General features: G+C 46.3%; 1 protein-coding gene across 1 annotated transcript; it reads left to right on the forward strand.

Annotated features, from left to right (window-relative positions):
• The first annotated feature begins 14547 nt into the window (after positions 1-14547).
• Positions 14548-43450, forward strand: LOC144822940 (uncharacterized). Its single transcript, XM_078680998.1, has 3 exons — positions 14548-14713; positions 34455-35554; positions 39291-43450. The coding sequence occupies exons 2-3, from the start codon at positions 34526-34528 to the stop codon at positions 39306-39308; spliced, it is 1047 nt and encodes a 348-aa protein (XP_078537124.1). The 5' UTR covers positions 14548-14713; positions 34455-34525; the 3' UTR covers positions 39309-43450.
• Positions 43451-72089: the final 28639 nt, after the last annotated feature.

Raw genomic sequence — 72089 nt, forward strand, 5'->3', positions numbered from 1 at the left:
CCCTAACATCAGCGCGACCGCAGTGGGGGGGAGATCGAGGGGCACGGAGAAACTACATCTCCCAAGTGCCCTTGCGCCGCGTAGCTGCCTCCGGGGGTTGACGCGCCAGGAGGCACCTTAAATTGAACACTGCCCTCCACGTCGCGGGAGCGCGCGGGAGCAGCGCCGGGCTCAGCCCGGGCAAAGGGCGGGCCCTCTACGGCCCTCCAAGGCCGGATAAGGCCGGGCTGGGCCACACCACCAACATCTGGTCCGAAGTGACACGACCCGGCACTCACAAAGGTACTATTATTTACGAGACACTGTATTTCCCCTTAAGATACATTTGTTGACCCAGCGGGTGACTGTTATTATTCAGGGGGGATAACTGTTGGCAGTCAAAGAAGTACCGACTGTATGAGCATGAGGAAAGGGCCCAAGACTAGCAGGATGCCCACTCCAAGATCTAATTCAAGACAGAAGGTTGACACACCACAGCCATTACCCTCACTAACAGCAATTGACAAGATGCTGCAGCAAACTATAGGGGCAGTGGCGACCGCAATTGTTAACACCGAAAGGCGGCTCTCAATTGCACCATCAATAGCAATCCACGACTCAGAGGATGGCCCTGTGGTGGTAATACCAGATGAACCCGACACTAGCTTCTCCTTAACTTCCTCATACGTACAGTTACCCTGTGCACAGGTAGCTACAAACACACCTAGAGGCCCAGAGGTATTCTATCCAGACGGGACCCCCCCCTCAATCTAGAAAAGACGAACTCAGGTAACACCACTGTGAGGAGGAGGAAAGATACCCGTGTAAATAACTCCAAAAAAAAAGGGAGGGGACCACCATAAAACTAACCATAACTTGGTGACACCGATAGCTAACACCTCACCTGGCATACTCTGTTGGATAGCTAATATGGTAGCAGATCTCAAGGCAGGACTGGAAGAGTCTATCATTACCCACATCAAACCTTTGATGTCAAAAATTGATAGACTAACTTCCCTAATAAACAGCTGAGGGACAGGACCAGTCAAGCCGGTGGCACAAACGACCACCCCAGCCCCACGCGCCCAGGTAATGGGAAGACCAAATACGTCAAGCAACCCACATAATGGCAAGGCAGTATTAGACACTAACCCCCTAAACAAAAGAACAGTGCAGTTCCACAAGCTACCACTCCCTCTAAGCCCAGAGCTTCCCCACAACCCTGCTCCAGTAGTACTACTTTGCAGGCACACACTAGTCAAGGTCAAGGAAAGAGCAGTGCGACCTCACACAAAGACACTACAGGCATTAACCGGAAGGAGAACACCAACCCAGCAAAGAATAGTCTCCCCAAAAAAACAGAAGATAAAAAAGGCTCAGCTCGCTTCCACACAATCAATCTACCACCAGAGGCACTACCCTATGTAGCAGTCCTAACAGGGGTTCCCCCCTCTTAAGGAAGGTAAAAAAGAAAATGATGCAGAGTTAAGAAACAAATGTGTGCAATGGCTAAGAACAAATAGGCCCTTACCGCCACACATCTCTGGGGAAATACTCTCTGTGAGAAGAGGGGAATGGATAGGGAAGGGAATAAAAACCATAGCTGGAGACATCATAGCAATAAATTTTAGGGACACCTAAGCAGTGAACCATATTTGTAATGCTCCAATGCATGGCTCAACCACCAATATCTACCCATTACATCTATCATATTTCTACCCCTCGTCACCACAGAGATCAGCATATATAAATAGGGCCCAGGTGAGCAGAGTCCCTCACTTTGACCAGCAAAACAGACTGGAACAGTGGCAAGCACCCTGGCAGGCTTTCTTTTTATATGATCCAGCCATTGTAATGCACGTACATTGGAATAGGTTTTGTGCACTGGACGAGGTGGATTGACTCGTCCGGGACGATACAAGGTCACAAAAACCCATTAGAGGTCCACCAGAGAAAGTACTCCCCCGACCAGGGACCACCACACTTACTGCAGTAGCAGAAATCAGTAGTAACAGGGGAGCCACCAATAAATCTACAGTAGCTGAACTCGTAGATACAAAGTGGAAAGACAACCTGGTAGAGTCAAAGGTAGGAAACATACATGACACAACTGATAGCCCTATAATACCAGGGAAGGATAGGGAAACCAGCATGCTAGGGGATGGCGCAAATAGGCTTGGTAATCAGGATGGATTGAGAGTTATATCCTGGAATATAGCTGAGGTGGCGGCCAAATATAAATGTCAGGAATGGAGAGACTATATAAATAGTTTTCAAATTATATGTCTCCAGGAGACATGGGCAGTTGAGCCCGACCGATAGACACTGGATGGGTTCAAATGCTTCGCAGTCCCCGCTGTAAGGGCGGCATCGGGGAGAGCGACCGGTGGTCTATTTATATATGTAGACCTCCGCATACAAGGGTCATGGTCCAACCTCGATTGGGACTCAGTAAACTTGCAGGCGATAGGCTTTCGCCATAAGGGGTTAAAAATTACGGTGATAAACCGGTACAACGCTGTGGGCACAAATACCAGAGACAATACCATAAAAGAACTGGATGGCCGTCTACAGGCACATCTAGCATCCAATAAGCCTGCCGGGACCCCATATATCATCCTTGCAGGAGATTTCAATTGTCATTTGTGCGAGAAGTTAAGACCAAGTAACAAGGACTGGTCACGGTGCACGGTAGCAAACGGCCCACACTTCGTTCACTCTGCAGAGGGGCTGGAAATGGATAACCTCATTAACAAGCATAACCTGACACACGTAATGGACCTAATAATGGTAGGCAGCGCGGGGGAACCCAACCCAACTTTCAAAAGGTAGAGGCTGCCACTCCTACATTGACTTCATCATGGTCTCCCCCACACTCAGAAAATGGATTGGTCATTTTAATATCGAACTCAGCCCTTTTAGCGACCACAATCCTTTGGTTGTGGATCTAAAATGTCTAAATTACAAACAATCTGAGGGCAGAGCTGATATTATAGAAAAGGCTACAGACCAGGGGAGGAGATTAAGGTGGGGCAAGATAAATGGAGATGAATTCTACCGCAACCTCGCAATAAAAGGCCAAAAACCAATAAATGTTTGCCTCGATGAAAGTAAGGCAGGAGAAAGTGTGGTCAGGGCATTTGAAGAAATAGCCTGCCTTGTGGATGACCTATTAAAATGAGCAAAAGGAGCAAAAACAACCCAGACTCAACGATGGTTTGACCATGACTGCACCAAGGCACTTAAAGATCTAAAAAAATGTCTCAGCCAGCGACCAAGGGATAACTCTAAAATAGCTCGTAGCAGAACTGACTACAAAAAAGCCCTGAAATCTCGTAAATTAACTCTGCAAACACAGGCGTGGGAGGATCTATGGGAGGCGGCAGAGAGGGGCGATATGGCTGCCTTCTGGAAAGTCATTAACGATCCATGTTTTAAAGACTCCAGTGGGCCACCGATCGTGAACACGATATTACCTGAACAATGGTACACCCACTATCAAAGCCTCTACAGCCACACTGGGCCACTACAGCAGGAGGAAGGTGTAAGACCATCAGTATCCGTAAGACTAGACCTCTCCTTGACAGAAGTAAAACTTGCAATTTTAGGGCTATCTAAAAACAAAGCGCCAGGCCCCGATTGCATACCACCGGATCTCTACTTGAGCAACACTGACCTGTGGGCCCCCATCCTTACGAGGGTCCTGAACGAGGCAGTAGTGGCAGGACTGCCCCGCTCATGGTCCTCGGCAACTATCGTGCCAATTTACAAAAAGGGGAATCGGGATGACACACAATGTTATCGTCCCATATCATTAATTGACGTGACGGCCAAGGTCTTGGGGCGTGTCATCTTAAACCGCCTACAAACTTGGGAAGAGGACAACCAAATATTAACTGACACGCAATATGGGTTTAGAGAAGGCAGATCAACTACAGATCAATGTCTAAACCTATATCTTTTGACGGCCAAGTACACCATTGCCAGCAAAGGGGTCATCCATATGGGGTTTATGGACCTTTCGGCGGCCTTTGATCGCGTCAACAGAAATAAACTATGGACCCTGATGACAAGCCTGGGGGTGGATCAAGGGTTAGTCGACACATTAAAGGCCCTACCCTGGCAGACCACAGCATCAGTACGATATACACAAGAAGGAATGAAGACAGAGCCATTCTCTTGTACAAGCGGAGTGCGCCAAGGCTGTATACTAGCCCCATTCCTATTCTCATTATACATCAACAATTTGGACAAAGAGTTAGTGAAGCTGAGTGTGGACTCCCCCCAAATAGGCCACCGTCCGGTACCTGTTCTCCTATATGCGGACGACGCAGTGTTGTTGTCCCGCACTTCACTGGGACCCCAAAAGTTGATTAATGGTTTTGTTAATTTCATGAACTCGCTCGACCTTGCAGCCAACCTGGAAAAATCCTACGTTATGTCAATAGGTACAAACACTAAAAGGGACTTTGTACACAAGATAGGCTTCCATAGGCTGGGAAGGGTGAAGTCATTTTCCTATTTAGGAGTCCTTTTCGATGAGAAATTGGAATTTAAAGGCCTGATTGAAAAACACGCAGCTAAATTGGTCGCTTCATTGGGCGCCATAATGGCCTATGGGAGGAGACTTGGCAGATGGTCGCCGGAGCAGATACTTAACTTGTATCGAGCAATTTCCTGCTCCAAAGCATCTTACGGGGCAGAAGTATGGGGCTTTAAGGCCAACCATGTGTGTCAGATCCAAGCAGAGGAAAATAAGTTCTTCAAAAGGTTACTACAGGTTCCTCAGAGCACCCCTTCGTACATTACACATAACAAACTGGGGGAACCACACATTGAAGACAGAATAACGATTAGACCGCTTCTGGCCTGAATCAAAATCTGGATGAACCCAGAGGCTAGTCTCAGCAGACAAATCATCAAAGACTGCATGAGCCGGGACAGATCCCGTGGATAAAATACGTAAGAGACTCCTTGGAAATAATTGGCTGTAAGAACTCTTTCTCAGATCCTGAGTCCATGACTAATCAGAATAGGTCTCAGGTCCAAAAACTTTTTAATGATTGGATGTCCTCGAAAAGGGCTCTCACGGAAAATGGTAAACCGTCCGTCTTGGCGCATTGCTTGCTGAAAAAATCATGTAGAATGGAACCATACTTGGCGGTGATGTATAATGCGCAGGAAAGATTTTACATGACTCGCTTCAGACTAAATCTCCTACATCACCTACTCGCCGTCCCCTCGGGCTTCACACGATCAGTGGAGTTGAAGGGTACCTGCGGCTGCGACACTAGGTCTCCGCAGGATACCCTTCACTTCGTTCTGTTATGCTCCTTTTATTCAGTCCCCAGGCGCAAGTTTTTAGTAGGGATTCTGAAAAAAAATAAGCTGGGACAGGCGAAAGCAGCCCTACTATTTTTGCAAGAAGCTTCAGATCCCCACACTTTAATATGTATAATAAGCTTCATTAAGATGGCAATGAGGTTAAGGAACACATGAGAAGCAGTGGATTCTAATAACCTGTAACCTAGCCCTAGACTCTAGCAAATCTTATCAATGAACATGTCGCCCTATTTTTAAGACTTTCCTATTAAATCTTTTTTTTAACTTGTTTTAAACAATGTTTTTAAATAAAGTATGTTTGTCTTTTATGCTCTCTTATGGTATCTTTTGAAGTGCCGAATAAAGGTATTTGAACTGAACTGAACTGAACTCATACACACTCTAAATGAGGTCATAATACATAGTTTCATACCCAGCAAAGGCCACTTTTCCTTTCACAATTGCCTAGCTCTGATGCTGTTGACCATTCCTGGTCTCCAGATTGACACTTGCTTCCTGAGTAGAGTGTGCCTGAGCACAAAATCATGTGCAATTGTCTCAGCCAAGTAAGCAGCAGAGAAAAGCAAAGCAACAATAAAGTGTTTTCTACTAGTACATGCGGTCTTCTGGCAGTTATTGGGATCAGTGGTGGAAAATCCTCTGATTAACCAATCCTGGCTTATTCAACTGTGTGATTGTGGTCCAATTGCTCAGTTTCCACATTTGCTGATTCTTACAAATATGTTAATGTACAACATTAGGGACTAGATAAAGATAGGACATTTATATTAGCAAATGCTACTTTTTCAATGTAACATCTTCAAGAAATGTAACGTTATTTTCTACATTTAGGAAAAGTAATGTGTTTTTGCCTGCAACTCTGCGAGGCGAAACATGAAAAACTTTGTTTTTCCTGAATTAGTTTCGCAAGATGCATTTTGATTACACGTCTCTTTTTCTGCCGATAATTGTTAATATATTTTGATACGGATGTTATGATGTCACAGGACATTACATTACAGTACCCTTCGGTTTTTTCACCGCTATTGCTTCTTTCCATAAACTTTCTTGGCATTCCACAGATATTTGGTCAGTCCCGCTGCATTCTCGGGTGCTTTAAATAGCACCGGGGTCGTTTTAATTTAATTTTGTTGCAGCAACAAACCTCCAGAATTCGCATGGGCCGTTAGGTCACTCACGACGCTCGTGCTAGCTAGAGCTGAGCTGCTTTCTGTGTTAGTGACAGACTCCATAGTTATCTCATTAAAAAGCAGAGCAGCTCATTGGGGGCAGCAACTCCCCCCATCCCCACCCTATGGCTCCGGTTTGGGAGCAGCAGTGCCTGCCTGGGGCTGAGCTGTCGCGTACGTGGAAAGCTCCACGCTTCCAGTCCACGTGGCGAAGAGTAAACAGATCATCCCCGCCCCAGGCAGGCTCTCAAAAAAACTTTATGAGAAGGCTGCTGTCAAACTGCAGGTAGTGCAAAGGCCTGCAGGGCCCTTTCTTTGCACCTGTGGTCTCACTGCGTGCCAGCGCACCACTGATAGTTACACTCCTGGACAAATCACAAACATTCGGTAAAATGGCGCAGTTTTAAAACGCTGTCTTCTGATTTATTCTATGATCGCTAGGTTACAGGTTCGATCCCCGGCAAGGACTAAATCAGGCGTCGGTGTTTCTAAGATATTAAATTGCGTTCAAATACATTGGATAAAAGAACCACCTATATCAAGTTATTATTCTTAACATCTGTGCATAGCAAAGGCGGACAGATATTACCAGCTGTTAATTGCCCCTGTTTTAATGATCAAGCCCTAGCTTCGGCTTGGGGAGGGCATGAGACATCACAACCTGGAGGATGGCAAATTAAAAGCATCGCGAAAGGGAAATATGCTTACTTAAGACGCTTTACAAACCGAGTCATTAAGACTAACAGGTAGATGCATCAAGCATTTTGCGAGCGCAAACGGTGCTAATCGCAAAATTTGGCCATTTGTGCCCGCAAAAATGGCATTTGAGATGCATCAAGGGTTCATGCACCCGCAATTTAAGAATTCGCAAATAATTGCGAGTTCTCAAATTGCGATTGCATTTAAGGAATCGCAATTTGCGATTCCTTAAATGCAATGCATGAACCATTCAAAGATTGCGAATTCGCAATCTGGGCCCGCTATTTACCGCAAAGTCTAACTACGTGGTAAATAGCAAAAACTTAGAAATATGCACTTTAGTGCATTTTTCTAAGTTGTATGTTACACACACACATGTCCTTGGGACATGTGTGTGCGCAACACCAGTGAACATTACCATTTCAGGGGTGCAACAGGGTGTCCTTTGGACACCCTGGCACCCTTGAAATTGCTTCCTTACTTGCGATTCGATAATTGCTAATCGCAAATAAGGAATGAATGGGAAAGCCATTCCTTATTTGCGATTTGCAATTAGCGAATCGCAAATAAGGAATCAGTAGAAATCGCAAAAAATATTGCGATTCCTACATGCCTCCCGTTTTGCGAGTCTTTAATAGCGAATCCTTAAAATTCGCTATTAAGGACTCGCAAAACATGACTTTGATTAATCTGGGGGTAAGTGCTTCAAACTGGCCTTGAAAGTAGCCACCAAACAGTCTTCAGTTTATCATCTGCAGGAATTGAAGGATAGGGGTTAGGGCTAATTAGAGTCAAACCTGTGACCTTCAAGTAGCACACATTTTTAACACCTTCAGCGCGGCGTGAATTTTCGCGCTGTGCTGAAGGTTCTAAAAAACCGGCGTGGCCGTGACGGAACGGTTGCGTCATAAGCACAGCCCAACCGGCGCTCATGACGGAACCGTTCCGTCACAAGCATCGAAGGGGTTAAGGAGTTGTTTACTGGCTGAGCTATCTGGCCACCTAGCTACCTGGGTGCCAAATGCAAGTAGTAGTTTCTATATTGTATTGTAGATTAAATATAGCACTTACCCAAGCGGATAGCAAGCTACACAGTGTAGGGTGTGTGAATGGAACAGTGTTTTTGTTTCGAGTGTATGTTGGAAATGTTTTCATGTTGTGCGTGCTAGCCACTGAGGTGCACTTATCGTATGAAGTGCCTGTTGGTGTGATGGGATTGGTGACATAAGCAGTAACCATGCACCATTATATATAATGTATTTATTAAAAGGCAGGGATACTGCTTACTGCAGAATAAATACACCCCTTAAGGAAGGAAGTGGAAGACGCGTCAAATCTGGCAATCAGAGCACAAATTGTACTAACTTTAAAAGGACAATATTCTACTTTTCCAGCTCAAATGAGGGAAGCAAACATTTTGAAGAGGGGTATACACTCCAAGCCCCTTTTCAAGTTCCTGAAATTTTTAAAGGTGGATAAGCACCAGACTTAGGGGCCGATAATGATTGCGGACGGACTTGAGTCCTTCCGCGACCCCTGAGGAGGAGGGAACGTCCGCATGGGCTGCGGCGTTCCCTCCGAGCATATTAGGATGTGACCGCCAGGGTGGCGGTCACATCCTCTATCTTTAACATTGGGGCGGGTGCAGCTTCAAGTTGCACCCGCCACAAGGTTTAAAATGCATGCATCGCATTTGCATGCTCAAAGCGGCAGGCACCGCGCAGTGCCTGCTGCTTTGAGCACGCAAATGCAGGGGGGTACCATAGGTACCCCCCATGTGCACCCCCCACCCCCCCTTCACCCAGGGGGCCTGCAACGGGCCCCCGAAGTGAAAGTCCGTATGCTTTTCCACGGCGGAAAAGCCGCCGCGGAAAAGCATGTCTGTCACACCATCCTAATATGGCTGGCGGTGTCTGATAGACACCGCCAGCCATGTTAGAGCTTTTCCGCCGCGGTCGGAAAGCGACCGCGGCGGAAAAGCTGCGGACGGAATTCCAGACCCACCAGCCATCCTAATATGGCGGTGGGTCTTTCGAGGCTCTGCAGCGGTTTTCCCACATCCTCCGGGCCGGTGGTGGCTTCCGCTGGCCCGGAGGATGCTGGAAAACCGCAATCATAATCGGCCCCTTAGTTGGGTTATGGCTGAGAGTCCAGCAAGACTGGCTCCATTCACACGCGAGGGTGAGAGACAAAGTGGTTAGTAGGTTGCCGTGCTGAAAGCACAAGAGTATTAGCCTACAATGCATTACTTTGCAGTCCTGACCTCTTCATGCAAGCCCAATACTTTACTTAGATCCCTGAAACCCTTGTTCTTTCTAATGTACATAAGGAGGCTTCCTCCTTCCTTTTCTAGAATTTCCTCCCAGAAGAATTTCCACTTTCATTGTTTTTTTTCTTTTAGAGTTTTATATAGCACAAACTACACCCGAAGATATCAGGTATCAGAGCGCTTTACATGAGCACAGTTTTATTACAGATGGACACATTCATTTTTATTAGCCACAGGGAGAGTAAATGATTTGGCAAGAATCACAGGATGTTGAGCGTCGTTGCCAAAACTCGAACCCGGTTCCCCAGCCTGAAGGTCGAGTGCTCTAGCCGTAAGACTACATCCTTTCCCCAAGTTAGCAGTGAATGGCATTTTACCATAAAAAGAGAGTGTTATGAAAGAACACTTGCTTTGAATCCATTGTTTCGGCTACAACAGACTCGTGGAAATTATTTGGTAGTTATCAACTTGTTCAATCTTAGATTAGCCGTTCTATGACTTGTGTGTCTTGGGAAAAACCCTTTTTATATATGTTTACACAATTTAACTACCTCTTCCAATCTCTTATGGCTGATGCATTCCCGCTCTCCTCTTGCCCTGCCTCCCATTAACTCTGCTCTCATATGTAGCAAGAATCCTTTGAACTAAAACAATAATGGGCAGATTTATGAAGGCCTTGCGCCGCCGGTGCGTCACTTTTTCCCATGTTAAAAATGACGCACCGGCGGCGCAAGGCCTTCATAAATCTGCCCCTAAGTGCCTAAAGGTTTCATTTTCTGTCTTAGACAACTCCTAATTCAACCTCTCTGATTTTTAGCTCCAGCCAGCAGTGTGTTGATTGAGTCTGCCGGATACCTGGAAAGCAGAGCATGTGTCTGGCTTGTTCATCCAGGACACCTGGCCTTGGATTCCACGTGCAGATTGAAGGGAACAAATTGACTTCCCCTCGCTACTTTAAGGCTAGTGGTAAAACTCTCGGGCTAGCTGCATTGATTCCAGGGCACCTGGCGATAACCAGCTGCCCCTTTGCATTGCGAAGATATGGCCCACAGTCTGCCTTAATCGGCATTAGAAGAGGAAAGTACGCTTAGCCCAGCTAATCAGTAAAAATCAAACTACCCCTCCGTGTTAAGCTGGTCGCAGTGCTTTAGGCTAGGCTTGCTGATTCCTGGACATTCGGTACCATCCTGCTGATCGAAAGTTTTAAAAAGATGGTAACAAAATCTACCCCCAGTTTTTCTTAGGAACCCACCGCCAGTGCTACTGAACGCAGGAGGTGCTGAATAGCAAGGCTGTCTACCCTTGAGTCCACCTCATACATCTTTCTTCTGCCACCCTGCACTTCCTATCTCTTTATTGCACTCTTGCACGTTATTTTTCCTCCCTGCTTTCTCCCTTTACCACTATTTTCCAATCGTTCTCTTCCCCCTTCTTTCTCCCTTTTTTGCCTTTCACTCTCTAGCTGTGAGTCAAAGTCTGATGATGAAAAATACGTCCTGGTTCCCAAAGAGTGTTTGCAGCCTGCACCCACTGGCACAAATTTAGCACTGTTCCTGCCCCCTCCTATCGCTTCACGGAAAATCCATCACACCCTGGCAACAGTTTGACCTTCGCATGACTATGTAACATTTTGCTCGCATCACAGCATCTGAAGATTCACTAATCTCTGTTTATCCAAACACTACAAGTTGCAATTTGTAAGGCCGCTATTTGCGTATCTAGGGCTATCTCCAAGGACAGCTCCCTATTTTTCCTGAGTAGCAGCCCTCCTGCTGTCTATAAAAAAGTCAAAGACCGGTGTAGCAAGTGAGCCTAGGACAAATTTACATGAGATAGCAGGGTCAAGTTAAACTGGTTACAAACTCTTAGCATGTCCAGTAAGTTTAAACTTACACCATTACAGGAAAGAACAAAACATGGAAAAACAAGCATTGGCAAAAAAATCCTATAGGCTCGCTGTTGGGTGCCAGCTTTACGCTTAGTAAATGTTACTTATGGAAAAACTTTTAGTGTTGGGTGCTGCTGGACCCTTCCCATTATTTAATATTTTTAAAAATAGTAAGAACTTTGACTTAAATAAAAAACACAAAGTTGTTTTTTGGTCTTAAAAAACATGCGTTGCTAAAGTAGTCCCTGACACTGGAGGGAACTGCTTTGTGTGAGAATGTGCTTCTTGTGAAAGGGCAGAATGTCAAAACTCACAGTTAAGTTATCCAATGGCTACAGTAAGCAGGCCCACTGCTCCATGGTCTATGGGCAGACGGAAAATGTAAAAGACACAACAACGCTTTCATTGTCTGGCAGGGTAAACCAGTGAAAAGTGTTGCTATCGACTCTGTGCATACCAGAAAGTGGCTTCTTTCTGGGCACTGAACCACAAACCCTGAAATTTAGAGCATTTACACTGAAGCCATCTTTCTCTGGTACTGCATTCTGTCTACTGAGCACACTCCTGTCACTACTAAGAACTCAACACAAAATCGGGAGCTCTACTCAAATATATGGGCTTGTCCTCCCTATGAAAAGGCTTTTTGTCGTATAACCCTCACCCTCAAGGGTTACCGCTTGGTGGCATGCTTCATCATTTGATTCTTCCTGTTCCACTGCGGAATGGGGCGTGCTACCACCTGTGTGTTACAGGGGAGCACGGTATAGTCTAACCACAGAATAATGGAGAATAGGAGCTGAAGGGGTTCTTTTAGGTTTAACAATACCTGCCTTGTAGGAAACCATGCCTACCAAAAGCGTTTTGCTTATTTCAAAGGGGGAACTTGCCCATACATTTCAGTGGAATCCAGAGTTTGTGTTGTATTATTTATAGTAAGAAGGATGAGCCCTCCTCTGTAGCACCTCTTGTCTTCCCCCTCTTTTTTGATAGAACTAAATCAGGCCTTCTCTCTTTTGGGATACAGGTGAAGTCACAATTACAATTACACCTGAAATGAAGTGCATCACTACCCATTTCCCTCTTTCTTTTCCTCCAATTCCAAAATGTGATTGTACTTTATCACCTATTGATCCAGTCCATTGTTTGCACTGTAATCTGCTATCACAATATGCGAAGAACACCTCTGATATAGAAAAATGAAAGCAAATATTGTACTGTTTCCCAACTGATTGTTATCCAGTCTATGAACCTCAGAAGATGAAAGGCGAAGTCAGCCTTTCTAGTTGCACGCATATCTCTGCAGCAGGGATTCAACACTTTCCTACATCAGCACTTGAGTAAAAGTAATATCTCCTACCACTAAAGTTAGGCCCTCATAATGAGTGACCCAGTATCCAACTCGGGAATTCCACTCCTAGGAGTTAGAGATACCAGTGGAAGTGGTAACTGTAAGGTGGTGGAGTTATGGTGGGATGGGCGGGAGTCACAAGTGGCTCAGGAGAAATTACCAAGGTATTGGATAAATCTTGATCTGATTACCCTGGTAAAAGTAACATACCGTCCTCCCAGGGCTCGAGTCGGGGGTACACGGAGGTACACGGCATCTCCCCACTTTTTTCACAGGATGGACGCCGTCCCCCCTGCCAAGAAGCTGGGCCCCACAGAAATATGCTGAACGTGTCCCGGGGTAATTTTCAGACACCGGGGCACGTTCAGCGCGTGACGTCATGAGGTCATTTGCATATTGTCAGTCCCCCCACTTCTTTTTATAGGCCTTGTGCCCTGCTGACTACCATAGTTAGGCCTTGTTCTGAATGACCCAATATCCAACACAGTAATTTCACCTCTAGGAGCTGCCAATACTGGAAAAACTGTAACTCTAGGGTGGTGGAGTTACTGAGATGTTACAAGTGGTCTATGAAGATTTACCAGGGTAATAGTTGATTCTGGGTCTGATTATCTTGGTCATTATGCCACAGGGGTTCACCTAGAGATTTAATCAGCTCTCTGCACCTGCACTTTCAGGGTGAAACAAAACAGATGCATGTGCAGATGTATTACTTTTTCATGCAGCGCAATGCAGCAAGCCACCTTGCTGCACTGCGGGAAAGTGTGAGGGCAGGAATGTGACATATTTACCATTATATGGCGCATTCCTGTCTTTTCCTAGCGCGTATGTACTTTTGTCTGCTTAGCACCAACGCACGCACCCTTGCGTCATGTTTCAAGGGTGCCTGCGTTGTAGGCAGGTTTGTTTTAGTGCAGGAAGGGACACCTTCCTGGACAAAAACAATCCTGAGAAGCATTTTCCTCATTCTATGTGTACTGCAGTATGCAGCTCATGTAGAAAGTGGAAAAAACGAGGAGAAATAAAGATATCTCCTCGTCACGCCTCACCCGGAAAGACGTAGCATTTTGACGCATTCCCAGGTCAACCAGTAGTGGTAAATCTGGGAATGGGCCAAAATTAATGGCCGGATGCGTGGAAACATACACGCGCCACCCATGGAACGCCTCTCTGCCGCAGAGTAACACAAGGCAGCAATTTGCACTGCTTTGCGCTACTCTAGATTTATCAAGCCATACAGGGCCGTGCAAGGTGGCCTTACGAGGTTTGATAAATCTCACTTAGGTTTTGTGTCGCCCTTGAGGCCTCTTGCATGGGGCAATAGTGACGGAAAACCTTGAAAAATATGGGCTACGTGTTTGCTCATACTTCAGTGGGACCAGTAACTTCTACTGCTGGTCCCATTGGAATTAAAAGGAACCATATAAAGAAGCCCCTTGTGGGTGGGAGCGCCACAAACTAAATGCATTATTGTGAATTTATAAAAACGTGTGCGTGCTTTTAAGCGCGCAAGTGTAAAATAGGCACAAGGCAGCACTAACTGTCTGTAACACATTCCTCCATCTCGTTTACTCGAGTTGTATCGGTGGGAAAGAAACGGGGCCCTCCTCCGCGCCCCACCCGGTCCTCACCTACAAATAGCAAAGGCCACTTGTATCCACTCTGGCCCTCCGCCTTCCCGCAGCCAGCCCACCCCACTTCGCCCAGAGGGGCGGGGGAACCCCCGAGGACAATAGACCTTTCACGAGGGGCTCCTTGGTATGCCGTAGCTATCGGGGCCTGCGGAGGGGAAACCGGTGCCCTCTGCCAAGCGGCCCTGGCGCAGCAAGAGCCACCCTACCTTGGTGGAAGATATACGGTGTCATCTGGGCGAGGCCCCGCCCCCTTCGGACCCTCCCCTCGGTTTGTTTCAAAAGCCTCCCTCCAGCGCGTGCAGGCTTCTGCTGCAGAAGGAGCTCTCAGCCAACCGGACAGCTGCCTTGCCTCAGTGCGTCCCCCGCGCGCCCGTCGTTGGAAAGGTACCGATGCTACGTTATGACGCCGAGTTATTGCTAATTAGCACGTGTACTACGCACAGCCTGCCAGTAGTATAGCATCTAAGTCTAAGAGGTTATCTTAAATTATGGCATCTTAAATTACCTGTAGGTTATCTGAACTTGATATAATATGTTATATGTTAATTTACGCATTTACCACAACTTGATGGACGAAACAGAAAACCGTTAATTATAGTTTTCTCTCTGGTGGACAAAGTCGAATTCCCTCTTGAGCATTGTAGTTTATTTCTAAAAGTGTGTCCCTCAGCCCCCTGAGACGGTTTGTGGTAGCTGGTAAATGCTACCGTTCCAAATGGATTTTTATCGGTTAATCCAATAAAAAGTACCTGTTGTATTCAACTGGTGCTTTTACTGTACTTCCTTGATTTCTTAAAAGGGGCTAACTCTTGCACCATCCAAGAGCTGTTTCGGTGATCCAACTTAACAGTGAATTCTCTGGGTAATATTTCCACGCCATTTCTGCTTAAAGGCTGCTTCGTGCATTCATTGTTTTAATAACCATAAAAAGAACTCTACATTGAAAGGCTTAAATGGGAAAGGTAACATTACAATACATCTGAGTATTAAATTGGTTAGTTTTAAAGTAAGCAGGGGTGCTCACATTTGTATCATCCATTTGTGAGATGTAAAACCACGCAGATTACACATGTAAACCTGAGGTTTTGAAATGGCTCCAAAGTTATCCTTCTACAAGCCATGTTAACCTAAAACTTCAGTTCAATTTCTTCAACTGAAATGAACAAGCACTGTAACTTCTAGAATGCACTATATATATATATATATATATATATATATATATATATATATATATATATATATATATATATATATATTTGTGTATCAGGATAATGTTGCTTAGTAAGGAGTTCCATTTGCTTGTAAAACGCTGGTCAAACAATTTTCTCAGAGGGAAATTAGAAAATATTTGTCGAAGAAGAGAACTCTGTTTAATGTCTGTCGTAAATGCTCAGACTGTGTGTGAACACAGGCTGGGCAAGTGGGTCTTGGCTGAGCAGCACCTTAGTGGTGTGGACCAGTGTGTTTGCTCTAGGATTAGGCTACCTCAGACGTCATCACGACGACCAACTCCCTCACCACGTGACCATAACTGTCTATTCCTGGGCAGATCACGTCTTTTCCATATGCCTCAGTTACAGTACACTGCCCAATTCTGTCCCTCCCCGCATTTCACAGCAGATGCAGTGGCGGGAAAGAAAACAGCCCGAGAGAGAGATGAAAAATAGTCGCTTTATTAGCAGTTACACTTATTAGGGTTGTCGGTATTAACTTACCATTGTTATCATTCCCATAGATTTACAGGGCACACAAAGCTGTCTGCAGCAAGTGCCTCAACCCCATGAGATATTTAAAATGCAGCTTTACAACGAATTAAAACCAAACAGATGTACTGTCAAGTACCTCCTTGTTGCCAATTTCTTTCGGGTAGAGGTTTTAAAAAATAATTATATAATCTGACTGTCGAGATGATTTTCTCTATCCCGCCCCTTTTTGTTGCAACACATTGACCCCCAATTTATGGGTTCCCGGAATAACGCTTTTCCAGTTCCAGCACTGCCGCTATCTTCCGTCCGCGTCAACCTAGAATAGGCGGAAGAGGTGAGATGTGTTTCATTTAGGCAAGACTGCTAGCATTTCACCACCGAAAAAGAAAAGAAAAGTTCATTCGGAACTCAGATTCGTGTTAATTGAGTAAGAATAAGTAGAATGTAATGATTTCTCGTTGAATTGAGATGTGGGCGTCCGAAACGGAGAGATGAGGATTTCAGCAGCCCGTTGGTGGCGAATTTAGGGGCTTCCGCTGTCTCCCCGGGTCGGGCTTTAGGGTATTTTACACTAGGCTCTTCTGCACTGGAAGAGAGTAGGGGAGCCCCATTATTCTCTCCTGGGCGGGTAATAAGTTTGGCGACCATTTTCCCTGCTGAATTAAATTCCCAGCACAGTTCATGTTCACCCAGATAAGACCTAGAGACAGAGATTGAGGCGCGCGGAATGGGCAGGATGTGAGGAGGTAGGGGCGCGTGCACCGCGCGAGGAGCTAGGACACATGGATAGAGCGCGAGGACCTGGGCACGCGGCGACAGTGTGAGGCCTTGGAGGCACCGCACGTAGAGCGCGCGAGGAGCTCGAAGCATTGGGACTAAGCGTCGGGAGCTTGGGGCACATGGACTGACCACGAGGAGCTCCGAGACCATGGAGATACAGTGTGAGGAGCTCGAGCACCTGGACAGTGTGGAGAGCCCGGGGACAGAGTGCGAGGAGCTCGCGGGCAGAGTGCGAGGAGCTCGCGCACAGGGACAGCGCGCACATATAGGGATACAAGGACAGAACGAGTGAGGAGTGGGCGGCTCCCATTCCAAATACGTATTGCAGAGTGCAGCGTCCTATATCCATCGGCTCGACGGCTCGTGTTTGGAGGTGCGGTGGGGGTTACTGTAAAGCGCGCCCTACCTGTTATCCAACTCATGGCGCTTTACCTGTGCAGAGGAAGCCAGGTGGTTGTAAACGCGCTGTGTGTTGTGACAATCTGTGACCACTAAATTGGTACACACACACCTGGGTATAGTAAAAGGCGACGCCTTGGTTGTGTAAGGGCACTCGGGCGACGCCCCTCCACCCAAGCGCCCCCCTGGCTATAGGGAGCTAAGAGAGCAGTCTTGGCCGGTTGGCGGCGCTGGGAGCGCAACCCGAGCACCCTCACTGCGGACACAACGACCAGCACAATCCGCCATGTGTTCCATGTTCACTGTATGCTGTACAGCGCCTTGAAGCCGCCAGCTCGTAACAGCGCCATGCAACTGCATTCTATAGCATCAAACCTATGAAACCGTTTTGTTTGGTTTTTAATTGAATGCATTGTATTAAAGGAATGTCGTAACGAAGTACAGACATTGACAATGCCAATAGGTCTGATTTTAACATGCTGCACCCTGCTCTCACCAAGGATATCCTTATTAATAATTCACATGGCAACGTTGCTTACTATGCAATCGCGGACCTGGTACCCTGCACTCACTAACTGAACACACAGCAGCACGCATGCTCCTCTCACCCACTACTCACCCTTCACTTACCCTGTAGTCACACACCAAATGTCCTTCACGCTTACACCACACCCTTTGCACTCAACCACCTTTCACCCGGAACTAGCCAGCCCTAACCTGAAGACCTGGCTTTTTACCAGCTCGTCAGTATGAGCCTCTCAGGTCACTGTTTGATTGCACTTCCCGCAGCGCCTTAACGCCTTTGGGCAAAGTTCGGGCTTTATAAGATTATTATTCATTAATTCATTCATTCACTCATGCACTGCTGACCCTGCGCCCAAGCTGCAACCCACCTCTCTCCCTCCACTCATAATGTTCATCTTGCACTCACAGTGCTCACATACATTTCACATAGAGCTCACATGCATAGCACTAGCACACCATCTACATTGATCACTCTGCACTCAAAAACCACTCACCCTGGACACTAACACACCACTCACCCTTCACTGAGACTCACACTTCTCACAGACCAGCTTGTCCTTACACACAACTAGCACCACTCGTGTTGACTGTCCACCTCTCACCCAGACTCAGACATCATTTACCCAGCACTCACACACGGCCTACCAGCACACACATACTGCTTATTCTGCACAGAGACACCATACACACTGCAGTCACATACCACTCACCCTAGAGTTACACCACTCAAGCTACATAGATAGCACTCATGCTGCTCATTTTAACTCACACATTGCTTACACACTTCTCACCTTAGGATTTAAGGTGCATTTCATCTACCCCCTCCAGTTCCGAAAGAAATTGAAAACATGGCTTTTTATGCAAGATTAATGTTGCTTCTCTCAGCTACACCTCACTGGAGGTGCAGAGCGCCAGGACACTCCTTGGAGTAACAGTGCACTTCAGAAATACATTTTACATTACATTTCATTTTCTTGCATTCACAATGCCAATCTAGTATTCACATACCTCTAACCCTGCAGTCATACACCTCTCACATTGCATTCGCTCCGTTCTTACCTTGCACTCAAAAATTGCTCTCCTTGCACTCCCCAGCTGCTTACTCCACCTTCACCCACTGCTTACCCTACACTCACAACCTGCTTATCCTACACTCACAAACTGCTCACATGCTTCTCACACTGCATTCACACACCACATTTTGCTCTCACACACTGCTCACCTTTGACTCACCCTGCTCACCCAGCACTGTATCACAGCTCAACCACCTCTCACCCTGCACTCACACATTTGTCTTCACTCGTGCCTCTCACTATGCATTTACACACCTCATTCTGCACACACACAACTCTCCCTGCATGCATACACGACTCACTCTACACACTCACTGCTCACACTTCACAATCGTACACTATTTGCCATCTACTCACACACTGCTCACTCATACACTGCTGACCCTTCACCCTAACTGCGTCTTGCCCCCGCGCCTACCATCTCTCACCCTGCACACAATGTTTATCCTGCACTCAGAGTGCTAACACACAACTCACACAGCACTCACATACCACTATCACACCACTAACACTGATCACTCACTCTGCACTCACAACCCACTCCCCTGGACACTAAAACACTGCTCACCCTACTCTCACTGGCACTCTTCACTAGGCACACACATCCTGCTATGACATCACTCACCCTACACTCAGACACTGCTCATAGACCTCTCCCCCGCACTGACACACCTCTCACCCTGCCCTCAAACTCCTCTCAGACCTAGGCCTGCACTCACACACAGCTAACACCGCTCATGCTGACTGTTCAATCTGCACTTATACACCTCTCACTCGGCACGCAGACACCACTCACCCTGCACTCAGCTACCTCTCACACACCTCTAGCACTATGCTTACACACTGCTCATCATACACTCAGACCGCTCACCTTGCTCTCACCCACTACTCACCCTTCACTAACCCATCACTTTCCCAGGACTCATACACCACTCAGCCTACAGTTTGACACCGATCAGCCACCTATCACCATGCACTCACACCAGTAAAACACCACCCAAATTGACTGCTCTCCATCTCTCACTCGGCAGAACCATACCTGTCACCATGCATTCATACACTATTCACCCTACACACACCTTACAGCCTCTACATACACCCCCTGCAAGCTGAAGTTATCCACCTCACACCTATCCACCATTTACCCTAATATCACAATCTCATCCTGCATTCACACTGCTCATGTACCACTAAACCTGCACTCACATATAACTAACACACCACTCATGCAGACCGCTCACTCTGCACTTACACATCAATCATCCTTCTCTCTCATGCACTGCTTACATGGGACACTCACCTTGCACTGACATTGCTCACTTTCCACTCCGACACCTCTAACCCAGCATAGGTGCACCTGTCATCCTGTATCCCCACACCTCTCACACTGCACATTTCTCACATACCTTTTAGCCTGAACTCTTGTTAGCTGCTCACCCCAAGCTCACACATCTCTTACCCTGCACACACTCACATCTCTCACTGACACACCACTCACCCTGTCATTCACAGCTCACCCTGACGTACATTTTACAACCTACACACTCACACACCACTCATTCTTCAAAATTACACACTACACACCTTTCACTGAGACAACTCATCCTGCTCAAACATTCTACATTTAGACACCAACACCACTCGTCCAGCACTCACTGACTACACACCCTGCACAGAGATTGCTCATGCTGCACTCACACTGCTCACCCGAAACTCACACAATGCTCACCTTGCACTTACACACCATGCACGCATCTCTCACCCTGCACACACTTACTTTCCTCCCTGAACTCATACACCACTCCCTGCACTCACAACCCTCCCATCTTCCACTCACACATCACTCACCTCACACTCAGATTCTGCGTACCCTTCTCTCACCCACCACTCTCCTTGCACTTACTTCTCACCCGGCACTTACACATCTCACTTAGCATTTACACACTACACCCTACACACACAGATAGTGCTCTCCCTGAATGCAAATATATCACTCACAGGGTAAACACACCACTCACCTCCACACTCATACACCACTCTATACTCGCATACCGCTCAACCAGCACTCACATACTGCCTACCATGCACTCAGATACCGCTTACACTAAACTAATACTCCCTGCCCTCACTCACCTACCACTAACATTCCTCTTGCTCTGCAACTCATACACCACATCCTGTACTCACACACTATTAACATTCAGCTCACCATACAATAATATACCACTCACCCTGTTGTCACCCACCACTCACCCTTCACTCACAAACAGCTCACACACTTTCATCCGGCATACTTTCACCCAGCACTCACACACCGCTCAACCTGCACACTCATCCTGCCATCAGACATCGCTCAGGTTGCTCTCGGACACCATTCATCTTATAGTCAGACAAACGCTAAAGGCGACACTCCGACACTGTTCACCTTGCCCTCAGACACTCCTCACCCTGCACTGAGACACCCTCACCATGCACTCACACACCTGTTGATCAGGAGCAGCCTGCGGGTGACATCTGGGAAAGGAAAGGTGAGCCGCTGCTACCAGGACTTGGAGTCTGTCCTAAGACAGGCAACGTATCAGAAACTTCGAGGGACAGTGTTACAAATTGTGCATTCCAACCAGTACAAGCTGAAACACATTTTAGCGTGCAACATCCTCTATCCATCACCCATTACATGATTGATTGTGTGTCTGTAGTGGCTGTAACTTGGTGTATACCTGTTGTCCAACTCATGGCACTTTACCTGTGAAGAGGAAGCAAGGTGGTTTTACACATGCTGTTTGGTGTGACAGTCAGTGACCACTATAATGGCACTCACCTGGGTAGGGTAAGAAGGGGAAGCCTTGGTTGCGAAGGTCACTCTTGGGTAATGGCACTCCACCCCAGTGCCTTCTAGTAGCTGAGACCAGTCTTAGCCGGTTGGCTCCACAGGTAGCGCAACCTAAATGCTAGAGGCATTTTAGCTCACTGAGGACACAATGAGCAGCACAAACTGCTGCTGGTTGTACGTTCACCTCATACTGTACAGCGACTTGACACCACCAACTTGCATCAGCGCCATGCAAATGCAAAGAACAGACATTGGCAAAGGCATTAGGTCTGTCTTTAATATGCCGCACTCTCCTCCCCCAAAAGCATACTCTCACTTCTCGTTCACATGGGCGCACTGCTCATCATGCAAACACACAGGTACACACTCACTGTGAAATAACACATACCTTGCTCTCACAAACTGCATGCACTGCACTCATTCTCTTCTCACACACAACTCTCCATGCACTTACTCTGTAGTCACACAGCATGGACTCTGCACTCACCCACCGCTCACACTGCACTAACCCACCTCTCACCCGGAACCACCCACCTCTCAACTTGCACTCATTATGCAAATCCTGCACTCACATTGCTCACATGCATCTGAGCCTGCACTCACATATCAATAATAGACAAATCACACTGATTGCTAACCCTGCACTCACCTAAAACACAACTCATCCTGTACTCAGCCACTGTTCTTATAGCTCTCACCCAGCACTGACACGGCTGTCATCCTGCATCCACATACCTCTCACCCTGCCCTCACACTCCTCAAAGACCTTAGTCTGCTCACACACACACATGACACACATGTGCAAGGTGAGCAGTCTTGTTGACTGCTCACCTTGCACTCATACACCTCTCACTCAGCACTTATGCATGGCATACCAGAACACACATGCTACTTATTCTGCACAGACACCATTCATGCTGCAGTCATGCTGCAGTCATGTATCACTCACCCTTTACTCACATCATTCACCCACCTCTATCCCAGCACTCATACACTTCATAACACTCACATACCTCTCACCCTGCAATCACACACCATTCATACTGGCTGCTCACCCTGCACACATCTCTCATCCTGCACACTCACACACCCTGAACTGGGACACCACTCACGATTAAGTATGACTCTTCCACCTTACAAATCACCCTGCTTTCAGTTTCAGACATCACTCACCTTGCACTGACACTGCACACCCAGCACTCATTCACCACCCACCCTGCACAGACTGCATCCACACTGTATTCATAGTGCTCATTCTGCAGTCTTACTTGGCTTACACATTCACAGTGCTTCCTCAGTACCCACATACCTCTCACCTGGAACCCCCACATTTCTCACCTTGCATTCACACACTTCTAACCTTTGCCCTCATCCACCGCTCACCCTGCACTCCCCAACTGATTGCCCCACAATCACCCACCTCTCACATTGCTTTCACATACCACACCTTGCACTCACACATGGCTTCTTTTTGACTCACACACTGCTAACCCTGCTTTCACCTACTGCTCACCCTGATCCCACCCACTACTTATGATTCACTCACACATTACACACACTGCACTCCGACACTAGCTTAATCACCTCTAACCCTGCACTCACATATCTCTCTCCGCACTCAAAAATCTCTCATTGACATCACACACGGCTCTCCTTGAGTTCACACACTGCGTACCTTGCTCTCACTAACTGCTAACTCTTCCCTAACACATCACTCTCCCGGCACCCATATGCTGCTTAATCTGCATTTAGACACCGCTCAACCACTCCTCACCATGCAGTCACTAATATGACTAAAACTCCACTCAAGTAGAGAGCTCACCCAACTCTCACTCTGCAGACTCACACACCTCCCACCATGCATTCACATGCTGCTGACCCTACACACACACACTGCTCACTTTGCACTTGCACACTGCTCACTGTACACACACACATCTTACTATCTCCACTCACTCACACCCAGCACCTACCCACTTCTTACCTTGAACTCAAAATTCTCAGTCTGTACTCACAATGCTCATGTGACACCACACTCACACTAATAACACATCACTCACACAGACTGCTCACCATGCACTCACACATCAATCATTCTGCTCTCTCATGCACTGCTTACAAGCCACACTCAACCTGCACTGACATTGCTCACCCTCTGCTCGAACACCGCTCACACATCTCTCAGCCAGCACACGTGCAACTGTCACCCAGAATCCACACACCTCTCACCCTACGCTCACACGTCTCTTACGCTCACACATCTCTCATACATCTTAGCCTGCACTCACCCAACACTGTCACCATTCACACTGATTGCTCAATACTACACTCACACAACTCTCACCCTGATGACACTCACATCTCTAATTCATGTACTGCTCACCCTTCACCTACATCACTCACCCTGCACATTCACAAACCGCTAACTCTTCACACTCCACGCACCCAGCTCTCAGACATCTGTTATCCTACACAATCATCCTGCACTCAGACACCACTCACCCAGCACTCATGCACCTCACACCCTGCACAGACAGGACTCATTTTGCACTCACACTGCTCAACCTGGACTCACATACCTCTCAACCTGCACTCATACACCTCTCACCTTACATTTAAACATCTCTCACCTTGCACTCATCCACGGTTCATCCTACAACCAGTTATAGCTCATAACGTGTTCACCCTCACTTAACATACCACTCATACATCTCTCACTTGCTAAACACATACTTCTCCTCATCCTGCTCTCACACTGCTCCATTTTCTCTCTTTCCACTCACACATCATTCACCTTGCACTATGTACCACTCATTATGCTCTCACCCACCTCTCACTCTGCATCCACACTGATTTCCCTGCACTTACCCCTCACCATGCACTCATGCATCTCAAACATCATTTACACACTGAACCGGGTGCACACCTAGACACCCACACACATATTGCTCTCCTTGCACGCAAATGCACCACTCATCAGGCACACAGACTGACTCACCTTGCACTCTCGTACACCAGTTACTCTTGTCTCACACCACTCACCCACTACTCTTACACTACTTACCTTGCACTCAGATACCCCTCACTGACTCACCCCCCCACTTACATACCTCTTGCACTACTCTCACACATCACATCATACACTCACACAGTACTCACCTTGCTCTTACACACCACCCACCCTGTTCTCACCCACAACTCCCCCTGCTGCCACCCACCGCTCACCCTTCACTCACACACTGTTCACACAACTCTCACTTGGAAATTAATCATACACCGTTCACCTAGCATACTCATGCACCATTTACCCTGCACACTCAAGTACCACTAACCCTGTTCTCACCACCGCTCACCCTGCACACTCACACATGGTTTATCATGCACACTCATGCATTCACTGCTCATCCTGATACTTTGAGTGCCACAGTTATAGATTGTGCATTCAAGCTAGTACAGGCCAGACTCAGAGCTTTGGCACTGCACTCATCTCTGCAGCATACTGAGACCATCAGATCAGTGGCATAACACAGGCCCCTGCAGCCTCTGAGGTGCAGGGTGTACCCAGTCCTTCAGGAGCCTTTCAACCTTTCAGGGAGGTTCCAGTTAGCCCATGCCCAATGATTATCTGTAGAGTTATGGTAGACTAAGGGGCCCCTCTTCCCATTCTGCACGGGGGCCCCATCATGTTGCAGTATGCCACTGCATCAGACACTATAGGGAGGGCAACTGAGTGAGGTGTTTCACGTTAAAACAGATTGTGCATATGTCTTGTGACACGACTGTCCCTTGCACTGCTGGACCACAGCTGTGTCTCGTAAGCTCATCACTGACCATTCCTTCCCCAGAAGAATGGACCACAGCTCATGCAACATCAGCAATGGCCTGCACGGCCTGTCCGGCTGCCTAAGGGACCTAGTGACAGGCCTGACTCTCACCACCTGAGGTGAGACCTGATTCTAACTGCCTCCTGCACTGCCACTCCCTCCTCCTCACATCCAGAATATGCATGCCAGCAGCAGCAAGTGCTGCCTGGAAGCAGAGTGGTTGTGGCAGTTTAGTGCCCGGTTGCTGCCTGACTCACCTTCAGTCACTGACAAGCAAAGTCTAGTCGTAGCTCGGTCTGAGCAGTGTTTACACACCGCAGAGGCCCCTGTGGGCTCCATAGCCAATTAGCACATCGAAATTCTGCACAGGTGCCAGGATTAGCTGAGGCTGTACTTATGCCAATCCTACGCCACTTCACAGATAATGCTCAATCCCACACCCAGAATATACCTATAATTGGAGCTGGGGAACCAAGTTTGAGCCTCGGGGTCAGCTCAGCATCCTGTGATTCTGGGCAAACCCCTTAATCTCCCCGTGCCTACCAAAAAAAACCAGGAATGTGTCCTTGTGTAACATAACTGTTGCTCATATAACGTGCTCCTATACCTTTGGGTCAAAATTGCGCTATATAAATCTGCAAAAAAAATGTATAATACCCACATGAGCCGGATTGTCTGGTGGACAGAAGCACTGAAATGATCCGTGTTAGTTGCAGACAGTGCTCACCAGTTGTGGCCCGTGCAGGTAAGAGTGGTGGGCCGAGTGGGGCGACAGCTGGTGCTCACCTTAAAACTCACAGCAAGATGGACATACACTCTCCACAGTGGTGCACCTTGTGAAGAGAAATCAAGAGCAGTGCACCCTAGCAGAGTTTTAAGTGGGACGAAAAAAGGGAGAGAGAGTCTCTAAAAGGGGTGTGTTAGATGAGGTGATTTCCTCCACCAGCCAATAGAAGCACAATACAAGAAGTCATTGAGAGCAAGCACACACCTCCTGCCCATTGAAATGCTCTGCTCAAGTGAACCAGCCTCTTGATGGAGCTAAAACCCCATTCTCAGTAGTACTTCCAAAAGCTCTTTCATGTTTATTGCACCATGTCAACGACAGTTGCACTGTGTTAGCCAGACCTGAAAAACTGATGGAGTAAATAGCAATTAAGTGAGTGGCAAATGAGTTTGGATTATTGCTTAATTTAAGCCGGTGGTTTCCGATGCTCGGCACCTAATTGTGATCACAGGCACTTATGGCAGTCTGCCCATGGTGGCACTGTGTGGCTAATTTACAGATGAGCAGAAGAACAGTTGTTTATTAACTGAATATACATTAAAAAAATAGAAATATCTGCAGTCCAAGCCATTCTCATGGCTTTGGGGGCCTGGAATAACCTGAATTGTCACACTAGTAGGACTAAGCCAAGAATTGAGTGTGTTTTGAGTATAGCTATTGTATGCGCCACTTCAGTGCACAAAACGACGGCCTCAGTTTTAGGTAAGTAGTTAGTAGTTGTGTTGGTACTGTCATAGGTGTGCGGGCATGGGCAATGGGTGATGCACACTGCAGTGGCTTCCTGAAAAGGGCACTGGCACTTATTGTTTCACAAATTAAGCACTGTTAGGATTTGACCTTAAAATTATAGAATTCTCTAACTTTTTAGAGGTAAGAATAATATAAAATGGTAGAAGATAGTCTGTAAATTATTTTCCTTGTGTTGTTGCTCACCGCTAGAAAGTTGGTCTGAATTGGCTTACGCTGTTGTCATTCTCACCATCTAGGGTCTTCAGTTAGCTGAAAAGGCAAAGGGAATGTCGGGGTACACAGGTAGAATGCAGGTTGTGTGACCCCTATACACATTCTTAGTGACTCTTCATCTGCAGTATTGTGCAAAGTTGTAGAAGTCACAACTTAAGTCTAGTCCAGTTTCTGGAGGAGGTCTATAGAGATTTTGTGCACAGTTTTGAAGGACACTTGTTGGATCGTGTGCCCAGTTCTTGAAGAAACATTTGGTGTGTTGAGTCCAGTTCAGGAGGCCACGTGTTTGGTTTTGTGCCCAGTTCTTGAGAAAACATCTGGAGAGTTTCGTACAGTTCTGGGGGTCATATCATACACATTGTGTCTAGTTCAGCATGCCACATCCAACGTATTATGTCAAGTTCTGAAGGATCCATCTCTAGGACTGTGTTTAGTTCTGAAGGTCATATCTGGAGTCTAGTGCTAAGTCCTGGAAGCCGCATTGCAAGTATTGTGTATAGCTTTGAAGGCCACACCTGTTGTGCCTATTTCAGGAGACAACTTTTGATTGTTTATATTGCTGGACGTCACACATAGAGCATTTTGTTTCAATTTTGGAGCATTATGTGTAGTTCTAGAGTCCACATTGGAAATGTTGTGAGCAGTTTAGGGGAGGGACAGTGTCCAGATCACAAGGCCATACCTGAAGTATTTGTGCAGTTCTATAGGGCTCATCTGAAGAAGTGTGTCTGGTTCTGTAGGTCACCACTATAGCCTGCTGCTGAGTTCTGTAGGCCACGTGTGAAATTGTGTGTCTCGCTCTGAAGATCACCTCTCCCGATTAATACGGACACATTGTTGACGGCTTAATGATGGGTGACAATTATGTCGCGCCGGGATAAAGGGATAATTGACTGCGGAAAATTGACACTGAAAGCAAGAGCAGCGCTAGCAGTAAACACCAGGCAAGCGGCTCAGTATTTTAATGCTCAAGTACTCCTAGAACCCCAGGCCACATCAGTTTGAAAGAGTGATGGTCAGGTGTAGGATCATAGGCTGTGATGCATGTCCTCTTTAAAGTTTGCCTTCGGTATTTTTCAATAGTTTCCAGGACCTTGAGGAGTAAATCCAATCAGACACCAATGATACCCTGGTCTCTATTGGGGTCTTACTTGATGCATCCCCGGATAGAAACTTAGATCAGGTACTGGATAACAGGCAGACCTAGACGACCACAAATTACCTAAAACTGAGGCCGTCGTTTTCTGCACTAGAAGGGGCGCATACAATAGCTATTCTCAAAACACCCTCAATTCTTGGCTTAGACCTGCAGTTTGGTGAAAAACTAAAACAAAGCGTGTGTGTAGTGCATGAAGCCAATTCCCAACTAATTAAAGACAAACAAATTGCCATTGGGGATGGCACTTCTACGTTCTGTGTGGGTTACTGCAAATCCCTTTATTGCGGTTAGCCCAAGAGCTCGCTCTGTCAGTTGCACAAGGCGCAGAAAGCAGCCATCAAAACTGCACCAGTGCATAACAAAAAGGACCATATTTCAGTCACTTACATGGCTCAACATTGGCTTTGGGGATCCCACTGTGTTCAGTCCAAGATTGCCTGCATTACATTTAAATGCCCAGATCACTTGGTCCCAGCTATGTAGTTACAAAGAAATGACCTCATGTGCCTCACTGATATTTACGTAGCAAAGGGAAAGATGTGCAGATGATATTAGAGTTCATCTTTCAGCACCAGAGGGGACCGTTCTTTCAGAGACCAGGCCCAGTGTATGGAACTTGCCACCACAGAAGACTGAGCTCTTCCCACCAGTTACAATCCTCAAGAAACAGCTGAAGAAGTGTTTCTTTGACTAGACAATATTCTAAGACCAGCATCAAAAGACCCAGGGCCTCTTTATGCCAGTCCGAAAATGTGTGGCCTGGAACACAGGGCTGCATCGGTAAGGGTGAAACGGGAAACCATGGAGGGCGTGAGAATAAAGAGCAGTAGGAGGATGGGCAGACTTCGTGAAACAGGGTGGCCTGGGTGGGATTTGTCTGGCTCTAATCTGGTGGGTGCTCCAACGGGTAAGTCATATGTCACACTGTGTCTCATACATGCGGACGCTCTCTTTTAGCTGGTTGTCCCTGGAATTAAGTCCAGGGCTCCCGCAGGGACGCGAGGCAGGGTTGAGGCTCGAAACTTAGTAGCACACATTATAATACTCAATAAATCGCTATCTAATCAGAAACATTTTATTGCACACAAAACGAAATACTAGACATAGAATAAACAAACTGCAGTTGTCAAAAGAGTTTACCAAAGAATATTCACAATCACAGTGGTGCTACCATTCAACTTGTTGTTCAGAGCATCTATGGGGGAAGAATGAAGCAGAAATACACAGGGTCTGTCCCTGATCTTCGAAGGGATGTCTGTTTTACAGACGCCTGGTCCACTACAAAGGACCTGTAAGCATTCCTAAACTCTACATCCATGTTTGCAGGCTCCTTTGATCCTCCATCTTATATACCGCTCATACTAGGGAGATCCAAAATGGATTCCTCTATGCTCACTATAATGCACACAAGTAACATGTTTAGTGCACCAGCATTCTGAATACATGTACCCTGCAACCTACCTTTACGATGGCTGCTCCAGACAGCTAGACTTGTATTAAAAGGCGAGCACTGCAGGCTTCAGCTCATAGTCAGATTTGAGAAAAGCTCACAGTTTGTGAGACCCCATAAGGCAAACTCGCCACACAGGAGAGGTTAAAACATCACAGGTCTGAGACTGAAAAGTGAATGTTTTTAGACATTAGAATCCATTTTCCTAACAGGGCGGGGAGGGGTTGCGCATCTAGAAACTCTCTGTAGTATAGACACTGGTCTTTCCAGCTTCAATTCCCACACACCTCGTAAGCCCAGGACAGGTGAGCTGTGAGATGGCATCACTGCTGCGTCTTCAAGCATGGTGGCATCAAAGGTACAAGGACGTTGCTTGTGGACACTGAGGTACATAGAATAATGTCCAGCTCCCAGCATCTCTGTTCCGGAAGTGTGTACTCAACGCAGATTTAGCAGTCGCTGGCTATTGTGTGCTGTGTATACAAATGCAGCAGATATGCTAAATTGGACGAGGGGAAGCTTCCGTGTAATCATAATCTTTGTGTAAATAAAAAACACTGGGTGAATTCTCCATTTGAGTCCAGCCTTCTCTTTCTCTTCTTTTGTCTTGTAGGATAGCTGACTAGATCCACGCAGAGATGGGTCTGAGCAACTTTCAGATCACAATATGGAGCCTGGGGGTCTCAGACTTTTATCCTTCTGAGATTGTGATAAGGGGTTTCAAGTCTGTGGGTGGACAGTAGATGTGCTACAGAATGTGTGATGTCCCCAACTTTTGAGAGTGAAGGGCAGAGTGTATATATAGGCCTATCAAGTGCTCGTAAAGCTAGAGGTGGGCGAGACAACAAATTAACAGGAACAGTCAAGCCAAGGTTCAGAGCTGGCTCGAAATGCCTGAGCTGGAGCTCAGCCTTGAAGATATTTGGCATGCACATGATGAAACAGACATGGTGTCTTCAAAATCCAAAAAAAGTCCTATTTGTTTAACAGGGAGGAGCGTTTCACCTTGGTGCATTAGAGTATGTCTCCGCATTGAGAAATATTTATTAAACGTGAGAGTGTTTAAACATTAACTGATAAACATTCCTGCCCCCGCCCTGATTCAGCTCGAGGTCCCATTGGAGCCTCGAGCCCATAAAGAGCCAGGCTTTCATGTGTCTTTCGCCTACCGCCCTCCCACTACCCAGGATGTGGTGTTACAGCCAGAGCTGCAGACTTTTGGAACTGGGGAACCAAGTTCTAGTCTCAGCATCAGCTCAACATCCTGTGATTCTGAACAACTCACTTACTCGTCCTGTACCTAAAAAAATGAATGTGACATTGTGTAATGTAACTGGTGCTCGTGTACAGCTCCTCAATACCTTCTGGTCCAGCTCCCCCTAAATAAAAATAAATAAATAAAAATAAATAAAGTGTGCACTGGCTAACACAGCTAAGCTGGACCCTTGGCTCGGCTGTCCCTGCTAATTTCTTTGCTCGCCCACCTCCACTCGGCGGAATAAAGTATTTGACTAGGATCACACAATTTCATCAAGCAGTGAAGCTGGGATTGAGCCCCATACTAGTTTGATGCTGTGCAATTCAACAACTAGATGGTATCTCCGAGATCAAAGTTGAATGCTGTATCCTTAATTTTGCCCACAGACGAGCCCAAGATGACAAGTGGATCCCAGCAACAAAATGATTGTAGCTACATGTAGTATATACAGCACAACATTCTCTCTAGATGGTAATAACAGGCGTTACTATTTGTCAGTTTAGGGGAATCACTCATTCTGACATTAGAAAGATTTGTGGCTTAGAGAACGTGCTCGGGTTGATCACAGACCGCTAACACAGGTGCATTAGCCCACTAGGCTATCTATCATATCAAGCTCCGCTGTCTGATATCCCACAGCAGAGAAGGACCTCTCTCGTCATTTCACATATTTGTAAACAGGAACTTGACAGGAAACCGCGAGAAAACCAAAAAGGTTAACCAGCTACCACAAAACACTGCATTGTTCTCAAGTTCTGACTTTGAACCTAGAGCCATCTTCCGAGTACCTGAAACTACGCCCGGGCGAGCTCGTGAGGAGGATGCAGGGGGGAAGGCGAGCCAAAAGGCGCGTGCAGTGCCGCCCGTGGAGGGGTACTGCCGACGCAGCAGGCAGCGGAGAAGGACGATGTGCCAGGAAATAGACTGGCATCCCGGCAGAGTGGCATGCCGCTGCAAGGACCACACAGAGATAGCAGCCCAGCTGGCCGGGCACTGAATTGGTCTCGCGGGAGGTGGCACGTTCCCAGTTGTGCTAAAACGAAGGAGCGATCAAGCTGCACTGAGACCTACATAAAAATCCTGAATAGCATTAAAAACAAGCATTGGTCAATTCAAACGGTCTGTGATGGCTCTCAGCTCATCAGCCCCATGATAAAGGTTGTTTTATTGCGTCATTGGTTATGTAAAGCTTAATTGTAGAGAGAGCTGCCGGACCCAAGCCAATAAAAAAAAAATGCCAAGAAATCAAAAATATTTTTGGGGGTCCCAAAGCACACATTGACATACTAGCCCGCTACATTAATAAGACTACTTGCTGTGCTGATGTGCTCCTTGTGAAATGGCAGAATGCCTTCACTCACAATTAAATTAGCCAATGGTTGAAGAGGGCTAATCAATTGCCCTATGCTGTAGTGAACAAATAAAAATGCGAATTACACAGCAACCATAACTTCTACGGTCGTTTTGTTGTTTAAAGTGACCACGGCACTATTTCACACTATTCTAATGTAATACTGCCCTCTTCTGGCTAAACTCAGCGTGATAACACGTTTGTAACTACAACAAGTCTATCTCACTTTGCAGGTCATAGACGGTGCTACATACTACGCTAATTGTAAGTAGCATATATGTGTGCGTGCACGGTGGCGCAAGCGTGGGCATACATCAGTCTGCCAGGATTTTTTTGGGGGGTAGATTTTTTTTGCCAATACTGGTCCGCATAGGTAGACATGCTTTTATTTTTTGCATTATTTACTTATTCCGATGCGGAACAAAGGCACTTTTTTTTGCCAAAGCTAGAAATTCGAGTAACACTCTTGAAAAGCGAGATTCACTGGCTTTTACAGTGCTTGTCCAGGGGGCCTGAAAATTCTCGAACCAACCGAAATGCAAGTAACACACTCGCCCCTCCTTTGTTTGAAAGTTTGTAGTGGTCTGAGTCACAAAATGTAGCGTTGGGAAAAAGAAAATACAGCAACATGCATCACATATTTTATCAGCAATTTTGTCTGATTAAAAAAAACCTCGAAAGTTGATATAAATACAGAACTGCATTGCTGTTGCTTTTGCTATGAGATAACGATGACAAAAGCGGTTCTTACGGAGTGATTTACCTAGGTACAATGGGTGTCCATTCCTGGCTTTTTAAAATGCCAGCGTTTTGCATGTTAGACCTGTAGGCCCCCAATACTAATGGAAAATCCTAAAGTGTAAGTCCAAAAACGTACAGTGCAGCTAGCTCAGAGGCAGGATTGTCTGAAAGTGTGACAGGTCTGTGATGTGGAGACAAGTGGAAGTTATGAAGCTGTAGAAACTGAATGTGCCATAAGGACACTGGTGCTGCGGTGATGTCATCAAAGAGCCAATGTTGTCACCGGTATGTCCTTCGGACTCAACAAAAAAAAGGTTATCCCATCGTCTCGAACCCAATGACCTGGTCCGGATTCTTGCTGGAACCTTCTTTTCCTCTCCAAGTCTCTTAGGGGCTTATTTACAAGGTCCTTGCGCCTCCGGTGCGTCACTTTTAATATAAAGTCCATGCATCAATGTTTTAAGATTGTCCTTCAATAATATTGGCTGCAAAATATCAAGTTGCACTATATTGCCAAGTTAGGTAGACGTGGAGTCAGCAATAATAAAACTATACTTCTGAATGTGTGTTTACATTGACAATATTGAGGGGGAATTCATATTCTAATGCAATATTTTGCAGGTAGACAAAACCCTTCTTATCTTCAAAATCTTGCACCATACCCTCAATTCCCCCCCAACTCCCATCTCATATGCTATCAGCGTATATTATAACTGCCTTTTCTTGTATAACCATCCAGTACTTTGTAGCTGCACTATATAAATCCACATTATGCTATGTTCAGTATAGTGCAGCAGTCCCAGGTGGTCGGCCTTTGCGCAGAGAGCTCTTACCCCCCCCCCATGTACCTTAGTTTATATCTTTTTGGAGTTTAATAAATTGCCAACATCTCATATTCTAACCAGTTTGCAATAGTAAGATTTTCAGACGATCCACTAAGATGATGTCTGAGAAAATGTAACATTTGCAGCACCCTTAAGTGTTATATAATTTCTAATCTTTATTTGCTGCCTGAGCACCTATACCAACTATATCCTTCATCTCTCACAAGTGATTGTAAACTGTTTAATTCAGAAAATGTAACAGCTATGATATGAAAATGGTCAAAGTAACAACTATATTAAAATATTTTTTCTTCAAATCACTACAAATATTCCAAATACACTGTCCCTACTTGAAAACTGAATATTATATAATTTACTACCTATGATATTCTTGTGAAACAAAACAGCATCTGATGGGGCTTCTGCTTTCTAAATTTGTTTGTTTTTATTAGGTTTTAGGAAACCACAGAAAAAGACTAATCCAGTAACTTTGCCAACAAATAGTCGCATTTCACTACCCACAATGGAAGATTCCCACCCAGAACCTACTCCACTAATTGTAGAGCATCAGGTAGCTGAACAGGAAATAACGGCACCAACAAAAGTGGAAGATGAGGGTTCACAGTGCACGTACTTCCAAGCTCAAGGCACAGCTGATGTTACAGCAGACGAGGACATAAAGACTGTGGAGACTGTTGCAGCTGCAAGCACAGAAGACCACCGAAGTTCAGAAGAGGCAGTAGAACCTGAAGATATGTCAAGTAAGGAGAAAGATGAGAGTGTGGAGTTACCTGAAAACCCAGGCACTGAAGTGCAGGAGATCTCGACAGATAACACGACAGAAGATCTAACAGAAACCCCTGGATCCTCCTCCGAACCATGTGTGACGTCAGAGGAAGAAGCAATTTCTGACACACATCCAGAGAGTACAGAAACACAAGGTGAATCCTCAGAAGCTATTGATGACGCTGCAGAGAAGAAAATGGAAATTCTTCCGGTAGAAGAGACAGTCCAAGAGGAAGATGCAGCTAAACATGAAGTGTTGGAACATAATGAGGGTGAAACCGGTTCCTCCTCTACTTCAGAAGACCACCATCCCAAGGAAGACTCTCATGGAAATCAAGAGGATTTGTCTTCCGAGTCTAACATTGGTGTGCCTCCAGAACCAGCAGACAGCGCTCACCAGGCAGAGGAAGCTCTGGCTGCTGATGATGCAAGTCCAGAAAGTCCTGTCATTACAGTGGAATCTAATGTGGCTACTCAATCGCACCATACGGAGTCACCCTCTAGTGATACGAAGGATGCCCCAGATTGTCAAACTGACTCCAGTGAAAGCCAGCATCCTGCAGAAGCCTCAGAAGAAAAACCTCTTGAGGTGGCTGATCCTGGATCTCTCACAGCAGCCCAGGAGGATGAGGTGAAGCCTGTAAATGACCATGAGGAGGTCACCAGCTCTGAAGAACACGGGAGTGCTGATACAGCAGGGATGAAGAACGAGGGATGCAGTGGGTGCCATATAGATCAGCACATACACGTGGCCAAGGTAGAGAAAGTAAGATTTCATATTTACATAAACAGTCTTGTTTTGCTGTTTGGTAATGAAACCATTCATGTAAATTAACTTACACATGTTAATATCCAGCCCTACTCCATATTTTCCCGTTCTTTTGAAAATAAGTTAAAACAAAAACATGAGTAAATATATATTTGAACGAGTGAGTTCGACTGGATTAACAAATGGATCTTTAGCATTTCAAGGCAAAAAACTGAGAACCAACACATTCAATATACCCAACATTTGAAAACAAAGTTAGTAATTAGTATATTTTCAGAGGTAACATTATAGCTTTAATTGTCTGGTAGATGTAAGTAAGAAGACAGAACTAACACAGGGGTTTTGTTTTAACCCCTTTCAGCCATTGTTGCTGGAAGTGTTAACCCCTTCGCCGGGCAGCAAATTCCGCAATGGTGAGAGGAGGGGGGATGGGGGTGGGGGGGGGGGATGGGCGCGGTGCTCTGGTACCCAGGACGGCTCGCGGCCATCATGAGTCACAGTAGGTGTGCTCATGATGGTTGGGAGCCGTCCGAACTCTGCCCACTCATTAAATCTCCTGCACAGGCAGGATCTTAACCGGATGTGGGCGGAGCGGGACCGTTCGGACAGCTCCCAGCCGTCTTGAGCACACTACTACCGTGACTGATGACGGCCGGGAGCCGTCATGAGCATGGATGTGGCTAATCAACCTTTGCAGCAGCCGACAGGATAACTGAGACAGGGTGGAGTAATGGGCTGCCCTCTTCTGCCATTCCTTTGTTGGAAGTGGCGTTCACAGTTTGAATAAATCCATATGCCAGCCTTTCAGTGACTGGGGTGTTAGACATCATGACTGGATTCCGCGTCTAAACTGGCAAGGGTCTGGCATTAGTTAAGGACTGGAGTCTGGAGGCAATAACAGAAAACTCACAGAGGCACCCAAATATGTGTCATGTGGCATGACGCTTGAAACACAGGATTTGAGGTGACAAATTTTAAACCACGGTCTCAAATACCAACTCCACACCGCCTGGGAAGGATTCATAATTACGCTTATTTGGCCAGCTCACTTTTAGAGAGCGCCCCCACTTTTCATTCCACCTAAAGCACTTGCCACACCTGTCATTAGAGGTACTGGTTGTACTTTGGTGCGCCTACCACTTCCCTTGCTACTCCTGCTGTTAGGGGAAGGCAGCAATATGAACAAATTATAAATAAGGCTCTCAGAATTCCACTCACTCTTCTTCCCCTAGAACATTGATACTCGTATGGCCTGAGAGTCACATGCGGCCCTCCTGACCTGCTTCTGTTTACTGGACTCAGCACTACCATTAAACATTTTTAAATAAACAGCAAGCATTTATTTAAACATTATTTGCAGTTAAAGAAAGGAAGTAACTAGTGTGTGCTGCACCTCTTAAGTTTAAGAACACCTTCATTTTTTAAGACAGCAAATGTGTAAAAATAGGATACTCTCTTCTGAATTCAAAAAGTGTATTTAATAAACCTGTTAGAACTGTTTCATCTTAGTAAATCAGGTTATAGCAGTGAATTTGGAAGTATTTTTATTAAGTGATAGTTTTCAAACATGAATTTAGAAATGTTCATCCCCCCCAACCCCTTGATGACAATGCCATTAGTGATAAATTCCAAAAAACAGGAGGTTTTGTACAACACGCAACCTGAAGTCGTGTATTTCGATGTCCTCTTACATATATGATAATGAAGAAAAAGCAGGGAATTTGAAATATAACCGCTGCCCAGGATCACACAATTTGGTCAAGTAGGGAACACTAACTAGCTGTCTTGAATTTAGAGTTATTTACTAACTTTTTTCTAATTAGTCAGTTCATTTAAACTTCATTATTTATATTAAAAAATCCAATGAATTCTTTTACTTGTTTTTCTGCTTTTGTTTAGAATTTATTTATTTCCTTGTCAAACATTTCACTTTTAATAGTGAATACATTGGACATTGGCTTCATTATGACTAAAAGATGTAAAAAGGATAGAAAAAGGATTAAGGGACCCTCTTTAGCAATCACTTAAACCCTTGACCTTCTTTTCTTAAGACCCATTAATTATTAGCAGTTGTTAACATTATCTGCATATGCGACACATTGTCATGACACATTGCACAATAATGGAGGTCCAATTATGGAACAAGAATTGACATTACAATATCGAAGTATCAGTAGGTCTCTGTTCTTACCTGAAACATGAAACTGAAAAGTAAAACACAGTAGGTCATGCGACGGCATTAGTTCGATCAGTAGTATTACTATCACTCGTGTGATTCCTTTCCATCTGAGATCCACACTGTCTTAAACCCCTGACCTGATATTGACGGCATATCTATTCCCAAAAATTAATGAGGTTGGTTATGTCAGGGATCCCAAAAAAATGCTGTCAATAGAGTTTTGCGTTTTTTCACTTACTTGTGTGCACTGGAGCTATAATTCTTTTGAAATAACTTATATAAATATTGTGGAATAAATTAATTACCACACAATATCCATGTGTCCCGGGCTACACCTGCTTAAAAGAACTCTTTCACACCGTAGGATATAGAAATATTTGCCCTCTGTGTCGTGTTGGCTATCAGGGGCCACTGGCCTTATATGCACCACTGTTATTCCTAAAACATTAAATACACCTAGTTAAAAAAAAATTGGGTCCCCTTGCAATTCAATATATATTAGGGGAGGGATGAATACAAGAAGGAAAGCCACAAACACTATAGAATAAAGAGGCAAGCAAATAAGAGGGACAATGAAGCCAACCAATGGTCATCAATGGGCAGGCTCCAAGCCCACTGTAAGGCAACAATATATCTTGAAACAGACAGAGCATGCTAGGTTTAGTAGGTGAGATCTAAAAACGAGCAAGTGAGTTCTACAACTTATTTTATTAGTCAATGTTTTGTGCCACTAAGGTAGGAGTGTCAATGTCATATGATAACAGCCCAACATCTCTGATAACCAAACTAATGGCAAGTGTGAATCCTGGTATTTTTGATATGTGTGTTTGTGTTAACCTATGCACTGATCAGCAGATAGAGTATCACTAGAATGCGTTCTACTGGTCATCAAAAATTGATCATATTTCCTCCTGTGAAGTTCCACACACTCCATTAATTACTCAAACTACAATGTTAAATTGTATATATTGTGTTATGAAGGGTAGATTTAGTGGTTCACAGGCCAATAAGTTGCACGGTTCTTACCATCAAGCCAAGCAATGGTACAAATCCCAAATACACATTTCTAAACCTGGTACAGGTACCATATCAGTTTCATGGCCGATTGCTCACATGATTTTAAGGGGACCACTTCTCCTTGTTGTGCAAATCAGACAAAGTGACCAAATGATAAGATTATGGCTCATTGTTTGAATGTATGTGTGGTAAGACCTAGGAATTCAATTGCAGGATTTACATTTTCAGCAGAATATCTCAATTTTGCTCTGGTGACCAAAACCAATGACAAATAATGGCATCCTATTTTGATTCCGACATCATACAGCCCATTAGCCACACTAAGTAAATGAATACTTACAGTTGGGCCAATTCAGTTCAAGAGTACAGTGAATAGTAGGTTCCATGAACTTGCTTGGTGTGTATAAAATTTCCCTGCTGGTGTATCGTAATCCACCCTTACCTGGAGTAGAGGCAGGATACGGTCAGCAGTAGGTCATATACAAAGTAGCAATGGCTCGGAGGGGTGCACATTCTAACTTGTCTTTTTTTCTCTAGGAAATATTGGGCGTCTAGACTTCGGGTCAAGAACACCTCAAGAATGCAACCCTGAATGACGGCAGAAGACCTAATCGCCGGCTAATCCCGACTCCATAATCTGATAAACATCATTTTCAGACAATCTTTTGATAATAGGGATTTTAACTCGGCAAATAAATGCTCAAGTCTACTTGAAGACATGGTGGGCGTTGGGAGGCAGGGCGTAAAACTCATCTTGTCCAGTGTGAGGAATTTCAGATTATAATTTGCTACTTTTAGTGTGGGGCTTGGCTGAATTTATGCGAGGTTGAAAGTATCCAACATTTGAGCCCCCATTGGGGCTGTGCTTCTGGTCGTGGATCAGGGTCTTCTGGAATTCTCATCTGAGATCTTGAGCTAGTCTGTTTCAGTGATCACAGCTACATATCACTAGAATATAACTAAACTGCAACAGGAAATTTTGCCATGAGGCACATTTTATATTGTGGGCACCCATCTAACTCTGCATTTTTCACTAGATAGGACACTTCCCCCGCAGGTTCATAATCCCTGGGCCTGAGGATTTCTTTGCCTGACACCGAGATGCAACATTTCTGAGCTCACCAGAGACAACAGATTGCCCAGTTAACCCTGAGCTGCTTCACTCCCGCATTTTTCGCTCCCTTACTTTTCCTTTTATCCCATAGATGAATTTTCCAGTTCACCAAAATATTATTCCTAACCTTAAACGGCTGCGCTTCTATGTTCTACTTGCCCTGAGATGACAGATTTTCAATTCTGCCAATATACACGATTAATTTTAGTTCTTCAACCTGCCGGAATTACCTTATCGCACACTGAGTTACAGATATAGTCAGTTTCCACTGTCCAAGCAGCCTGATTTTCCAGCAACCCTTGCTCCTCATTGCCTAAAATAGAGGCCACCAGAAGATGATTAGAAGCACTTTCCAACTTTAACGAAACATAAAATAATACATTCTCTGTACACACTTTCCCATGCGGCAAAAACAACCAGATCACCAACTCGTACTTTCAAAATGTCCACGTCAGCATCCCCATTCTCTCTACTTAGTTCTGCTAGTGTTTCCAGTTCCAGGAAGGGAATTCCCCCAGAATTCCTCTTTCCACTTACTACTGTAGTGACTGAATTGTTAGGTTCTTTAAAATCTTAAATTTGCATGTATCCCCCCACCAACATTCCAGAATTCCCAGCTCATCTACCCCACACTAGAACCCTTTTCATTCAGCCAGAATAATTTTCCATTTCCACAAACTGCTGGGAATCCCAGTTCCCCTGTCCCCAAACTGGCAAAATTCCCAGATCCCCTTGTGATACATGCTATAAGAATGTCTAGTTTCCTGGGTAAGCAGGCAGTTTTTCTGCCTCGTCAAATATGTTGTATTTATTTGCCACATCCTATGGTTTACATCTGCCACACTTCCTTATTTTCATTAGCATTTATGTAGCACTTATCCCCACACCGGTCACATGTACCATCCCTGATTAAAGATGGAAACGTTTTATACCTCCACTCCCGGTTATCAGATTTCTATCTTCCCTATGGCAGAGCCAACAATTTTATGTGCCCCATTGCTCTTACCTACCAGATGTATATGCTACTGCTTCTGAGCTAACAGATTCAATACCCCACGACCCACCCTGCGCTGCTAGAGTTCTGACAACTGTGCCAGAAAGTGCACGCCCCGACAAGCAGCTATGTTTCTGATACAACATAATGGTTTAGCCAACCAAAGACAGTGGCCACAAACCATTTGCTAGATTTCTTTTTTTATATTGGAAACCTAGTCCCCTGGCCAGATCTAGTTTCTAGTTACTGGAAACATTTTAGATTTAAAAATAGAGCCATTGTTCATATCACAGATTCAAATAAGTGCATAGAAGTCAACTTTGGACCATTTAGGTATCAAATTAGGTTGTTCTGGGTCTATAGACGTGTTACTCCACTCCCTCCAACAATCCCCAAATATTCCAAAAAGCCGTTCTATCACACATTAGAATATTATTTGGCTTTTAAGCCAATAGCGAGTCTAAAATAAATGCATGCACAGGGCAAGTCCAGGGTACGCGTGTTGAACCTCTGGCTACATTTGGGACACATGAAGAAAGTTAACTACAGATTGTTCCGAAGAGCTACGAACCTTTAGCACTTAAGTTTTATAACATGTGAAGCCAGACCTACGAGCTTGTTGCAAAATAACTAGAAGTTCTCAATTAATACTGTTGCCAACAGAATTGAGGCTGCCAAGACAAAGCAGTAGGGCAACAGTTGTAAACAGAATATTTCAAAGAAGAAATCTACAACTAATCAAACGTGTAGTCAATTAATCACCTTGAAATCAAGAATAAAAGGACACACAAACATCCTAACTTCACATGGATCCAGGCTTTTTAGACACATGCTCGATGTTATCAACTGCAAAAGGAAAGGAGTTGTGCCTCCTTTTAAGCTTCTGAATGTATGCATTTTACATACCATACAGTTCTCAATGAGGCAGATAAAAAGCCTGAAGAGTTGTGGATTGTGCGCAGTTCTGAAGACCTCATGTGTGTTTTGCAGCCTACAGCTGGAGAAATTGTATAGTTCTAGAAACCATCTCTGAAGAATTATGCATCATGATAAAACATGTTGGGTTCTTTCAAACAGTTCATTGCATTAGCCCAGAAAAGACTGCCCAGATCTGCAGTGTTCAGTCGGCACTAACTTCTGTTATCCGCTACATACAAAACATTCACCGGCCTGCTGGCTTCCATCTTGAGAATAGGAGCCTGGGCGAACTCCTCTATCCCACCACTGATTTCCTAACTACCCCCCTGTGCTTGCTTTCCGAAATGGTTGTGACCAGGTCCTGGAGCCTACCACCTGTAGGGTGTCAGCTGTTCTAGGGCCCAGACGCAACAATAGTTAAAATGAAACTATTCTTCTGAATACAAAGTAGAGTTAGCTACAAAACGAAGACCCGCTAAAACATGGCTGTCATGGTATGACGATAGTTGCTCCCTATGAAAATAAGTGGTCAACTTCTTTCCAAAACTGATGTAGGAAATTGCAGCCCGTGGTAGGGTAGTTTGATTGAATTTTGTCCTGTTAGACATTTTATGCTCCTCAACTGACCAAGGTGTCGATCTAGCTAAGTATGTTATCGATGGTAGCCCCGGCCCTGTGTTGCTAAGATTTGAAGTATGCCGAGCCAGGTTTAACAGTGGCCTTGCGTTACAGGCAAAGGATTTTCAAATCAATCATTGGTGAACTGAGTTACAGAGTGTTATGGATTGAAATTATTCCTTATGCTTGCACAAAAGTACAGAACTATTTGAGGGCTAAATAAAAATGACAGCTGACGAAATAAAGTGTTAGTGGACAATTAAGAAAGTAGAATGGGAACTACAAAAATCTAAGCAACAGTATAGCATATTCCTTTTAGATTTTACCTAAAGCTCAGCCACTGGCATTGGAGCACATTTGTCACAGTCCAATTTCTTTCTTCAAAACTCAGAGTTTCCATTATCGTTTGACATGCACACATGATTGACAACGAAAATAGAAAAAGAAGATACGACTTAGGAAGAAGAGAAGCAGAAGGGTAAAAAATAACCTGGGTATAACGGCTAAAAGAGAAGAGACGAAAGACTTCAAACAAAATAATTCCATCTTTAAAAGTTCAATGAATTGATTTAACATGTTTCTCTTATTTCCATAAATATCCAGAATGTTTAAAAATGCGCATATTTTCAGGTAAAACCTTTGAGCTACAAGCAAGCAGCAAAACAGTAATACTGATTGTAATGCTATTGTGTCTGTGAGGTGCCAAAAGCATGACTGCAGGCACTGACCGGAGATTCAGAAGAATCCCAAATCACAAGGTAATTGTGCTACTGTCTCCTAAAGTGAAATACCACCAGACAGATATGGAGACCAGACTTACAAAGCAAGAAGTAATTTTCCACAGTGTTTTGAAGGTGTGCAAGGAAACATGATAGTGAAAATCACTTTCCTCATATCGGACCAACAAATGCGTGCACAAAAATAAACTTGCACATGTGCAAAGGCTTGTAATGCAACATTTAAAATGGCTTAATTTGCAGTCTGTGTACTTGCAGAAAACTAAATATATATTTTTTTTGTTTTGCTTGCCCTTTAATAAATTTTATTCTAACACTTAAAGTGTATTTATTTTCGTGAGTTATATCAGGCAGTAGTATTTTCTCGTTGTGGCTTGGAATTAAACTGAGCAGTGGAGCAACTATTTTCTGTTGATGAAATGCCTCTTTCACCAATTGGCACTAAAACCGGTGAAGTAAAATTTTGCAGTAGACCAAAACTAAGACCACTAAAATAGACACATAATTTAGGAAATACATTGTAAATAAGGTAGGAATAGGGTGCTTCCCTTGGATCTGGACAATCACCAGCAACTGTTCGTAACAGGACTGCACTGACCTCTGGACTACTGAGCCCTTATGGCCCAGCACAAGAAAAAATATAATTAATTTAACGCACAGCCTTTCAAGAGCTCTCCACTAATTGGGGAAAATGAAAAAAAACTTTCTGGTACATAAATGAAAACAAGACATCAAGGAGCCAATTAGATAACAATTAGTTGATGATTAAAAAAAAAGTATCTCGCATAGTCCGGAGATGACTTGTTCCTCATACATGCCCAGAATCTACAGGTAAACTAGAGATGCACAGAGAGAGAGAGCGAGTTTTTTTGGGTGGGACATGAGAGATTATGACTAACTCCGATTCCTCGTATCCTTCCCCACCAAGACGATGGAGTTCACCAAGTAGGCTCTCGGTAAGCACATGGTAGATCTGCGTCTTCATTTCTCACTTACTAGGTGGTGTATGGTTCCACCTAGCGAGTGGAACCATACCCACCCAAAACCCACATTGCTAAATGCAATAAAGTGAATAAAACAAACCATGCCGCACTATGCCTCTAGCAGGAGGATAACAAGCATTGGCAAAGCCAATAGGTCTCGCCTTTTGGACCTTATAAGTGTTTAGCCATGCAACAATTGTTGTTGTTACACCAAGGATATTGTGCTGCATAACTAAATACTTATAAGGTCCCAAAAGCGAGACCTATTGGCTATTTCAATGCTTGTTCTCTAGATGACACCAGTTGGAAAAGGAGGTGTGTTTGCTCTCCAAGTGCTCTGTATTTCTGCTTCTTTAATGTTTGATCCAGGCGCTGGGGAATGCCCTCTGGGGTTGACCACACTACTCTGGGTATTCACAAAGATTTGCGCAGAGCGGACCCAGCTCCACTCTGTACTGAGGGTCCAGTTCTATGAATGAACTTCCCCACTCTCTGGTTGCACGGACAGATACATTCATGGTGTCCGCTACTGTACACAAGTGAACAAAAAAGGCGTTGTTCCTACAGATATCTACCAAGCCGTGATTGCACTGCGAACAATAAAAGGGAAATGCTTCCAAACAGATTACACGCCTACACGTGTCAGCTGGGCATCAACTAGGTGAAATGGCAATTTTAAAATGTATTAATGCAAGGTTTAATTTGGTATTGAAGAATAATGTTTTTACCAGGAACATTATAAGAATAAAAGCATGGAAAACATCAGCACACGTTTTCAAACTCCCTGTTAAAGAAAGGAGGGCTGCGCACACTTGCTACGTCCTTTTCTTGTGGGGCGCTCTGAAGAGCAAAGTCATATGTGCTATTAAGGTGGAATCTATGGTGAATTTATTTCACACGGAATAGTCCTAGTTTGTTCCTCACATCCCTTTTAGTCCACCCCACGTGCTGTTATGGTATGCCGCTCAGTGAGTTAAACTCCATCCGTAATAAATTGTCAACAGTTTTCGAGTTGGGTCCGTAAGATGACCAGTCTTTCAGTCTTCCGAGGTTGATAAATTGAGCACCATTAAATTGGGTATTAAAAGCATGTTAATTTTGGCTTCGATCGCTACGGACTTGAGGCATGAGGAGGTTGTGCTAGGCGTGAGTAGTGCTATGTGCAGCTCCTGAAACCTTAGCCTAGCATACATCCCACAGTTCAAATGCTCACATTCAGTGACGCCTAACTACCACGGTTTCATCTGTGATGGAAACCCTTTACGTCTTAGCTTACAAACGTAACAACTATGTCTCACTGTGTTCGCTTACAGCAATGCACACTTCAATCTGCCCATGAAAATGCATGGCCAGGCTCAAGCACCAAAGAACTGCAGTCTGGCATAGATTTGTAAATCTGGAGAAAAGGACTCTCCCTGCTCCTAAATTCCTACCTATTGAAGCTGCTATGTGGTGCAGAGAGGACCTGCGCGTGTTATATGCAGACACGTTGTCACGTGGCAGGCACTCCTATACTAACCACGGCATATACTCACTCCCTCGGTGGCTCATAAACCAAGCCGTGGAGAGGGAAGCGCCCGGGAGATGTTATCACGGACAGAAACTCCCACAGTGCTGAGGCAGACCACCAGAACTCTGCTTCCAAGACTGGCCGAAACGTGTGATCTTGGGCCCCAAAACTATCGCCACATAAACATTTACATATTTACAAAAACAGGAACAGTCAAAACAATATTAAGTGAGGTCAAAAAATATGACATTGGGATTTAAAGCAGCAATACCACCTGCCGATTAAAATAAACTCTTAAAGTGAAGCTAAACAAGTATATGTTCCTGGCAAGAAGAAAGCATGCTGGTGGGAGGCAGCTTTAAGGGTTTTGTAGAAGCATGCCTACTAAACAAATTGTCAGTATGAAACAAAAAAATCTGATTTATACTTGTGTTATAACCGATTTTTGCGGAGATTATTTTATTTCGATTAGAAAGAACACGTGCAAAGATAAAGACAGGTGAAATGGGAAAAAAGAGATGAGTGGTGGTAGATGAGAGAAGGCGAATGAGAAAGCAAAAGAGAACGCAAGGGAAATAAATAGAAAGAGAAAAAGACTGCATGCAGGGGAAAGAGAACAAGCCCCGGAAGGGTGCGCGCGCAAGCAGTCTGCTCATTTTCAAGCACTGCACTTGTGGCACGACCCTGTTCGCTCCCGCAAGGTGGATGCAGCCACAAGCACGAGTAAGTGCTTGAAAATGACTGGAGCGACGGCTAAAGGTCCTCCTAGGTAGCGCATGCGCTCTGCGTAGGCGAGACCTAAAAATGGGTTGGAAAATATATGACTGATCAGTCTAACTGCCCTTCGAAAATCCTTAATGCAAAAACTTCTCCCAGTCTTTACGGAGGTCAGATAATGACCACTGTCAGAACCTACCAAATTAGAAAGCTTTATTTGGAACCTCAGAGAACATTGTTAAAATTGCTTATAAACAAAGAACAATTTACCAAAATAGATAGGACCAAACATGTTTCCCTAGTAAATAATGACGTTCCCCTAAGGTGCAGGATAAATTTAACAGATAAGGAGAAAAACATACAGTGGCGAGCATGGAATATTCCAAATCATCATTTTTGCAGCGTTGTTCTTCAACCATCGGAGCAGCTAAGAGGTCTTTCCAACTGCAGTCTACCCTTGAGAGGGCTTCTCCTTAATCAGGGTTGATTACAGAGCAATTACAAATATTGCAGACAACATAATGTCCACTTTTCTCTCTTATTGGAGAAAGAGAAAGCTTGGAAGACGTCTCTAGGTCTTCATACCTAAAGGTCCTGATCATCTCAGAGATGGTGTGGAAGGACATACAGCAGGAATCATGGAGCGGAGAAGTTCAAAGGATGCACTTAAGAGCCTTTTCATAAAAGTTCTGGAATTAGGATATCCCCACCAAATTATCACAGGTGGAAAACAAAACACTTTTTACATAAACAAAATATGCCCACTAAAAAGGAACTGGACCAAAGAAGGAATGGCTGGGAGTGATGACATCAAAAAAATCTGGCTGGCAGAGGCCACGGGGATAAATCACATGAAGAGGAACATCGACACAAAGCTAAATGAAGAGGACTTCACCACCTTCATCATTAATATTGTTGATGAGAGATCTGGCTTTGGAAGGCTGACTTTCTAACTACAGACAAGACAGTCTAATTTTAAAAGGGACGAGTCTATATTTAATAGTCGCATCAAGATGAATGTTAATGACAGCAAGATTCATAATGTTTTAATGCCAAACCTTTTGCATGCTTAATAGGCTTACAAGAACATGTATGTTGAAAATTATTTTGTTTGATTCATTAATTGTACAGTATATACATAAATCACAGAACTCATGCTAACATCTTAAAAATTCCTACTGTGGACAGTAAGGCTATAAAAACGTACATTAAAGCCTATAAAATCAATTGTCAACTGTGAAATCAGCTAGAGAGAAGAGGAAAAAGAAAGAATCCATTGGAAGACAACTAGTACGAATACAAGCTACATTTTTCTGACTCCTCTATAAAATCAGGATTTGCATTACTTCCGTAAAATAATTTCTTTAAGTACTTGTGTAAAATTAATCAGATAATTTTAGGATGGCGCTTTCCACTAATAGGAAAATTGATGATGTGAAAATAAGGTCCAGTTTTGCTAGCCCATCTACAGATTAAAAGAGGCGTGTAACCTTCCACAGATGGAGAAAGAACATTGCCCAGTTTTACTTACCTTTCCATGAATTGACTTGTGTAATTTCTGTCATTGAATTCCTAAAGTTCCTGTGCAAAGTTTTTCAAGTGATTTCAGGAGCCTGCACACTTTCGTATTGGAGGATTTTCCAAATAAAAACAAGGCCCGATTTGCTGGCTTCCCAACAAAATGTATGGGGACATATATAGAGTCCGTGAATGGATTCCCCACATGCAAGTGCACATTTTTACAAGTTTCAAGATTATGCACACATTAGAAGAGAAGCCAGTGGCAATAAAAAAGGTTAAGCATACATATAAACAAATGTACAGTTAAATGCACTACCTATTTATCCCAATAAAACCGAAAACTATAGTTGGCGTAAATACCCCTGAAGAATTAACACTGAAAAATCATGATATAAAAATTCAACCACAGATTTTGGACATAGCAGTTTAAGCAACAGGTGGCTGGAATGAAGAAATGAGAATATTTGTTAACCAGTCAGCTGCTTTTTAATAATAATAATAATAATAATAATAATCTTTATTTAGATATAAAACAATATCTTTAAAAGTTTTTCCCAAATCACATTATATACAGTTTTGTGAATAAAATGGTTAAAAAAAAAACCCACGCGGGCACAAAAAGCATAAAAAATAGAAATTTAAACTGTTTTGTGCAACATGACCTAGCGTCTCTCGTACAGCTGCCATTATATTCAAATGATAAAATCGAACCATAAGCATACATGCTACAGAATTTCAATTTGTATTACGACCCTCCTAATCGTTGGAAATTCTGTTACAATACATTATTTAATCTAAAAGGTGGGCGGCAAGGCCATAACAGTTTTCTTTGTGTTGAGATTGCGATACGCTTGCTGGATAAATTTGGCCAATTTTATATTTAAAACAGTGTTGTCCGTGGACAGAGCAGCAATGATGGCATGCCTACAAGTCCGAACTCCCAACCTGTTCCATTCTGACCTGAGCATACACCTGCGTTGAGAATTGAAGGTAGGGCAGATGCAAACCATGTGCAAAATTGTTTCTGTCGCTAACCCACATCCTCTACAGATTATGTCCTCCTTCGTACGACGCCAAATGGGTAGATTTTGAAGAAAGCGCCAGTCCCCCATTCTTAGGGCTATAAAACTGCGCTTTAAATAGAGTGAAAATGTGGTGGAAAAAAACATAGCAGGGGATAGCCGTTTATAGGAGTTGACTACTGCCCAGGAATGGCTGCGTTTCGTGAGGAGCGCTTTGTCAGTGGCGAGAGGTGTCAATCTCACACATTTTTTGATTGTGTTTTTAATTTCAAAGTATTTTTATTGAGTTTTAGAACAGAGAAAACAGGCATGGCATAGCATAACAATGGACATCAACAGGCGAGTTGGGCAGGCGAGACAGACATGCACGTCTTCTCTAATAAGCGTTAGGTAAGCAGGATGAGCACGCCCAGATGGAGAGGTGGTGCCTGGAGGTCGAAAGAAACCCCCATTCGGGGCAACAGTGCACAAGCCAGCCTTCAAAACCTCCCTCCCTCCCCTACCCCCAACTCTAACCCCCCCCCCCACCCCCCCAGTACGCCAGTCTGCCATAGTAATCGTGTGAGTGATATCTAAGTTGAGCGCATCAAGATGCCTCTGGCTGCGCCCGGTCGACCATGCAGTCTGTAAGTCGCAGGATGCGAAGGTACTTCGGGCAGGTGATTTCGTGGAATTCCCTGGAGAGTAACGTCAGGAGCGGCTGCCAGGCAGTGCGGAATGTATCGGTGGTATGTGTGAGTGTGGCCTGGATCCGTTCCATGCCTAACGTGAACCACAGCTTGTGTAACCAGCCTGTGTGAGTGGGTGAGACAGTGGAGCCCCAGAGCGACAGGACGTGTTGCGACGCCGCCTGCATAGCGATGCCCATCTGCTTGCCGCGAGCTGATCGTAGGGGGAATGTAAGGGCATTGGGAAGCCCTAGTATTGTGTAAGCTGGGAAGCGCGGGACCTCAGTGTCGAACGTGGAATCAATGTCGTCCAGGACGGCTTTCCAGTACTCTTGCAGGGCGGGACATTCCCACAAGAGGTGAGTCAGTGTACCCCGGCTGCCACATCCTCTCCAACACAGCGCGCTGCGGGGCGGGTTACCTTGATTGAGTCTCGCTGGGGTAAGGTGCCAATAGATAGCCAATTTTATCGCTGATTCCTTGGCTTTGGTATTGCGGGTAGTATGGGCAGCCCTATAGTATATGTGGTTCCATTCTACGGAGGAAAGAGGTCTTCCAAGCTCAGCTTCCCATCGCCGCCGTCCAGCAGTTTTCGCGGGGTCGACAGCAGGGGAGAGCATCCGATAGAGGTCCGAGATAAGATGTTTATCTGATTCCTTGGACACAAGCCAGCGTTCGAACGGTGTCATTTGCCGGCGTACCAGAGGAGCAATGTCCGGCTTCAAGAGCCAATGGCGGATTTGGAAATATTGAAACAGGTGGGGGTCATCCACTCCATAGTCTCGCGAGATATCGGCGAGAGAGAGGAAACCTTCTGTATCAAAGAGGTGCCCAGCCGACCGGCAGGGCGTATCGCGCCATTGCAGGAAAGCTTGAGTGTCCGTGCCTGGTAGGAATGCGGGGTTGTCAAAAAGTGGGGTGAGCGGGGATGGGAAGGTCGTGAGGCCCCGCTTGACCGCAACCATGTCCCAGGTCGCCATAGTGGTCCGAGTAATAGGGGAGCGGAGGAGATAACGTGGCCTGTGCCGACGAGCAAGAAACGGTATTTTCCACAGGGAGGTCTGTGCCAAGGCCCTGTCCTGGAAGAGCCATCTCTTCTCTGATTCGGGCCGGTACCACTCCACTAGATATCGGATTTGCGAGGCCTGGAAATATCGCAACAGGTCTGGGATCCCGAGGCCGCCCTCGTCCACAGTTCTGTGCGCCACTCGTCTATGGAGTCTGGCGCGTTTCCTCTCCCACACGAATTGATGAAGATCATGTTGTAGGTCAGCCAGCATTCCCGTTGGCGGCGACACCGGAAGGGTCTGAAAGATGTATAATATTTTGGGTAGGACCGACATCTTCACCGCCGCGATCCTCCCGAGTAGGGAGAGAGGTTGCTTCGACCAACGCGCAAGGTCAGCTCGGATCTGGGATGATAAAGCAGAGTAGTTTTGATTGACCGTCGAGACCGTGGAGGAGGTCAAGGTAATCCCCAGGTAAGGCAGCCGAGTGGTGGACTGCAGTTGGCACCCGAAGTCGGGTGGTGGGTTATTGGGAAGAGCGTGGCTGCCTAGGGGCAGTATCAGGGATTTCCCCTGGTTGACCTTAAAACCGGATACCGCGCCGAAGCGTGCCAACTCCGCCAAAAACGCCGGTATGGAGGTAGAGGGGCGGTCCAAAGCGGCGATTATGTCGTCCGCGTACAGTCCCACCACGTGGGTTTCGTTGCCGAAAGACATTCCTAGAATGTGGGGGTTGTCGCGGATCTTCTGCGCTAAGGGCTCCACGTATAGAGCAAACAGGAGGGGTGAGAGGGGACACCCCTGGCGGGTTCCTCTCTGGATCTCGAAGGGGTCGGACTTGAGGCCACCCATCCGGACGCGCGCCAAGGGACGGTGGTAGCAGCTTGCGATCCAGGCCTGAAACCGGTCGCCCAGGTGGTACCGTCGCAGCACAGCCTGTAGGTAGGTCCAATCGACACGGTCGAAAGCCTTCTCTGCATCGATGGCCAATAGGGCAGAGTCGGAGACCTGAAAGTGGGCCTTGTCCACGAGGTGCAGGAGTCGTTTGGTGTTGTCGCTGCACTGGCGGTTCGGGACAAAGCCCGATTGGTCCGGCTCAAGGATGCCCGGGAGGCAGGGACCCAGGCGAGCCGCCAGCACCCCCGTGAATAGCTTCAGATCTAGATTGAGCAGGGAGATGGGGCGGAACGCGGAGCAGTGTGTGGGGGGTTTGCCTGGCTTAGGCAGGACTACAATGTCGGCTGCAAGCATATCGGGTGGGATGGAACTCGGTCCTTCAAAGGAATTAAATAGCCTAGCGAGGACAGGCGCCAAAACAAGGCCAAAGGTTTTATAAAAGCCCGAGGAGAAGCCGTCAGGGCCCGGGGACTTAAGCGGACGGAGGCGCGTAATGGCAGCAAGGATCTCGTCGGGGCGAATGGGGGCCTCAAGGGTTTCCACGCTCGCCGGGCATAACGGCGTGATGTCTGCCGTTTGTAAGTAGGCGTCAATGGCCGCCGGAGACGCCCTATCCGCGCTGTAGAGGGAGGCGTAGTAGGAGCGAAAGGCCGAGGCAATCTGTGCGTCCTCAGTAACCGCATTGCCGGCGTCGTCTAGTAGCTTCGTGATTTTAGAGCGTTGGAGTTTGGCTTTCAAGGCGCTGGCCAGGAGCCGGCCGGTGCGGTTGCCCCCCACGTAGTACGTGTGACGGAGGCGAAGGGCGGCAAATTCTGCCCGGTCAGTGTCGAGGCCAGCCAACTGAGCCCTGGCGGCCTTAAGTTGGCGCCAAATCCTCGGGGCACCAGTGCGACTATGAACTCGCTCCAGCTCCGCAACCTTGTCGGAGAGGTCGCCCCTCTTTTCCTTGCGAAGCTTGGCGTCCGCGGCGGAAATTGCTATCAGCTCCCCCCAAACGACCGCTTTCAAGGCTCCCCACAAGGACGGCAGTGACACATCCGGGGTGTCGTTGGTAGCCAAGTAGTCTGAGATGCATTTATGAAGTTGGCGGGTTACCGCCGGTTTTTGTAAGAGGGTCTCGTTAAGCCTCCACGATCCCGGAGCGCGCGGCGAACTGGGCACGTTAAGTGTCAATTCCATTGCTTGATGGTCGGAGAGGGCAGCCGGGACAATTGACACCGTAGCGATGTGGGGAATGAGGGTCGATGAGCCCATGAAGTGGTCTATGCGCGCGTAAGTGTGGGGTACGTGCGAGTAGAATGTGTATTGCGTTGCAAGTGGGTGTGCGTGTCGCCAAAGGTCCGAGATATCTCGATCATGCAGCCAGGAGGCGCCCTTCTGTGAAATCGCCCCAGTGTCACCGTAACGGTGCCCCGATCTATCCTTAACTGTATCCATGACGAGGTTAAGGTCCCCCCCTAGGAGCATGTGGGTGTGAGGTGCTTGAAGTGCTTCTGAGATTGCGGATAGCAAGAAGGGTTCCTGACCTGTATTGGGAGAGTAGATGGACCCTATCGCGTAGGTGGTATTGCCTATCTGGAAAGCATGGACTAGTAGGCGTCCCTTAATTTCCCCTATTTTGGCCCCTACCTTGCCTTTGAAGCGCCGTGATATGAGTATAGCCACCCCAGCTTTCTTTGATGGGAAAGAGGAGAAGAGTTGCTGTGGGAAAGCGCGGGAGCGCAGCCTGTGCCAGTCCTTGGCCAAGAGGTGGGTTTCCTGCAGCAGGCAAACGTCAGCCTCCGAATTCTCTAGGTAGGAGATGATAGCCCTGCGCTTAATCGGGTTGTTGAGCCCCTTGACGTTAAGAGACAGGATTTTGAGCGTGTCAGCCATCGCTGGAGTATGAGGGTGCGAATTGGCTCAATAATGCAAGACACTGCGCAATGGTTGAAATCGTGGGCTGTCTCCGATGTGTGTAAGGATCCCATGGCGTACTGGTCCCTCCCAGTAATTCCCTCCCCTCTGTGGCCACCCTAACCCCAACAAATTGGACTAGCCCAACCCCCCTTAAGTACCTAACCCCCAACCCCCAACTTCCCCATCCCCTCCCAGAACAGCCCCCCCAACAGAAACCAATAAAAGTCTCGGGCCTAGTCGTGCAGGGCACAGGTCCGTAGAATGTCAAGGAAAGGGGTACCGTGGTTGCAGCCCAGTAGGCGGCTCCCCGGCCCGGACCCCAATTAAGCCATGTGCGATTGAGAGAACACCCCCAAGCTGGTCAAGGTTCACAAGGGCAATGTTCTACAGGTCAGGTGCTGTGTTATCTGCCACTTCTTGTACTGCAGCTTCTCGTTCCTGGGCGACCGTGATCGGGTCGGGTTTCGGGATGGGTCTCAGTGTCCTCCTCCTACGAACCTTCTGCCAGCCGTCTCTAGTAGGGCGAAGAGGATCGTCCTGCGACCGGGACGGAGAGGCGTCTCTGGAGTTTGAGCTGGCCGGCATGTCGATCCCAAGTAGGGAGCAGGTGTCGCGGAGTGATCGAAGCTGGCGAAGGGATCCGTCCCATTTGAAGATCAGACGGAATGGGTGTCCCCAGGAGTAGGGTATCCCGGCATCTCTCAGGAAGTTCGTCGCGGGTCTGAAGGCTTTACGCTTTTGTAGGGTAATATTAGAGAGATCCTGAAAAAGGGCTACCGGGTCATCGCGAAATTTGATGGGTTGGGCTTTCCTGGCCTCCCTAAGAATGCGTTCTTTCAGGGAGAAGTCCGGCAGGAACGCTAGAATGTCCGGGGGAGGTGCAGGCGCCCTGCGTGCCATGCCCACCCTGTGTGCCCTGTCGATTCGGACTTCAAAGTCGCCCGTCTCTCCCAGGATATCTCTGAATAGGTCCTGAAGGTAGCTGGTCACACAGTCCTTTTCAGCTTTCAACGGAACGCCCCTGACCCTTATGTTATTCCGCCTGGAGCGGTTTTCCAAGTCTTCAGAGTGCGACTGTAGGTCCACCTGTTGGTCCTGAAGTCGCAGGATCTCCTGCTGGAGTCTCTCTACCTCTCCGCTGCGGGACTGATCAGCTTCTTCCAGAGAGGCAACTCGCTCACCCAGGCCGTCAATGTCACGACGGAGTTCGCGTTGTTCCCCAGCCAAGTCCTGTTTCAGAGTCTGGAAGTCCTCACGCAGTGTGTTGAAGAGGGAGGCCAGGAAGGCCTTCGTGATCGGGGCGGAGTCTTCGTCCTGCGGTCGAGGGCTCGTGGGAGGTTTCGGGGACGGTTGTGGTTGGACCTTATCTCCTTTCGACGTTGCTTTATGCATGAGTTCCACAACATTCCGGGTCCCCTTGCGGTTAGAATGCGTCATTGTATCCAATACAGGGAGGCGGGTCAGCTGGTGAGTATCGCCGGAGGCCGCCGAGTGACTGCCCAGCAATGAAATGAGCCGTGAAGGGTGGTGGATGAGCCAGAGCCGGCTCCGGGTCCCGCGAGGAGCCTAGGATCGGTGGCGCAAGAAGAGGCTCCGCAGGTCGCTTTGGGGGGCCAGATGGAGAGTCCCTCTTGGGGCGCTGCAAGGGCGACGTTCAGGGTGTGGGGTGGTTAGCGAAGCAATGGGGGTAGAGGCTGCCAGAACATTCAGGCTGGGGCCACCGTGTTCCGCTGAGCAGGGTTATGCAGGCAAGAGCAAAAGCAACGTGGGCCTGAGGAGAGTGCTTAGGCGCTATGTAGGGAGGTAGCGCCTCGGGAACAGCTGGAGGCCGCGGAGAGGTCCACTGGCGGATCTATTGACCAAGTGGGGGATCCGGCGGGCAGCAAACAGCAGGGTGGAGGCAGGGGGCCGATGGCTCCGGCGGGTGGGGGCCCAGGGTAGCGTCCAGCAAGGTAGTGCCTCAGCAGTCGAGGGACACCCAGCAGAGAGTGTAGGGACCCAGGGGGGGGAAGCAAGCGGTAGTCCAGGTCGCAGGGCGCCTCTCACCTGATGCCCCTCGTCCAAGGGGTGAGCAGCAATGCGGGGGAGCACTGCTGGGCAGCTGGCCACGTCTTCGATGTTTCACTCCGCCGGCAAGCCAGGAAGTGGGGGTGTTCCCGGGTCCCCCGGCGGCACCGCTAAGCTAGATGTCCGCCGCGGGTGGAGGTCTCTCCGATCGTCGAGCAGGCCCACGCCGGGGCGCAAAGTGGCTGGAGGCTTCCGGTGGAATTCGCGGTCCTCGGAGGGGCCGAGGTGAGCAGGCCCCAGCTCAGGCGGTATCTCCCCGCAGGAGAGCGGGAGTGTGAGGGGGACTCCGGTGAGACGTGAGGGGCGGGTGAGCGACACCCCGCCCGTTGTGTGACTCTGTGGGCTGAGTCTATGCCTCCAGTCAGTAGGCCCAAGCCAGGGCCTAGAGTGTCCAGAGGGCTCCCACCGTGGTGCACGAGGCTCCGGCGGAGCGGAGCTGTCGATCCCGGCACGCCTCCCCCAGGGGCTGCTGGCGAGGTGGGGGAGGGCCGGTGGAAGCGTGCAGGGCCGGAGGCCGGTGCTCTGCGCAGTGTGGAGTTCCGTAGGCCCGCCCAGAAAAGGCGCGGGTATGTGTCCAGAGGCCCACGCCGGGACCCCAAGTCGGCGGCCGGCTGCTAACGGGGCACGGGCCGTCCGGGGGAGGCCGGGGTCACCGACCTCTCAGGTATGTCGCTGTGGGCTGATCTGTGCGTCTTTTCGCGAGCGGCCGCTCGCTAGGTTGGCAGGCCCACCTACGCCCGCAGCCGCCGGGGTGTGGGCGCACGGCGGAAGGGCTCTAACCTTCTTCGCCGATGCACCGGTCGTGGCTGCAGCGGGGGTCGCGGTCCGTCAGTGGTCGTCGGCTCACATAACTCCGGCCGGTGGACCCCAGCGGGACAGGGCTGATGAGCGCAGGATGTGGGCGCTATGGATTCGCCGGGGTCGGACCTGCCTGGTCGTCCGGTAGGCCCACGCCGGGGCCTAGATTTTGCCAAGTGTCCTCCTGCGAGGCGGTCTGTGTCCGGGGGGGGTTGGCGCGCACCGCCTCCCCCGGTGGTCCCGTGCAGCCGCCGAGGTCTTCTCCCAGTGGGTCGGTGCGCGCTTCCACGGCGCTCCGGTGTAGTGCGTGCAGCCGCCGCAGTTCAGCCGTGCGGTGGAAGGGTTCAGGCCCTCGCCGCCACTACACCGTCCTCCCCGACGTCCGGGAAAGCAGGGCCACAGGTGGTCGATAGCCCGGGAAAATCCGAACGTTAGCACTCCAAGGCAGCAGGAAGGGTCAAGCTCGGTTTGGGCAGACTTACAGGGGGTGCGAGCTAGAAATTACGTGATAACGGGACTTAGGGCCGGGGAGCCTCTCGATACACGTCCATTCAAGCCGCCATCTTGGCCACGCCCCCCCTTTGATTGTGTTTTTAAAGGCAGACTGACTAGGATTGAGGGCCCAAAGGTCAGCAGCTGACATTTGGTGGATATAGTCCTTCAAAAGACAGCCAAATGATCGTCCTGGATTGTTCTCGTTAATTTCTTTCCAGACTAGAGATTCTAGTGTACCTGGTTCCACCTGTCTTAATTTGTGGCAAAGCTTAAGGTATGTACCAACATTAGAGGCTTCGTAATTAGTTAACCCCAACTCTAATCTGATCTGTGCAGGGGATGCGGAACTTGGCAGATGGAGTACCTTTTTGTAAATTTTAGTTGTGTGTTTATTTAAAGCGGATTTCATTTTACCTTTGAAAGATCTCTATACCATATGATAGTGTAGGGCCACTCTTTGCTCTTAAAACTTCCAGTAGGGGAGAAAAGGTTGGACCTGAAAGTTTCTTCGACAGCTTAGACAGTGATACCACTAGTGCCGTGGCTTTGGCTGCGATCACATTACTCTGCTTTATAAAGTTGCCCCTGAAATCCAGATAAACGCCAGGGTATTTATATGATTGGCCAGTGGTAACGCTTGTTTTATTAATTGACCAGCCACCACCGCCCTAACGTTTCTTGCCAAACGGGACAATCAGGGTCTTTTTCATGTTGACTTCTAGTTGGTTAATGATCGTGTATTGCATCAGTGAGTCGAGAAGCCTTTGTAACCCTACCCTTGTGAGGCTAAACAGGGCCAGGTCATCGGCATATAAGAGATTACATAATGCCGTACCTCCTACTTTGGGCGGATGACTGTTTACTTTGTCTAGGGTACTTGACAAGTCTGCTATAAAAAGGTTGAAGAGAAGGGGGGCCAGCAGCATCCCTGCTTGACGCCTCGTGAGGTCATGATTTTTCGCGAGAGATGCGTGCCGGACCCTAACTTCACTCGGAGCCAGGTATTGGAGTGCAGTTGGATAATAGGGTTCAGGATTGTATCTGGAATTCCCCACTGCCTCAGTTTTTCCCAGAGTGCCTCCCTGGGAACCCTGTCGAATGCAGCTTTGAAATCGACAAAGCAGCAAAATGCTGTCCTGGATGTTGAAAGGGATTTGTCGATGATGGTAGAGACTGCTAATAGGTTTGTCATGGTTCCTGAGTTGGCAACAAACCCAGTTTGATTCAGTGGTATCAGATTGTGGTCCTTTACCCATTGCCCAAGGTCCTCCAGGATAAGCCCAGCGTAATGTTTCGCCTCTATGTCCAAAAGGGCAATTAATCTGTAGTTGTTAGGGGCAGCGCGTGATCCAGATTTATAAATGGGGTGGATAATTGCACCCCGGCATGAGTCCGGGATTGTTGCTGTCCTCAGAGTGTAGTTGAAAAGGTTTGATAGCACCGTGGACCAGAAAGGAATGTCCGAATTAAACAACCTCTGTGGGAGGCCGTTCGGGCCTGGTGATCCATCTTGTCTCCCTTTTGTCACTGCTTTGGTGCCTCTTTCTTCGGTTAGTACATATTCCGCAGCGGACCCTTGTATTGTATCAGAGGGAGTACTCAGTGACACACCAGCGCCAGTGCCATATGCGCTGGCTGATCCAATAAGATCTAAGTGGTCTTGTACCTGGAAGTGGTCCATTAGGTATGTTGCCCATTCCGCTTCCTGAATATTTGCTGAGCCAGAGTTTGTCAGGTTCAAATTGGTGCGGTTGACGAGAGCCCAGAATTTCCTAGAACTTTTTTTCTTGCTCTCCCACACCAATTCAACCCAATATTGGGTTTCCTGCGCCTGTTTCTCTTGGAGAATTGCCCTCTTGAATGTTTTTTGGGCTTGATGGTATATAGTAAGATAGGCGCTATTCCCCGGGAATTTTGAAAGTGTCCTCAGAGCGTTGTTTCTCGTTCTCTTTAAAGACTTTGTGTCAGTGGAAACTGCGAACCCGGCTGATAGAGTGCGGCTTGAACCCTGCACTCTCGCTGGAAAGCAGCTGATCAGGTGAGAACAAAACAGCGACCATTTCACTGTCGGGGAGGCGTCTTGGTCGAATCTGCCTTTGATAAAGTCCTTACTTACTTTTAAAATATTCTGGCTGTTAATCTCACTCCATTTGAGACGCTTTAAATTTTCAGAATATATTCCCTTGTAGGTTACGGGCGCCGTTTTATGGGATTCTGTCTTTGTGTTGAGAGAGATAACCTGCGGCCTGTGGTCACTTTCAGACCGTGGGTGGATGCAAAAGCTGTCCAGGTTGAATAATAGTTCTGAATTACAGGTGGTGAAATCTAGGTAAGAGTTTTTGCTTCCGTTTGACCAGGTCCAGTTTGGGGGAGAGTCACTGGTTGACCTTCCATTCATTACCAAGTAGCCTGCGTTGTAGAATCTCATCACGGAGAGCTCACCCAGTTTATTGAGGGCTTGATTCGGAGGTTTAGTTTGAGTCATGGCCTAAATGATGTTTGTCAGGGTGGGCCCTTCCATGTCTGCTGCTTTCCCCTGGAATAAATTGGTATTGAAGTCCCCGGTGACAATGCGGTCCGAGTTGGGGTGTTCTGTGGCAATGTCATTCATGATTTCACTGAGGCGGGCCAGGTGGTCTTTTTTGGTACGGGTGCTGGGGTTAATATACACATTTATGAGGAAGAGTAGACACTGCTTCCTCCACGGGTTAATTTTGACCCCAAGTAACCATTCTTCTTTGAGTAAAAGTTGATTGAATGAACCTTTTAGGTTGTTAGAAATATATATCGACAGACCACCTTTAGAGTGACCGTAGCGGCTGTCCCTAAGTGCTGGCTTCCAAAATTCAATGTAACCTGCAATAGGGCAGCCCTCTATGGCCCAGGTTTCCTGTAGGGCAATTGCTGCGTGTTTGCATATGAAGGCCAGAGTGTCATCATTGGAGGTTTTTTGGTGGAGCCCGCTGATGTTCCATGAGCACAGTAAGAAGGGCAACCGCCCTTGCCTGTTGTCTGTTTTTAACTGTAGTTCTGCTGCTGGGTTTGGTTTTCCAGGGGGTTTATGTTTTTCTGCCTGTGTCTCGGCCACGAACGGTCAGTTTGAGTTTTTAGAGGACAGGATCGCTGGCAGCCACCCCCAGCCTTGGCTTGGATCTGCATTGTCACCATCTTTTTCGAAGAAGCTGCTTTTTAATAGTTTTTGGTGCTTTTCAATTATTATAAAATCGTTGATGACCCAACATGCAAGTTGAAAATTTGCACATTCTATGCTTTTTTTTCTAAGCCTGTCTACATATTTGCAGAGAATTAAACAATGGTTTTAACAGACAAATTCTCACCTTTGAATTCCGGACATGTACATAAAATATGCTCAGACGACCCATAGAGAAAGAGCATTACTTGGCTATAAGTGAATGTTCTTGTGGCAGTGCAAAGTCTTTTAAGGGAAAGCAGCCAAATCTGTAGAGCAGGAGTTTCCTTTATGAAAACAAAGAATGATTGGCAAAGGTATCGCTGGGGACTTAATTCACAAGAGTTTATCACAAACCAGGCGTGGGAGCGCAAGGTATTTTTGTCTCCAAGATACAATGCTTTTTAAGGTAGGGAATTAGCACCTTTAATAAAATAAAGGTAGTAAGACATCAGTGCTAGCCAGTAGTCCTGAGGCTCAAACTGGTTTATTGAATCCATCAGAAGCTGCATACACCGATTAACCACGGCCTGGTACCCATTTGAAATGTCTTTCCAAGTGTGGTGGCAATGTATTTTGATGATTTTATTTAATACATTAATTTGATAAACACCAGGTCGCTTACCGTATGTAAATTATGAAGACAGAATTCAATTCTGATCGGACATTGTGCAGTGTGTGATGGATGAGAGAAACATTTTCTGTAGGCATTTGCTATCAGTGTGTTCAAATGAGTTACTACCCCAATCGGAAGCAGAGCAAGAGTATAGGTTAGTACGGGCTACGGCTTGCCTTGGATAACTTTCAACAGAGGCTCGAATGACAGGGCAGGCAGATTAGCATTTTGTTATAAGCAGCCGTTAAAGCTATTGCTTTTGATTCTAAAGAAGCTTTATGATCTTCAAATGGACCCCAGCTATCAAAAATGACGCCTAGATAGTTATAAGAGCTGTCAAGATCCACTATGCTGGACTTTAAGAACCAGACACTATTTTACCGTGGTCTTTGCAGGCCCACTGACATAACTGTAGTTTTGTCCAGATTGATTATCAAATCCCTAGCTGTTCAGGAAGACTGTAAGAAGTCCAATAGATGCTGCAGGCCTTTGGATGTGTTACTCATTAGCACAGTATAGTCCGCATGACTGCAAAATGGACAAATATATTTGGCCTATTTTGGGGGCATCATAAGTTGTGGGTCAAAGACATTTGCCAACAGACCTAAATAAGTTGAAAAGAATAGAGGCTAAAACCCAGCCTTGCTTAAGTCTGTTAAAAGTTAGAAATTTCTTTCAAAATTCACCTCCGATTACCAATCTTGTTGCCAGTCCCAAGTGTCGGAATAATGGAGCTGAATATCTTTTAAAATGTGCGAGGGGATTTAAAATAGGAGTTTTCCCCATAATTTGGACCTCGAAATTTTAAACAAAAAGACTGTAAAAAAAAAAGAAAATCAATAAAACTTATATAAAGTTGGGCATTTGTGTTCATTGCCTTGGTCGTCAATAACAATAAGGCCAGTATATTTTGTTCTGTTCCCATTCCATGACAAAACCCAGTGTGAAAGAAGGGAATTAAATCTACGCTACAGCTCCAATCCTCCAGCTATTTTAAAACTGCCTTTGGAAAATACTTTGCTTCAGTTTAAATTAGTGCTATTAGCCTATAATAATAATAATTACAGGTCACCTTTTTAATAATAAAAAAAATAATCGGTTGCATTATCAAATCTTTCCAAGACTCGGGTATTGAATAAAAATAGGTACATTGGCTAAACAACTGGCACCCCAATTTCTTCCTTTAGATAAAGTTGTGCTCACTTGGTTGTCATTCATACACATTAACGTTTGGTGGTTAGGCACAGGCTAAACAAGAAGAAGAGTTACCAACTTGCAGGATAACAACAGAACATAATATTTAAGTTGTTGAGAGATTACAGAACCTGAACCCATTTAATTTCTGATATGCTTTGAACCTCCAAAGCTCTAGTGATCTTCCCTGGATAGTTAAACAGAGACAATGAGTTTCTACTGTTACCCATTCTGGTAGCGAGGGGTAGAAATAACCAGTACTTTTCATGAGCAGTTTTTGCTTCTTTCACCAAATGTTTCTTTCTTTTAGATTTTTCATACTGTCACACAATTTGGAGTCCCACTGTAATTTTCTCAAACATCTTAGCCCCTGGCTTAGATGTATTTATTTATCTGGAGATCTTGTTAAACAAATCATTTAGCAGGTCATTTTTAACCTCAAGGGTTTTCTTTGGTATGGCGGTCTCCGAAATATGTGCCCAGGGGATTCGCTTGAGGTATTCCTCTAGGATTTGCGACTAGACAGTCAACTATAACTTAATAATCAAGTGTCCAGCAGTCAAATTCGTCAGATGATGTTTGGCCTTACATAAGAGGTCTTGAGTGTCTCTCGGGAATCTCAGCAAGTTGCTCAATGGCAAGATGACACCTAGAATAGGTAAACTTGCGAAGTGGGAAATCTGGTTTAAGATAATTAGGATTTGAAGGTGGTGGTCACTACTAGTTCTTTAATATGGGCTACTTTCATGGGAAATATTGGGTTAATGTTAATTATTTAAAAAAATATGAGTGAGGCGTTATCTTGGGTTGAACTTCTGCACCAACTGCCTGTAACATGTTAGACTTAGACTTTACATTAGTTTACCTCAGATATAAATCTACTTTTACGGATACTGCCAGCCCCTTGTAAGCCTTGAGAACCCGAGTTCTTAGGGGCTTGCTTGAGAAAAGTTTAAAAGCCGCCAATTTGGGTTGATTCCAGGTTCTATGTGTCTAGCAGACATAATATGTACCACATGAGGATAAGAAATTTACCACTTCTCGGTCACTTGTTAGCCGACCCCACCCTCCCACGATCAAAGAGCATACGTTAATTTGTGAAGGGGTAGGTGGGTGTTCATGCTCTGGACTCCTTTAGCGTCTAGCCATTCCTAGTCTTCCATGGAATGAGCTGAGCGGAAGCTGCTAACCTGTCTAGATAGACTGACCCAGAGTCCAATACTGACACAGCGTAGATTATTTTGCAGAGTGGTGTCGCGGTCTGTCGTGCCTACTGCATTTTTAAGAACCGATTATGGATAATTGGGATGCTGTACTTGACTTTTTCGGAGGGAAAGGCTCTACTAGATGTACTTTTAGGCAGTGGGAGGAGAGGGTTGGGATAGGATTGAATAGTTGGCCTGTCAATGTTAATGCCCCATTGTGAGAAAACTTGTTTTGAAAAAAACAAAGTTGGCTATTTCGGCAGATGCCCATGTAAGCAAGGTTACCTCTCTTTATAGTGGTACAGGTTGGATACATTGAATTGATAAAATAGCTTTAGATGATAGAACCTGTAATTCAGAATGGCCAGGCAGAAGCTTCACAATGCTTCCTCTGTATAAAATATACTTACAGGGCAAATTAGAACATCTTTCAGACATTAGTATCATGCCATGGTTTTGGTTGGTGACAAATCAGGCGCTCTTCAACAGAAAGAGCAAGAGTGATAGAACTTTGACTCGGTAGCAGGCCTCTTCACTCAGCCAATTCAAGCCTGCAAACCATAGTCAGGCTGTGGCATTTGTGTTCTGGACAGGAGTGGGGTAGCGTAAATGGCCTGCATACAGGATCGTGGATGCTATTATCACGAAGTTACAGGCCTTATATGCAGAATTCTTTAAGTAAAGGAAAGAAGACCGCCTCAGGATGGAAAAGGTTTCGGTGTTTTGCTACTCTAATACTGGTTACTTGTTAGGAGCATAAAGGAAAGATCTGGAGGGCTGCATTTTGCCCTGGGAGCTCACAAGGGCCAGTCAACAGGGCATAAACCCCAGTGTGCCCCTGATGTTGGACAGGACACAGAAGCAGGTCTTGTCCAGTGGAGGCCTTGGAGGGTAGAGACCAATACGATGTTGGAGGCTTCTAGCAAATACAGAGTAGGGGATATGCCACAGTGGCTTTGAATATGTAGGAGGCCATTTGGCTTGAAATACATTGGGAGAGAGAGAGCCCTCACAGTCTAGAGAAGAAACCCCAATTTGGAACTGCAAAGTGCCTGCCCAAGTAAAATATGTAGGAGTGTGGTCTGCAAAGCTAGTCATCAAATTAAGGGAAGAGTGGTAAGAAGGACAGCAGATGGCAAGATTATGGTGGCTCAGCTAAAAAGCAACCACTTTGAATCACTGGATTTCCGAGATGTGCGCTTAAACTGTACTCAAGCAACAGTAGAGTTTCCCCCACAATACAGATCTTGTGGAGGAGTGGATTGTGTAGTAGATAATACAATTATCCTTTTAGAGTGCAAATGTCCCACTGCTTCTGGTAAACTTCTATGCGACGTGTGGAACACCTGAACAGGCAGTAATGTAACCTTTACCTGGTACACCAGTAACCAGGGCACGATATCTTTGATCCTTTGCTGGTGTGACATCCCAGAAGGACCTTTCTCATAAAATCTGTATTGTCAGTATTTGCAAACAGCCAAAAGGATTTATGCAAAATCTTGGTCTATTTCTGGAGCCCGAGTGTGCAAGCCTGAAGGAGTATGTTGGACTGTATTCAGAAATCACACCTCAATGCTTGATGCAATCCATTTGTCAATGTCTTCAAAGTTACAATAATCAAATTCCCTTTAGTGCAGCTACTGAGTGGGCATGTAGCAACAGGAACAGTTTGAGTTTTTCCCTTGCAGAAGGCCAAGGAAGAGAAAACCCTGATCCATTCCAGTACACAAGGGTCTATCCTTGTCTGCGGATTAAGATTTTGAGCAGCCAACAACAGGCACAGCTCTTAAAAGCTCAGCTACCTCACTACATCTACAGACTGGTGAATCCAGTATAGTGAGCTGGAACCTCCAAACTTGATCCCAAAGGAATGCTGGTTACACCACCAATAACATAATATGTAGTCTTACCTAGCAGTTGCACAATCAGTGAGAACTTTAATTTGCCCAACAGTTTACCTTTGCAGTGCTCATGCTTTTAAGAAAGGCTTCACGGACCTACTGCTGTATACCGCACCAGATTACCTACATTTTGTAGCCTGTTCTCATGCCTGCACAGCGAAAACAGATACTATTATAGCACCCTAGCTCTAATCAACTATGAAGGCATAAAAATGCACTACTCAAATTGGCAATGAATCAACCTGAAACTGTGGCGATGGGGGTAGTGATTCCCTTGGGCTTTTACCAGTATTTCCAACTTCAGGACAGGTAGATCAGACCTGGAAGTTAGGTAGAGGCTGTGAGAAGTTGGCCTGGTATGAAATGCGTTACTTACCTGTAACAGCAGTTATCCAGTATTGGTATCTTTCATAGATTCACATGCCTGAATCATTCCCCGTCGTCGGGGTGGGAGTCCCCGGTAAATAATTATAGTAATGTCACATGGACATATACTTAGTACTAGGCCAGAGGCCTCACATTATTAGCCTATCTAGGTCCTTATGTAAAAAGGACCAAACTTTGGCCAGTAGCCAATCAGCCCTTATCACCCTCCTGACCTTCCTGGAAGGAGCCCTTGTCCCTCAGATTTTCGTAAGCACCGTGCCAAGTAGTACCTACTGAGAAGACTTAGGTGAGCCCTTCCAGGGGAGGCGGGTGGGTTGCATGTGAATCTATGAAAGATACCAATACTGGATAACTGCTGTTACAGGTAAGTAACGCATTTCTTATCCAGTATTATGGATATCTTTCATATATTCACATGCCTGAATCAGAATAGCAAGCAATAATGAGCACATTTCTCACATATATCTTGAAAGACATAATAAACTTATCATAAGTTGTTACACAGTTTACATGATACTCACAACCTGATAAGAAATGTGCGATAAATTACCTGGAAGGCGGGATGATAGGAAGAAGGCTCACCTCTAATGAAATAGATGACGTAGGACCGCCTGTCCTACTGCTGCATCCTTCATAAGTTCAGAATCCAAGCAGTAGTGCTTGGTGAACGTATGCGGCGTCTTCCATGTCGCCGCTCTGCAGATGTCGACAATGGGTACCCCAGCAAAGAGCGCCATGGAGGTGGCTACCGCTCTAGTGGAGTGTGCTCGAACCTTTGAAGGCAGAGGATGGCCCGCCTGTTGGTGACAGAATGCGATGGCCGCTGAAATCCATCTGGAAATGCTCTGTTTTGTCAATGCTAAGCCTTTCCTGGGCCTGCTAAATGCAACAAACAATTGGTTAGACTTCCGAAATTGCTCAGTCCTGTGTATGTAGAATTTGAGACATCGTTTGAGGTCCAATGAGTGTAGAGATCTTTCAGCCGCAGATGATGGATTTGGGAAGAAAGATCTCAGGACAATAGGTTCATTGAGATGGAAAGAGGACGGAACCTTTGGTATAAATTTTGGATTAGTCCTTAAAATGACCCTGTCATTCTTAAACTGGATAAAAGGGTCTTGCACAGAAAAAGCCTGCAGTTCACTCACTCTCCTTGCTGACGTGAGCGCCAGTAGTAGAGCCGTTTTCCATGACCAATATTTAAGATCTGTTTTGTGAATTGGCTCGAACGGGTGTTTCATTAGTTGAGCTAGTACCACATTTAGTTGCCATGTAGGTGGTGACGCTCGTACTGGAGGGAAAGTTCTGAATAATCCCTTCAGAAACTGCTTGACCAGTCTGTTGGTCCATAGTGAAGCGCCACACGAAGAACGTCTAAACCTGGAGATGGCCGCCAGATGGACTTTTATTGAAGCGTGTGCCAGCCCTGAATTGGCTAGGTGGAGCAAACAGGGCAGAATTTGTGCTGGAGTAGAAGTGAACGGATGCAATTTCTGAGCCCTACACCACAAACAGAACCTTTTCCACTTAAGGGAATATGTCTTATTAGTACTTTCAGCCCGGGCCCGGGCTAGAACGACTCTGCATTCTTGTGGAAGATCTAGATTCTGGAACTCTCTGAACTCAGGAGCCAAGCCGATAATTTGAGAGATGTTGGATCCGGATGTTGGACTTGTCCCTGGTTCATTGTAAGGAGATGTGGGCATGTCCTGAATAGAATTGGAGGTTCCAGCGATAGAAGGTGTAGTTCTGTATACCAGTGCTGGCGCGGCCACGCTGGGGCTATCAGGATCATGGTACAACTCTCTGCTTTCAATTTCCGGAGAACCCTTGGGATTAGGGGAAACGGTGGAAAGGCGTAAGCAAAGGTCTTGCACCATGTCATCGAAAAAGCATTCCCTAGGGATCTTTTCTGGGGAAGCCAGCTTGCGTAACGTTGGCATTTCGCATTCATTTCCGTTGCAAAGAGATCCAGGTGAGGCTTGCCCCAACGGGAGAACACTGAGTCGAGCGTCTTCTGGTCGAGCTCCCACTCGTGGCAAATTGAGCGCTGTCTGCTTAGCGAGTCTGCCAGGATGTTGTCTACTCCTGGGACATACTCTGCCCGCAGAGAAATGTTGAGCTGGAGTAGCCACCTCCAAATTTGCTGAGATTCGCGAGACAACGTCTTGGATCGAGTACCTCCCTGTTTGTTTAGGTAGTGCATTGTGGTGGTGTTGTCCGTCCTCACAAGCACTGAGAAGCTCCTGATTCGGGGTAGAAATGCCCGAAGAGCTAAGCGTACTGCTCGTAACTCTAGCAAATTGATGTGGAGTCGTTTTTCTGCCACTGACCACTGACCTTGTACTTGCAATTCCTGAAGGAACGCTCCCCATCCTTCCAGTGATGCGTCCGTGGTTATGACATAAGGGGAGACTGGGAGTAAAAAAGGAAGGCCTTTGTTCAAGTTGTCGGCCAGAAGCCACCATCTCAGAGCCTTTTTCATGACCTGAGTGATCTTGACCCAGTCGTCGAAGGATCCTGTACTTTGGATCCACTGATTTGTTAAAGCTTCCTGTAGAGGTCGCATGTGGAGACGACAATGCGGAATGAGAAATATGTTGGAAGACATCATTCCTAGCAACGACTTGAATAGTCGAACCCTGACTCTATTTTTGGTCTGAATTTGGACGGCCAGGTTTCTCAGCTTGACCTGATGTTCCCTGGAAGGGAAGGCTTTCTCCTGTTGTGTATCCAATGTCGCTCCTAGGAAATTGATACGTTGTGATGGACGTAGATTTGACTTTTCCTGGTTGAGCGTTAGGCCTAAGTTCTCGAAAAGACGAAGGCAGGCGGTAGAGGACTTGGCCACGCCTGTCCGAGTAGGAGCCTTGACAAGCCAGTCGTCCAGGTAGGGAAAGACTTGATGATGATGCTGGCGAAGGTATGCTGCTACCGGAGACAGACACTTTGTAAAGATGCGTGGAGCTGACTTTAGGCCGAATGGTAAGACTCTGAACTGGTAGTGCCTGCCTGCCACTGTAAACCTCAGGAATGGTCGATGACTCTTGTGAATGAGGATATGAAAATAGGCATCCTGGAGGTCCAAGGATACCATATAGTCTTTTGAATTGAGCAGGTGCAATACCTCCTGAAGGGTAACCATACGAAAAGACTGCTTCTTGAGGTATTTGTTTAGGTTTCTCAAATCCAGTATCGGTCTCCACTGCTTCTTCTCCTTTTTTCTGATCAGGAAGAATCGGGAGTAGAATCCTCTCCCCTTTTGTTCTCGAGGAACTCTTTCCACTGCTTTTTTCTGAAGCATTAGCGAGAGTTCCTGTTGAAGTATGTTTAGATTTTTGTGTTGCGCCGGACATGGTGGATTTGGAGGAGGATGCTCCAGAAACTCCAGAGTGTGTCCGAAGCGGACTAACTGCAACACCCAACGATCTGTAGTAATTTTCTTCCAATTGTGAAGGAAGTTGGTAATTTTTCCTCCAACTACAAACTGTGGAGAAGAGGTGGAGGCCAGCTAGAGAAAGCAGTCATTGACGTCTGTTATTGTCTTTCTTTCCTCCTCTTCCTCGAAAGGACGACTTGTTATATGAGGATTGTCCTTGTTGTTGTTGCCTCTGCTGATATTGAGGTTTGTACTGCTGGGAAGAATTATAAGAGGACTTGTAACCTTGATAGTTGCCACGAGACTGTTGTCCTCGACCTCTGGAGCCTCGAAAGGAATTCTGCTTGAATTGTAGAGTGCCTAGGGCTTTCGCCGTTTCGGTATCCTTCTTAATGCCTTGCAGCATGTCATCAATATGTTCACCGAAAAGGCGCTCCCCATCAAAAGGCATGTCGAGGACTTTGGCTTGCACTTCAGGCCGGAATGCTGTGGCTTTAAGCCAGCCCATGCGCCTTAAAACTGCTGCTCCCGCCAATTGACGGAACCCTGTGGAAGCAATATCCAGGGCCACCTCTATCATCTCTGAAGCAGAGCCTTCACCCTCCAGCAAAATCTTTTTAACCTCGTCTTTCTGGTCTTCTGGAATCGCCCCCAGATATGGGGCTATATCTGCCCATATCTGTCGATTATAGCAACCTAGTAAAGCCAGAGAATTTGCAGCCCTGATTGATAGGGCGGACATGGAGGAAAATCTCTTGCCAATGGCATCAAGCTTTCTTCCTTCTTTATCAGGAGGAGCGGTCATTGTCGCTGACGGATTGCTGGACTTCCGCTGAGCGGCCTGAGATATAACTGAATCAGGTTTAGTTTGACCAGTCAAACATGCGGGTGCAGTGTCTGGGGCTTTGTATTTCTTTTCAAGTCTAGCCGGCACTGGAATGAGAGAGAGAGGAGTTTTCATTATTTTTTGGCCTTGCTCCCATATATAATCGATTACTGGAATGGAGCGAGCTGATCTCTTGAAGGGTTCTTTGAAATCATGAAGAAAACAGTCCTTCGTTTCCGATGCTATTTGGATGTTGAATCTTGCAGCCGCTCTTCCTACGATATTATGGAATCCCCCTAAGTCCTCAGGGGTTGAATCGTCCTGTACTTGGTCTGGGGATATTGGATCTGGGTTAGCATTATCATCAGAATCCATATCATCGTCATCATGTATTTCGCCTTCTTCATCCTGGGCCTCATCAATTCCCACTTCTTCCTCATATTCTTCCTCATCCGTAGAATTTTGAGGAGGAAATGTCTCTTGTTCTTGATGCACATCCCGCGGGAGAGGCCGCTGTCGATGTTTAGGAGTTGGTGTTTCCTGTGGTACCTGTACTCCAGAGGCAGGAGCAGATGATGGAAATCTTTGTTTATAATCTGAAATTAGAAATTGTAGGTCAGAAACAATTGAAGCTGGAAGGCACACCATAGGCTGAACAGTGGTATGCTCTTGAACTGATTCTTGAATTGTAATTTCCTCAAAATCATCACAGTCCGAACTCTCATGAATTTTGATGTTGAGATGAGAGGGACTGGATGCTATGGGAAACATGGACTGATCTTCTGGATCTTCCGTTTCTAAAAACTGCGTTGGCAACAACTGTTGGACCTTGCTGGGTGAGGTCATCTCTGGTGTGACCAAACAGGACGACATTTTAAAGTGTGTATATGTATACTTCAATGAGGGAGAGCCTTGGAGTGTAAATCCTTTGACGCGGTGTCTGTTGATGGTGTAGCGTCTACTATTTTTGATGTTTCAGGTGTTTTCATTGTCATTGATGTCTTCGTCGACGACGACGACGTCCTCGTCGACACTGTAGCATTCGACGACGACGATGCCACCGTCGACGGCGACGGCGCCGTCGGTCTCGTCGTCGACGGTCTCGTCGTCGACAGGCCCGTCGACGGTGGCGTCGACGACCTCGTCGACGACGGTGTCCTCGCCGACGAGGAACTCGTCGACGGCTGTATCTTCGTCGACGATGGGATCTTCGTCGACGATGGGATCTTCGTCGACGATGGGATCTTCGTCGACGATGGGATCTTCGTCGACGAGGAAGTCCTCGTCGACGGTGGGATTTTCGTCGACGCTGGAAGCTTTGCCTTCGCCGACGATGAAGCAGACGTCGACGGGAGCGCTGTCAAAGTGGACGACGACGATTTTGTGACAGGAATGACAGAAGGTATTGACCTACCCATCGTCGACAACGTGGTAGTAGTCGATGCCATAGAGAAAGTAGACGCCGTGGATGTCGAAATGGAGACTGTCGACGTCACAGGCAGGCTAGACGACATTATAGCAGGCTTCTTGAATTCTGTCATCTGAAGAGAAGGCTTGACCTTAGGATGACTCTCAATAGACTTTGGCTTCTTGTGAGGAGGCGCCACAGACTGATCTGGAGATGACTGCCTAGGCCTTTTTGAAGCGGAGTGGAAGCTCCTGAAGGAACACTCGCTCTCACCTGAGGAGACTACCTGCTCTTTGTTCTTTAGTCTCTGGAGCCACAGAAGCAGTCGCCCTTCCCTGTCCTTCAACGTCTTGACCGGGAGAGTGCGACAAATCTTACATTCCTTGGCAGAATGCTGAGGATAGAGGCAATACAGGCAATCTTCATGTTTGTCCTCTATATGTAACCTCATTTTACTACAAGAGGCACAGGGTCTAAAAAGCCCTTTTTTAGGAGTAGTAGCCATATTTACTACCACAACTTGAAGAATAAAAGGATAAAATCCAAAGATATAGGAAAAAACCTGAGCAGAGCTCAGTGGAGACTCCCTTCAGCACGACGTGCGGTAGAAAATCTGAGGGACAAGGGCTCCTTCCAGGAAGGTCAGGAGGGTGATAAGGGCTGATTGGCTACTGGCCAAAGTTTGGTCCTTTTTACATAAGGACCTAGATAGGCTACTAATGTGAGGCCTCTGGCCTAGTACTAAGTATATGTCCATGTGACATTACTATAATTATTTACCGGGGACTCCCACCCCGACGACGGGGAATGATTCAGGCATGTGAATCTATGAATGATACCCATAATACTGGATAAATGATGTTCACTATTCTAGTGAGCACCTCGCACCAGTCCAAACAACCCTTATGGTGATGGTTGTAAAGTCAACCTTATAGACCAGCTATCCTAGGGGTAGCATGGACAAAAGCAGTCTTAGGCTTAATTCAAGAGTGCATGTGAAGCCAGCTGTTTTACCATATGCAAACCTTTTAATACCAAATGAAAGGACACCACACAGGTTATATATTTAAAATATATATGGATTTATTTCTAAATAGATCCCCTTAACTCTTTATGAGTTCAGGAGCACAAGCATATAACAAGTAACTTAATATAACATACAAAAGTTGCACAAATATGGATAGGCCCTGGTGGCCCTTAAAACCATATACTAAAATAGTGGTATAAGAACCACGTCACGAACAATGGTAAGGCCTAGGGCCTTG

Source organism: Lissotriton helveticus, chromosome 1_1 (assembly GCF_964261635.1).
Source record: "Lissotriton helveticus chromosome 1_1, aLisHel1.1, whole genome shotgun sequence".
In the NCBI taxonomy this organism is placed as follows: Eukaryota; Metazoa; Chordata; class Amphibia; order Caudata; family Salamandridae; genus Lissotriton; species Lissotriton helveticus.

What these genes read in the sequence shown, in the direction of transcription:
- LOC144822940 (XM_078680998.1), top strand. Translation starts at nt 34,526, where the DNA reads ATGGAAGATTCCCACCCAGAACCTACTCCACTAATTGTAGAGCATCAG.